Source organism: Corticium candelabrum, chromosome 1, assembly GCF_963422355.1.
Source record: "Corticium candelabrum chromosome 1, ooCorCand1.1, whole genome shotgun sequence".
Taxonomy (NCBI): domain Eukaryota; kingdom Metazoa; phylum Porifera; class Homoscleromorpha; order Homosclerophorida; family Plakinidae; genus Corticium; species Corticium candelabrum.
The window spans coordinates 3,297,398-3,369,486 of NC_085085.1; the positions used below are offsets into that span (position 1 = coordinate 3,297,398).

The 72,089-nt window shown below is 42.1% G+C and overlaps 6 protein-coding genes and 1 pseudogene across 6 annotated transcripts; 4 read left to right on the plus strand and 3 right to left on the minus strand.

The window, feature by feature from the left end:
• Window positions 1–2,180: 2,180 nt before the first annotated feature.
• LOC134189127 (uncharacterized) lies at window positions 2,181–5,808 on the minus strand. The gene is made up of 7 exons (XM_062657367.1): window positions 5,616–5,808; window positions 5,344–5,506; window positions 5,259–5,289; window positions 5,095–5,157; window positions 3,509–4,316; window positions 3,267–3,451; window positions 2,181–2,651 (listed from the first exon to the last, which is right to left on the minus strand). Coding segments are annotated over exons 1-5 (864 nt in total). The 5' UTR covers window positions 5,618–5,808; the 3' UTR covers window positions 2,181–2,651; window positions 3,267–3,451; window positions 3,509–3,711.
• Window positions 5,645–7,929, minus strand: LOC134176393 (serine/threonine-protein phosphatase 6 regulatory ankyrin repeat subunit B-like). The gene is made up of 4 exons (XM_062643096.1): window positions 7,884–7,929; window positions 7,558–7,825; window positions 5,693–6,775; window positions 5,645–5,651 (listed from the first exon to the last, which is right to left on the minus strand). The coding sequence occupies exons 2-4, from the start codon at window positions 7,791–7,793 to the stop codon at window positions 5,645–5,647; spliced, it is 1,326 nt and encodes a 441-aa protein (XP_062499080.1). The 5' UTR covers window positions 7,794–7,825; window positions 7,884–7,929.
• Window positions 7,930–14,869: 6,940 nt separating this feature from the next.
• On the plus strand, window positions 14,870–15,829 carry LOC134176498 (uncharacterized protein K02A2.6-like). Its single transcript, XM_062643199.1, has one exon. It carries the CDS (start codon window positions 14,870–14,872, stop codon window positions 15,827–15,829), a length of 960 nt encoding a protein of 319 aa, XP_062499183.1.
• Window positions 15,830–16,419: 590 nt separating this feature from the next.
• Window positions 16,420–18,206, plus strand: LOC134176603 (zinc finger MYM-type protein 1-like). Its single transcript, XM_062643299.1, has 2 exons — window positions 16,420–16,693; window positions 16,968–18,206. The coding sequence occupies exons 1-2, from the start codon at window positions 16,436–16,438 to the stop codon at window positions 18,204–18,206; spliced, it is 1,497 nt and encodes a 498-aa protein (XP_062499283.1). The 5' UTR covers window positions 16,420–16,435.
• Window positions 18,207–27,448: 9,242 nt separating this feature from the next.
• On the plus strand, window positions 27,449–31,887 carry LOC134176697 (zinc finger SWIM domain-containing protein 3-like; annotated as a pseudogene).
• A 706-nt stretch (window positions 31,888–32,593) lies between these two features.
• Window positions 32,594–33,718, minus strand: LOC134176795 (uncharacterized). Its single transcript, XM_062643488.1, has one exon. The coding sequence runs from the start codon at window positions 33,716–33,718 to the stop codon at window positions 32,594–32,596; it is 1,125 nt and encodes a 374-aa protein (XP_062499472.1).
• Window positions 33,719–64,431: 30,713 nt separating this feature from the next.
• Window positions 64,432–65,042, plus strand: LOC134176880 (uncharacterized). Its single transcript, XM_062643592.1, has one exon. It carries the CDS (start codon window positions 64,509–64,511, stop codon window positions 65,040–65,042), a length of 534 nt encoding a protein of 177 aa, XP_062499576.1. The 5' UTR covers window positions 64,432–64,508.
• The last annotated feature ends 7,047 nt before the right edge of the window (window positions 65,043–72,089 follow it).

Here is a 72,089-nt window from a genome sequence, read left to right on the forward strand (position 1 = left end):
CCCGTAATATTTCGCTGACAACTTTATTAAAAAGGCTCAGGTGTGCACGCATCGCAGCCAGAGCTTCACTCTAGACAGAGGCTTTGATCACAGCTAGTCATGAATCACGTGACATGAATCGACGTAATTGTTCAAGCAGCTGCAAGAATGGCCACATCACGAGACCACTGCAAACCGCACACCCCGCCTCAGACGTGGCAGCGCACGCAAAGGCACAGATGCCATGCAGCTAGTAGCAGATGGGCGAGAACATCCGTTTCCGGCAAGAAAAATAGTGAGCAAGATGAATCACTACCAGCAGGTCTGAAGAACCAACAGTATTTGTGTAGTTTACTACAACGACACAGCCAAAGCAGAACGTCAAGGTCCGTTCGTGGGTGTACTTATACTTCTGATATAGTTAAGCCCTGTCTGACGGAGCTAATTTTGGACGAAAACCTTATATCAACTTTAAATAAATGTACATGCCGAAGCAGATGTCACTGTTAGCCTATCCTACTGGCACAGCAGACGTACCATTTTGTCAATTTGAGACACTCCGCTCAAACGATTACTGAAATGTTTAAGGCAAACAGGCACTCAACCAAAGATTGTGGGAGACTCTCAGACTATGATCCGGACTGAGAACAAGAGTTGTGACGTGACAGTCAATGTAGTCAAGAAACTTAGATATCCTGTGCTTGGACGGTCCGGTATAACTGCCTTGAATGCTTTGATCCAGCTCGACTCAAGATGGAACAGTTTGAAGTTTTCGCACAGTATCTTACGGTGTTCTCTGCATGGTCTGGGCAAGTATGACACAGAGTACAAGACTAAGCTTGAGCTCAAGGCCTAACCTTGGGCTCTCAGCACCCACGAAGAGTGGCAGTGGCCTACCTAAAAGAAAGTCAAAGAGAACTTTGAGTTTACCATCAAGAATGAACTTACTTGGAGGCATAGAGGTGACAACAAACATGTGTTCTCCAAGTAGTTCCCGATGAGTCAAGTCCAACAAGACAGTCAGGCTCAATGTTGATGTAACAAAGCTGAGAGAGTCAGTAAAAGCGAACAACACATTCTTCCAGCAGTTGAAGAAACACTCGACTCGGAGGCGAACGACTCGAAAGTGTTCAGCAAATTTGACACAAACTCTGGATTTTGACAGATACCACTAGCACAAGAGTCCAGAAACTTAGAACATTTATAATACCATTTGCTATAAATATTTCTGTAATAGCCAACTGCTTTCGGAATCGCATCTGCCATAAAACATTTTCCAAAAAATGCAATGGAAACGAGTAGTTTATTTAATGAACGACATCTTTGTACATGCATAGCAAGACACACAGGAGCATCCAGACATTTGTTTCAACTGAATGGTCAAGTTTGTTGCAAAAAAATAGCTACTTTGGGCAACGCGCATGAATAGAGATCTGGCACAGGAGTAATTTCAGTTACACCAACTTTCGCTTTGTAAAGTCGGGAAACGTACGCTACCAACTGTCCTTAAGGTGTCTTGTAATGTTTTCTGTAGAACCGTTACCCAGCCATTCAGAGAAACAGAAAAACACTCGAAGGCTTCACTAGACTTACGAAACTTACCGTGCCTTGATTTCTGAATCAGTATAGACTTAGTGGAACTGCCCGTCACAAGCAGCTTCTATGCCAAAAAGTTACCTGATCTGAGACAATGACGTCAAAGACAACACAACAGGTACACTAGAGGATTGACAGTGGACAGCTCTAGCGTGAGCTAAAAACGTGGTTAAGTACCGTGCGCTAACGTTTAGTATTTAGGGAGTCTCTTAATTAATCAGCTTCTCCCGAAAAGTATGGCAAATGCGTTACATGCAAAATTTGCTGGGTGAAGTAAACGCGGAAGCCATGCTTAGCCCCATGCTCGGCCCCTAGCTGCTTCTCCAACTGCCCTACTATGGCGGGATATTGCTGTTTTTAGCCACTAGACTATGGAAAAACGGGTGAACACGGAAAAATTAGCGAATTGCCAAATCCGGCCCGTAGGAAAACAAGCAAAGACATTGCAACCTCGTAATAGATAGCAATGAGAGGCTGGGGCCCCTTGGGTCCCCGCCAAGATCTACCACTGCATGCTAACGTGTCTAAACGCTGGCAACGGAGAACAGCGGAGAAGCACTGCATCTCAAAATTTTTAAGCTGGAATGCGTATATACAATGCAAACGTTTTAATAGTGGATGCACATGTACATCGAAATTTACAAAATGTAATCATTTATTGTATTTCAATCGGTACTGTGTCATTGCTAAGTATTCTTCTTGGTGCCTGTTCAGTGCACAAAACACAATTATTGACGTCGGCAGACATGCTCTACCAAACTGTTATCAAATACAGTCTCAGCCTGGCGTCTAGCATCAATGCTGCACATTGCACTGATTATTGCCGTCCGACTTGCTTTGTCACCATATTCATCAATCCACATTTTCAATGCTGTTACAGTTTGCATAAAACAATCATTGTTTTCTCTTTCTATCACTCCTGTCTTGTCTATGAAAAAGTCAGCTGATGATTTCAACACAAGCCTTCTCCAACAATGTCACATTTTTTCAGCTACGTTCACAACATCATCGGCTGTACATTTGCCCTTTGCTCTAACTGTTAGTGGTTGTTGTGGTTCTATTGGTGCATCACGCTCCTAGTTATAAAACAAACTTTGTTAAGTGATAACTACATAACACACACACACACACACACACACACACACACACACACACACACACACACACACACACACACAACACACACACATCTTAGTTGTTAGCATGCATTGAACTAATAGGCAAGAATAGTTCTAAAATAGACTACTTATGCAGCAATCATCACATATGTCATTGTCAATTGATCAGTCCATCAGTCAACAAACCAAATAAATTCAGTACTCACTATCACAGGTTTAGACAATGCATGCCACTTCATTATGAATGTTTCACTTTCAGTGCAAACTCAGATCTTATTCTTATAGGATAATTGCCTGCATGGATAGCCATTTCACAGTTTGGCACAACTAGTGTGCATAACTAAGTTAGATAGATTTGACATAAGCCCAACCCAAAATACATGCAATTAGATTTAATATGGCCCCGACTCTCTTTCTCTTTTACACCAGAACTATCTACAGAACAAATTGCGAAATATGTGATCAAAGTCAGTGTTCCTGGAGATGCACTCTAGTATTACAAATAGTACATGAGGACGACAGCTTTATTATGTATAATACAAAACTAGTTGATCCAGATAAAGTCTCACTCACTCTGCCATCCTGAATGTCCTGAACAAGACGAGGAGTAACTTTTAGACGAAGTGTTTCATTGACCGGCTTAATATCTACCATGCATCTGTTTGAGGGATGGGCATCACCATGCTTGAACTCCACAGTACGTCATATTTCACGTCTAGACATTTCCAGTTGTCCCAGAATTTAGCAGCAGCTACAGTCTGAAAACCAAATGCATTAGAAACCACACTACTGTAACTGCAAGCATACAGTAATACCGGTGGCTGTGAAGTAGCTTCCCTATCACCATCTGTAATGCTAAATTCAATGTCGTCTCTAGAGTCTATTTTCATTTCTCGATTCAAACATAGGACATGACGCTCTGGTGACGCACTACTTTCATCACGTTTCATATCGTACCACCACAAGGAAATTTCACAATGTTATAATCAACTGGGATATCAACTCATAACATCATTTATCAACACACCTCAATAACTTCACGGCAACTGTCATGGCACTGAATAGTGAGATTCCAAATATTAAATAATGGTCTCTCTTGATAACCAAACACAGAAAAACGCATTGTTTTCGAAGCCATAAACATGTCAACAGGCTTTCCGAACCACCAATGCCAACACAAGTGATTTACATTCAATGTACCACTGGCAAGGTCATACTCACAGTCTACGCCATCAACATTCACTTCGTCCAAATCAGAATTGATTGTCACTATGGCTTTCGGCTGCCACGATTGAGACGACGTAGAAGTATTGCACATAGCTCTCATGAGTGACAAATGCCATCCTTTCGAATCAATCGGTGGGGCAAAGTATACTTGGACATGTTTGAGAAATGTTAATCCACGAGGTTCAAAGGCATAAAACGGACTCAAAATGTATCCATCATTGACTGAGGCAGAAGGTGGTATTAGTCTTTCGTCAACATACATATGCATGTTAAGGTTGACTGGTTCGCTCACAGCACCTTCGGGAATCAAAATGGACAAACTGCCTGAACTGTAGCGTCCAAACTCAGGACCAACCATTATCTCCAATGTAGCTATTGGCTTCACTTGTTTCATCTCTGTGAGGGAACAGTAAATCACCAATTTAAGACTTATGCCTAAGTTAAAAAGTTGTTTCAAGTAAACAGTAAACTACCACAACACAACAGAATCTCAAGAATAAAATCACTTACCCTAAAAACCACACTTCTAAAGCTGCGTAATCTGACTTTATCGACACTACGAACCAAGAAACACGTCCAAATCAATGCAGACAACTGCTGAAACGTCCTATTTGACAAACCCGATTTGTTATTGATCATTGATTAAATTTTGTCCAATGTCTAACTGTTATATTGCGTCATGACCTACACTAACACACTTTGCACTAAATGTCATGACTTAGCTATACTAGCACACTTTGCACTAGATGTAACGCCACCAGCCACATGCAGATAAACAAATTAGGAAAACATAACAACCAAACTGCAACATGATTATCCAAAAGTCTCGTAAAACAACAACCAGCTGTTGCTAGAACACAGTAACCAAACAAACAAAAGCATGATATTTAAATAGTTCAAGGAGATTCTGACAACCACATTTTTCTTAAAGATCATTCTAATTAACAACCACTTCGAAGTCTTTATGAGACAAAAAAGTCAGCTACCAAACATTTGCCAGACAAACCAAAGCTCAAATCTACAACATATAAAAGGAGACCAAACAGACAACGAACAAACAGAAAAATATGAAACAAATTAGCAAAAGAACAAGCAGATAGGTAAACTGATAGAAAGACACAAGGTGTTTGTCTATATATAGGTAGGTAATGTTCTAGCATTGTAAACCAGTCACCAGTTATATTTTCTTCTGTTGATTCTTCCGTCATAGTTGTTGTAGCCTTAACATTCCTGACACCTAAAATAATTCAAACACATTTAAGTAACAATTTTTAAGTGACAACACAAACTATCAAAGTCAATACGCCTACAAAACAAATAATTAACTAGAATACTCACCAGCAGAGACGTTGCTTTCGTCATCATCAGACTAAACACAACAGCAATCAGTCTACATGAAACATACAATCACTTTTGTTCTTACATTCAGTGCACTTCGATCAGCACCGTTTTTAACTAACACGTCAACTGTGTCAATATTTGCTTTCTGAAATGCAACCTGTAGACGTGTAGCTCCATTGCCGTCTGTAGCATTTACGCTAGCTCCCTTTGCTATGAGCATTGCAGAAACCTTGAGCCAATCATTCCTGCCACAAGCAGCTTTATGAAGAGCAGTTTAATGAAAATTATTGGTAGCAAACACATCAGCATTGCAATCCAACAGTTGTTTAACTGTTGATGGTAAACCAGACTCACATGACAAGTGTAGTGGTTCATTGCCATCTTCATCCACTGCATCAATCCTAGCTTTATGCTCTAGTAGAACAGAACACAATTCAGGACACTCTCTGTAACCACCAGCTGCTGTGTGCAGTGGTTTTTGTCTACTTTTAGTCAATGCATTTACATCTGCTCCACAATCCACTAATAGTTGAACAGTTTGAATGTCACCATCTTTAACTGCTATATGCAAAGCATGACTACCATCACGTACTTTAGCAGATTTCAATATGGAATCACTTGCCAAATGTAGAGGTTTTCTTTTTTGCTTGTTTAGAGAAGTCACATCAGCCCCATAAGATAGAAATAAATTTGCAGTTGCAAAATGCCTTTGCTTGCATGACAAGTGTAGTGGTTGGTTGCCATCTTTATCCACAGCATCAATCGTGGCTTTATGTTCTAGTAGAGAAGTACACATTTCAGGATAGTCTTTCTCTCCACCGGCTGCTGTATGTAGTGGTGTTTGTTCAGTTTTATTCACTGCATTTATATCTGCTCTATTAGAGACCAACAAACGACTTGTTCTTGTATGACCTCGTTTACAAGCCAAGTGCAGTGGATGGTTTCCATCTTTATCCACTACAGCAATCTTAGCTTTATGCTCTAGTAGAATAGAACACAATTCAGGGCACTCTCTGTAACCACCAGCTGCTTTATATAGTGGTGTTTGTCCAAGTTTATTTGATGCGTTTACATTTTCTCCACAATCCACTAATAGTTGAACAGTTTGAATGTCACCACCTTCAGCTGCTTTATGCACAGCATAACTCAAAGCACGACTACCATCATGATCATGATCTACTACTATAAGACCAAGATCATCCATATACAAGCTAGTTTTCAATATGGATTTACTTGCCAAATGTAAAGGTCTTCTTTTTTGCTTGTCTAGAGCAGTCACATCAGCCCCATAAGATAGTAATAAATTTACAGTTGCAAAATACATTCGCTGGCATGCCAAGTGTAATGGTTGGTTGCCATCTTCATCCACTGCATCAATCTTAGATTTATGCTCTAGTAGAATAGAACACAATTCAGGGCACTCTCTGTAACCACCAGCTGCTGTGTGTAGTGGTGTTTGTCTACTTTTAGTCAATGCATTTACATCTGCTCCACAATCCACTAATAGTTGAACAGTTCAAATGTCACCATCTTTAACTGCTATATGCAGAGAATAACTACCACCATCCACTTTAACAGATTTCAATATGGAATAGCTTGCCAAATGTGGAGGTCTTCTTTTGCTTGTTTAGGGCAGTCACACCAGCCCCATAAGATAGAAATAAATTTGCAGTTGCAAAATGCCTTTGCTTGCAGGCCAAGTGTAGTAGTTGGTTGCCATCTTTATCCACTGCATCAATCGTGGCTTTATGTTCTAGTAGAGAAGAACACAATTCAGGAGAGTCCTTGTCTCCACCGGCTGCTGTATGTAGTGGTGTTTGTCCAGTTACATTCACTGCATTTACATCTGCTCTATTAGAGACCAACAAATGACTTGTTCTTGTATGACCTCGTTTACATGGCAAGTGCAGTGGATGGTTTCCATCTTTATCCACTGCATCAATCTTAGCTTTATGTTTTAGTAGAAAAGAACACAATTCAGGATAGTCTTTCTCTCCACCACCTGCTGCATGTAATGGTGTTTGTCCATTGTCATTCTCTGAATTTGTATCAGCTCCCCAATCCAGTAACATCTTGACAACTTGACTGTAACCTCTTCTAACGGCTATGTAGAAAGCGCAGTTACCATGACGATGTACTAAATTTAGACTTTCCTTTGTTATCAATGGACAACACAAAGGGACAGAATCATCTGAACAACTAGCAGCTATAAGAAGTGACGTGTCACCGTCATTGTTGACAGAAGTAACATCGGCGTGGTGATCAACTAACAGTTGACAAATATCGGCGTTCTTACGACGAGCAGCGGCATGAAGAGGCTGATTTCCATCCTTGTCTGTCGGATTGACGTTCACACCTCGTGACAGTAACTAAGAACGAACAATTCTCGAGATTTTCCCAGATGACGCCATAATGTAGAGCAGTGCGTCTAACACCTCCATCCACAGTATTCACGTTCTCTCCTTGTTCAACCAGTCGTCGAACCTCCTCCCATTCTTTGTTCCGCGCAGCTTGAGCGACATTTCGTTTCATGCTTTTTGCGCTGAAGTTTCTCAGAACGTTCACTGGCACAAACGATCACACAATCACTTATCAGCTATTGTTGCAATCAATTTTTCTTACAGAATCTCTCAAAGACTTGACCAATGACCCGTAGTCACGAGGTTTTGCCACGTCAGGTTTTAGCTACAAGAATGCAAATTCCCGGATGCCAAAGCACATGTGGAAGCACGTGTGACAACACGCGGAATAATAATTTAGCGCGGCTATTGCGCTGTCTCGCGCAGACAGCCCCTCCCATTTCTGACTAATGTCTAAAGCTGTCCTTTCTAGCTAGACACAGTTTGGCGTCAATCATAGTTCATCCCACCAACCTATTTCTAGCGAGGTGTCGGCACATTTGCTGTAGCATTGAAGATTAACTAAGTTCTCTGCAGTTGTAAACGAGACCAACATGCTTACTATCAACAATGGGCTCGGTCCCGTCGCGAGAATGAGCCATCACGTGGTCGAGCACGTGAATTGAACGAGCGCGCGACAGAGGTCTGTTTCTGGGTATACGAGTCTACGGTTTTCCAAGTACGTGTACACTACAGAAGGGGACTGTCATTATGAAGTATATAGGGGGTTGGCAATATTTGCCCAAGACTACAAACTTAAGAATATGTAACCCCTACAAAATGTGTCTTAGACGACTTTCGACCCTCCAATGCCTGACTGTTAAAATTTATGTGACCCCACCAGTGTGTGTGTGTGTGTGTGTGTGTGTGTGTGTGTGTGTGTGTGTGTGTGTGTGTGTGTGTGTGTGTGTGTGTGTGTGTGTCTGTGTGTGTGTGTGTGTGTGTGTGTGTGCGTGTGTTTTTTTGTGTGTGTGTGCGTGCGTGCGCGCGCGTGTGTGTATGTGTGGATTGCCAAGAGCTGCGTAAGCGACGACACAAGTGAGTTAGAGTGGTGTTGCTAGAGATTGGGATGAACGAGTCTGGTTCATCTGAACTGTCGCAACCTTCACCTAGCATCGTCGTCTGTACGTACGTGTCTTGACCTTCGACTCCTACAATGTCCAAGATGTTTTCGTCTGACTCTAAAAATCCAGCTTAACTCTTCACACTCGCTGTCATTTATATGATCCATGCAGATACCAGCAGGCAACCCGCGGCGGCAAGAAGGGCAACGCCCTTGGATACTGCGTCCTGTGCTCGTGCTAACAGCGGCGTTTAGTTTAGTTTAGTTAGATCTTAAAAGTGGTACGGCGATCTCCGTACATGTCGCACTGTCTCGATCCGCCGCTCTTGATCCGATCGCTCTGTTCAGCTTCTCGGACAAAAACTTATAGTGCGTGTACAATATTGCCAGCTTCCTTTGCATTCTGCTATTGTGCTCAATGAATCAATATAATTATTGTGAGAGAGTGAGAACTCATAAAAATATTCAAAACAGAGTAGGATAAGTGCAGCACGTGTGATCCTTGTAGGTTGAATAAGACTCTCTCTTCTGGTGAAGAATATGGCTAATTATATAAGTGAGCTGAGAATTGCTACATCTCCAATTTGTGGCTATTAATCGTCTAAATAATTAATATGTCTTCTGTTGATTGCACATGATACTATGTGTTCTGTTCTCATTTTGTATTACTGCAATTGTCTGTTCGGTTGTTGCTGTTGTTGTTTGTAGCAGCTAGGCTAGCCTCGAAGTTCCAGACCGTCTCCCAAAAGAAATGGGAGACAGCCTGGATCAACTTTTGATCAAACCGACTTCGGAAGTAGGCGTAGTTACTTAAGAGAAATGGAAGGGTTTGTAACAGTCAAAAACAGCTCTTTAGATAACAGCGCTATGCCACCCGTTGTGACAGTAGGAGATCGATTACTACATTCTAGAAGTGTGCTCAAACAAGGTGGGTGGTAATGAACTGCGATGGCGGCAAAGCTGCAGTGGTCCGCTGTTCAGGATGCATTGAATCAATTTCTAGAGCCTTGGCGTTGTTTCAAAGGCACGGTCCAGTGCAGTTTTATATCATGAAAGACGCGCACGTTTATGCCATCAATTACGAGCTGTTGTTGTGGAACGCCTTTGCCAGAAGCCGTGCATGTTATTACAGAACTCTCAACGTTCATTGGCCGCCACTTTAGTGGCGGCAGCTTGCTGATTGGCTGACTCAGATAACTTCCGAACTCGGTTTGATCAGAAGTTGATCCAGACCGTCTCCCATTTCTTTTGGGAGACGGTCTGGAACTTCGAGGAGACAGCGAGGCTTGATGTCGTTTGCACCAGATTTTGTTGCTGTGACAGTGTCAACTCATCTCGTTTTAGCTAATCTCACTTTTGCTTCTCGTGATATCCAGAGTGAGCCGCTTATCAAGTGGTCGCGATCATGTCACATCGGCTGGGAATGGGCAACGCCACGTGCATTCTCGCGATCGTTGAAACTAAAACTAAAAGTTAGACTTGAAAAATGAGTTTGACTTTGCAATGAAAAGGTAAAAACGCCAAAATGATGCTGGCATATCGCCATGAGGCAGGCCAGTTCATTGTTTTCAAGTGAATCATCATTTCAACATTTTTTCAGGTAACATTGTGTCAAGTAACATTTTCTCAAGTAAATTATTATGTAATATTCTGATATCTGACACGTGTAAAATGTGGCCGTGCTATCTCACGCCGGTTCAACAGTGTTTGACCTAACTATATATGTTGCTTTTGACCACGGCTGCAAATCTTGAGAGCACAAGTCCTGATATTTGCAAATCTAATCTCTAGACAATTCTGAAGAATCCATTAAAATTGTTTAACGAAAAACTGCAAATTTCTAGAGACATAACATGTTGATCACACCATAGCATGGGCGTTTGTTTACGATGATTATGTTCAAATTCTTATAATTACCGTAATTTCCTCTCTCAAGAAAGGCTAAAAAGTAAACGAAAAGTTAACAAAGGCTGTAAAACAACAGCAACGATTATTCTAGAAAGGTCGAACGGTTAAGGTTTTGTACTGGCGCTAATTAAGCGTTGACACTCTACAATGTTTCCCAAGGATTAGACCAGCGGTGTTTAACTACTGCTACTCTAAGAAGCTCTAAAAGCCGTTAGTGCGACCATTGCAGGATCAGTATACATGCACGTACAATATGAGTGCTTGCTTAAGGCCAGGTCGTTCTCTAGCCTTGCCTTCTAAACAGACTCCCCTCAAACAGACTCTCCTCAAACAGACTCTCCTCAAACAGACTCGAAGACGACCTTTCGGACGTAATATTTAGCTTCACAAAGTGAGACCATTCTCTAAAATTTCAATTTTTTAAGCGATTGCATTTGCAGTACGCTTCAAACGCAGAAAATAGCAAAAGTTGCCGTGACACTCCCGTACGTGATAACCTAATTATTGTTACAAGTCAATGTAAACGTCATTGCTGCCTACAGCGCCGTTATAATGTTCAACGACTGTGAATTATGATCGCTGTCATTAACTCATGGTTGCCGTTTCCATGGTAATGTGCAAATTGTTGGAAAATGCACTGTATTACCTAGATAATTAAGATCTAAATTTTGAAGCATATTTGTAGTGTCACTACAAATAATTAAATCTATGACATAATACATGTAACATTTATCCGTGTCTATTAGATCATTTGGTAGTGCACTGTAGAGAAGGCAACGCTATCCTCTGATTTGAGGAGCGTGTCACAGAAAAGGAAGCTGCAGTGGCCATTATATAAACGATGATCGTTCCAATCCGTTGCCGTGTTGAACAATGCAATGTCGGAGCTAATTGCATGCGATGATATTTGCATGTTTTCTGGCAACGCAACTGTTCTACTACAATAAGTAGTAATACGTACGTATATATTCTTTATGCATGAATGTTCCGCTTTTGCTGTTGAGTAAAAGTTGGTATATCTAATAGTTAAGGTAGTTAAATGCAAAAACAAATTACACTTGATTCACGTCAGATGTAACTTGTTGCTATTTTGTATGGACGTCAACTGTGATCTGCATCTCCATCGTATGAGTTGCTTGCATGGGGTAGTAGAGTAAGGGACTATGGGACTACTCCTAGTCCTCATTAGCATACTTATAGAATATGACACTATATATTAGTGTGGCATGTGGTTAGCCAGTCTTGTGTAGTCTGGTGTAGTATTGCGTAGACACTGTAAGCGAGATGCAATAGAACCAATAAATAGACGGTAACGACACAACAGTGGCGACGAGGGATGGCGAGTGCAGCCACGAATTTGAAACACGGGTTATTGGGCGAATTCCGAGCAGGAGTAGAAAGCATCGACGAATACAAGAAAAGGTTCGAGCTTTACTGCCTGGCAAACGCAGTATCGATAGGAGACGAGCACGTAGCTCGTAGGAAGGCAATCTTTCTCACGGCTGTGGGTGCATCGACCTACAGTTTGTCTTGGTACGACCTCGCCAACCGCAAGATTTGGAGCTTGATGAGATCATTCAGCAACTGAGAAATCATTACGAGCCAAACAAGATTGTTATAGCCGAGCGATTCCGTTATTACAAGAGACAACAGAAAGGTGAGACTGTTACGGTGTTCTTGTCAGAATTGCGTCGTCTAGCTAGACACTGAGTTCGGAGACGAGTTGTCAGTTGCGTTGAGGGACCAATTCGTGTGTGTATTACGAGTGGAAGCCCTACAGCAGAAAGTTCTGGCGGAAACTGACTTAACCCTTGATGGAGCAGTAGGAATTGCGCAAGCTTTTGAGTCTGCAAGACAAGAAACGATAGCTTTGCGAGGAGACACGCGCAGACACGGATCAACAACAGACCACGAGACGGCGTTTAGCATGCAAAGTAGTAGCAGTGGGAGGTTAAAGGAAACACAGTCTGATATGAAAGTATGCTACAGATGCAATGGCAAGGGGCACGTTCCTAATAAGTGTTACATGAAATCAAGAGAGGGCTATTTATGTCACAAGAAGGGACATATCGCAAAAGCCTGCCGAAGTAAGAAGCAAGGCGATTTCAAGAACGGGAGCGGAGCAGCGGGTACCAAGAATACAAAGTACCAGAAGCAAGCCACGTTACAATCGGAAGAAGAGGAAGTATGTTCACTTTATGGTCTAGGAAGTCAGGATGCAATCAAAGTCAATATGACTGTAGCTGAGCAAGAATTAGAACTGATTGTTGACACGGGTGCAACTATTACCGCGATTACCAAGGAGACCTATGAGAAACAACTATCTCAGGTCAAACTCCAGAGCAGCAACATGAAATTACAGTCATATTGTGGACAGACATTGTCTGTACGCGGAGAAGCTGTAGTACCAGTACGCTATGGAGATCAACAAATACGAGGTAGAGTAGTTGTCGTCAATGCTGCAAATAAGCCAGCAGTAATTGGCAGGAATTGGTTGTCACGACTCAAGTTGGACTGGGCATCCTTATTTAGCTTGAATGTCCTGGATCCCGTACAGGAGTTTCCTGAGTTATTCAAGGAAGGAATGGGAAAGCTGCAAGGAGTGCAAGCGAAAATTACTTTCAGTGCCAATGCCAGGCCAGTCTTTCATAAGGCAAGAGCAGTACCATTTGCGTTACAAGCTAAAGTGGATATTGAAATCAATCGCTTAGTCAAAGAAGGAGTACTGACACCTGTAGAACAAAGCGAGTGGGTTTCACCTATAGTAGTGGTGAGGAAATCTGACGGCAATAGCAGATTGTGTGGTGACTACAAAGTAACCATAAAGCAACCATAGTAACCAAAGTAATCAAAGTAACCAAAGTAACCATAAAGTAACCATAAAGCAAGCTTACCAATAAATGGAAGTGGATACCGGAAGCCAACAGTATTTAACTATAAATACTAAAAAGGGTTTGTTTACTTATACCAAAGTGCCTTTTGGCATACGAACAGCACCGAGTATTTTTCAGAAAACGATGGATATAATATTGTCTGGAATACCAGGAGTTTGTTGTTCCTTTTCATGACATACTGATTGTCGGTTCAACTGATGCTGAGCACGATGCAAGAGTGAGGCAAGTATTACAACGCCTAAAGCAAAGAGGAGTCCGGCTAAAGAAGGACAAATGTGAATTCGGTCAGGCAGAGGTCACATACTTAGGTCACAGGGTAGATCACGAAGGTCTGAAACATACAGAAGACAAGGTCAAGGCTATCAGGGAAGCACCTGAGCCAAGAAATGTGACTGAGTTGAAGGCATTTCTGGGGCTGTTGAACTATTACAGCCATTTTTTTACCAAATCTGTCAAATACTCTACAAACATTGCATGAGTTACTTCAAAAAGGAAAACAGTGGAGATAGACAAGGAAACACAGGGCCGCATTCAATGCAGCAAAGAACAAGTTATTAAAGTCTGGTTTTCTTACGCATTATGATTTGTCTCGACCAGTCAAGCTCAAATGTGACGCATCGATCCCTATATGGAATAGGAGCCCTTTTGAGTCACGAGTTTGAGGATGGATCGGAGAGACCGGTAGCAGTTACTTCACGGGCACTGTCATCAGCAGAAAAGGGCTACGCCCAAATAGAGCGTGAAGCACTGGCAATAACTTTTGGCGTTCGTCATTTCCACAAGTTCCTCATTGGCCAAAGATTTACATTGGCGACAGATCACAAACAAGCCTTTGGTCAAAAATTTGGGACCTAAACAGGGTATCCCGGCGTTAGCAGTAGCAAGGCTGCAGAGGTGGGCACTAATTTTAAGTGCATATGAGTACAACCTGGCGTATATGGCTGGAGAGGAGAATAAGGAAGCAGATATGCTGTTTCGACTGCAATGGAAGTGAATGTCATAGACCCTAACCAGGAATTGTACTATGTGGATTGCTGTGAGAATATACCTGTAACAGCAGCAGAAGTAGCACAAGAGACTAAAGCGGATCCAATTTTGAGACGGGCATACCAGTATACATTGTCTGGATGAAACTGGAAATGTCACATGGATCCAAGGTTACAACTCTACTCACGACGGTCAGATGAACTTAGCGTTGAAGAGAACTGTTTACTTTGGGGAACACGTGTGATAATACCGCAATAACTACAGTCAAGAGTTCTAGCAGATCTTCATGAAAACAACTTAGGTTCAAATCGAATGAAAGCATTAGCTAGATCGTATATCTGGTGGCCGAGTTTGAACATGACGTTGAAAGAATTGTGTAAGAAATGTGAAATTTGCCAAAGTCCGAAAAATAAACCGCCTGCTGGTATTCCTCATACATGGATGTATCCCACAGCACCTTGGGAGAGAGTTCACGCAGATTTCGCGGAGTTTGAAGGTCAACATTATCTTATTATGATTGACGCTTATTCGAAATGGTTGGAAGTGCATGAAATGGGCACTAGTACAACCGATAGTAGGAAAATAGAGGTAATGAGGCGAGTTTTCAGTTTTCATGGCATTCCAGGACGATTGGTGACAGATAATGGTCCACAATTCAGTTCAGTAGAATTTCAGGAGTTCATGAAAGGAAATGGTGTCAAACATCAACTCACACTTCCATATCACCCATCAAGCAATGGACAAGCAGAACGAGCAGTTCAAATCTTCAAGAGATCTATGGAGGCACGACCTAAAGGACGTACTATTCGACATCAAATATCTATACTACTGCTGCAGCATAGGTCGACTCCTAATACCTCAACAGGAAAAATGCCATCCGAATTGCTAATGAAGAGACTCTTACGAACAAGGCTAAGCTTTGTTAAACCTACAGTTGGAGGAGAGATTCGAGACAGACAGGAGAGCCAAACAGAAGCTGCATACAGAAATCCTGAGATGTTAGCTGAAGAAGCAGTGGCAGTATGGAACCCAAGACAAGATAGTCGGGGACGGTGGCTCTCTGGAACAGTAGTTCAGAAACTGGAACTGAGCAACTATCTTGTAAACGTGAATGGTCAGGCTAGCTATGTTCATGTAGACCATATATTACATCGTGATATCAGAAGTTTTTCAAAGGATGTAGATCAGGAACAAGCATCTCCGTCTACATTTGTGCTTACCGAAAACATGCCAGTATCTGTTCATTGGGAATTCTTATTAAGACACACAGTTACCGTACATTTGTTTTCATTTGTGACTGTGCAGCTTATTTTATGACAACTGTTGTTGATTTAACTGCATTTTCACACTACCTTCTGTACTGTGTTTTCAAAATGTGCAAAAATATTAATAACTCTACTTAAATTAATTAGATAACAAACAGATGACATACCGGTAGTGCAATTCTGCTCAATTGTTAATGTAACAGGTATTGCATTGTTTGTTGAGAAACATTTGCTATAGTTGATCGCATCAATTTGTATTCCAATTTTTTGTTTCGAATCTTTAGCCTTCCAAAGGTTTACTTTTCGACAAGAACACACAGACGAATAGCACAGATTTGTACGATACCATGATGCAAAGTAAGGTAGTATGCATAGATTGTTTTTATGTTTACCACTAGATTACACAGGGGCGTAGGAACGGGTCGGGCCGGTCGGGCCATGGCCCGACAACTTTTGGAAATATGGACTTCAGCAAGCGAACGATTGCCGTAAACTTCCGGTTTAGGTATAGGCGATTAAATATATTATTTATTGATATATGTACTTCGAACAGGAGCTTCTATCTCCGTATATGCTCCTGACTCTATTGTATCCATGTTGCCTCGATGTCTAGAGTCGTCTGTCACGAGACATCTACTGAGCATGCCCAGGTAGCAAAATGGCAAGGCAGACGTCCGCGTCCGGCTTTGATAACGACGACATTGTCATTGCAACACATCCGCATCAGCCGTCTGCAGCAACGTTCAGGTTTCCAAAGCGATCGTACGGAACGAAACTGAGAAGCTTCCAACCTTCTTGGTTTGAGAAATGGCCATTTCTCCACTACGATGAAACGAATGACGCCGTCTATTGTCACACCTGCTTGTCAGCCCATTTCATGAAGAAGGTCAACATTCCAACGGCTGACGACTCATTTGTAAGTTGTGTACATGTACAAGTTGTTTTCCAGTAGTCTCATACCAGACTCCCTCGCGATCAGGTTTGCATGAAGTCATGCCTCGCTTAACCAGGTTGTTAGTGATAGGGTATGAGATTATATGCTACATTTCAGTTATTTTTGCAAATTTTTGTACCTTTTTTGGTGACGTAAACTCTGACAGTCTACACATCACGTACACACAATTATTGTTGCCACAAATCATGAGTTTACGCTTGGACATCCATTGTTTTCACTAGTTTTTCTACTGCAGATTAGGAGAGGATTTACAAATTGGAAAAATGCTACAGTATCTTTCAAGAATCATGAGAAATCAGCTTGTCATCGGGCTGCCACCGAAATTATAATTACCCTTCCTAGTACGACCAAGGATATTGGCAATCTGCTCTCTAAGGAGCATGCTACCTCTAAGAGGAGAAATAGAGCTGCCTTCTATCATATTTTGTCTTCAATACGATATTTGGCTAGACAAGGATTAGCAATACGAGGCCATGGAGACGACAGTGATGGAAACTTTATCCAGTTGCTTAGAATGAAAGCAAAAGACGATGACAATTTGTCTTCATGGATGACAAGGAAAGACAATTCTTATACGAGCCCTGACATTCAAAATGAAATAGTAGAGTTGATGTCGTCACATGTGTTGAGGGTTATTGCAAATGATCTTCGCAAATCTCCATTTCTCAGTATAATGATTGACGAAACAAGAGATTGTGCCAACACAGAACAAGTTACTGTAGTTGTGAGAATGGTTACCTATGAGTTTGATGTTGATGAGCAATTCCTGGGAATGTATGGTGTACCATCCGTAGATGCTCAGACTTTGACAACTGCGATAAAGGATGTTTTTGAGAGATTTAATTTCAGTTTTAATAAATTAGGCGGGCAATGCTACGATGGAGCCAGTGCGATGAGTGGAGCAAAAAGTGGGGTAGCCAGGAGAATACTTGAAATCGAGCCAAGGGCACTGTTTACACACTGCTATGGGCATTCATTGAACTTAGCTGCCTGCGATACAATGAAGCAGATTAAACTCCTGAAAGATGCATTAGGTGTATCTTTCGAAATAACAAAGTTGTTGAAGTATTCACCTCGTCGTGAGGGGATTTTTCTAAGATTGAAAGAAAACTTGCCAGGAAGTACAGCCACCGGAATTAGAGTCCTTTGTCCTACAAGATGGACAGTTAGAGCTGACTCAATTGCAAGCATTTTGGAGAACTTTCAAGCCTTGCAAGAAACCTGGCAGGAATCAATTGAAGTTGCACATGACACTGAAACCAAAGCAAGAATTGGTGGAGTGGAAGCGCAAATGAACACATTTGATTATCTATTTGGCACCATGCTAGGTCACATGGTTTTGAGACATACCGACAATCTCAGCAGAGCATTGCAGGATAAAGGTTTGTCTGCTGCAGAAGGACAGCAAGTTACTAGAATGAGTCTAGAGACATTGAAGTCTTTGCGTACAGATCAGTCGTATGAGTTGTTTTGACTGAATGTCAACAAGAAGGCGGAGGAATTGGAAATTGGAGAACCCATGTTGCCTCGTCGGAGAAAGAGGCCTAGAAGATTTGAGGAAGGCGAAGATGGGTACCATCATGAAACAGTCCGTTCTTACTACTTGCAATACTACAATGAGACTCTCGATGTCGTAATCAACTGCATCCAGGAACGATTCGATCAACCTGGCTATGGAATGCATAGCTCTTTAGAGTCGCTCTTAATCACTGCTGCATTGCAGTACAAACACGCAGATAATGATACTGAAGCACTTGCGAGGTACAAGTTTGAAATGGAGGAACAACTGGAGCGAGTATGTGCCTTCTACGGCGATGATTTTGACAAGGAAGAGTTGAGAGGGCAGCTGGTAACATTTAGTCTGCATTTCCAGAAGAACACAGAGAAACTTGAGAAGGTTACAATATTTGATTTAAGGCGCTACTTTTCCAGCTTGTCATCTGGTCAGAGGTCCTTATTGAGTCAAGTATGCCGCCTCATGCAGCTGATTTTGGTTATTCCAGCTACCAACGCCACCTCGGAGAGATCCTTCAGTGCACTGAGACGTGTTAAGAACTACCTAAGAACTACCATGTCTCAGAAAAGATTCAATAATCTAATGGTGCTTCATGTGCATAAAGACTATGTCGATAGTGATTTGGATCTGGATGTCATTCATGACCAGTTTGTAGCAAAGTCAGAAAATAGGCTTCGACTCTTTGGGAAGGCCAATGAGGTTCAGTAATCACAGTAGTAATAATAATAATTTGTGTGAACTCCATGCTGTTTTCAATTTAGCACACGCTAAATAGGATAAATCACGTGACTTTACCACACCTCTTAGCGCGCGTTAGGCCCGACCAGTCCTAGAATGCTTCCTACGCCCCTGTTACATCATATGCTTTTGTGTCTGGTGAGTCACAAAGTTGAGTCTATTTTGCTGGATGTACATTACAACAAATATTTTTACATTTAATAGATATTAAACATCACAGCTGTAAGAGTTAGCTTAGTTACTATGGGATATAGCTCTTTCAGTGGCAGATTTAGAAGGAGTTTGGGGTTCTACGGAACCAGGATTGGCAGACATTGTGTCAATAATTGCCATTCTGGAAAGCAGACAAGCAGAAAAGATCTCTAGCCAGAAACTGGGAAGAGTAGTGGCTCTAAAAGGAGCAAGTACGATAAGCATGATCTAAACAACAGTCTACCAGTCATCTGAAACATGGCCGTAGCATCACAGAGACTACCACACTTTTCAACTATATTCACCAAAACAGCAGTAACTCTTGGTGGAGGTCACTGAAGTGAACCAGGAAGACTCGCACCAGAAGCTGCAAGACCTATTTCAAAACTTGTTGGATCTATGATGCTTATGAAGTGTTCAGTCAGTTACACCCATCAACAGGAAAGCCTTTTGATGTCATAATGCACAATCATGCCAACAAGTATGGTGAATGGAGCTGGGACAGAGACTTCTAAAGCCGATTGTTAATTTATGCCTCTTTTGAGTTTTGGTCGTCCTTGTGTGTGCTTCAAAATTGAATGACTTGGCATCCATGCGTAAATCGCTGAATATTAAGGTGTACACCCAAGCAATGAAATCATGAAGGCGTGCGGCTTAGTAAGGTCCACCATTGATGATCTTGAAGAAATAAGTGACAGATTATTGGAGATCATGGATATCTGGTATCAACAAAGTGTAGGTCTTGCCGACACCGAGAGTACTGAGACCAAAGTTTCACAAACTGCTTTACGCAAGTAGCACCGTGATCATTCTCTGATTGATCACCAAAGGAGTATATTATCGCCATTCTGTAGTTGTTTCTTATTTTGATTCCCTTGTTAGTGAATTGAAGGTTCACATCAATGAGATGCAAAGAAAGGTATAAAACTGGCCGTGCTTTGGCACTTGAAATGGTGACTCACAGTGATCGAAACGATTGATGAGACTTACTCTGTAGATGTTCTAAGTCATAGCGCACTGGACAATGATTATCAGAATGGAAGAGGAAGTGGGCAATACACGAGGGTTAGCCTACTTCTCTCTTGAAGGTGTGCTTAAGGACTTGCAGGGAGGGTTTTTCTAACATCTAGACTTGCTTGAGAATTGCCTGCATTCTGTTCTGCTGAGAATGAAAGGAGCAACGGGTGCTGAAGCGACTCAAAAACTATCTGAGGTTTTCAATGGGTTCTGACCATCTATCTGTACTGCATGGCATCTATGGACATTCATATTTCAGCTTTTGTAGATTTTCACAAGATTGTCTCTTATATTTGTTGAGCTGCACTCTTGTCGCATGCTTGTCCATTGTTTAGGGATGACTGAGACAGACATGAGACATTGGAGAACACACTTGTGGTCACGATGTGAAATTGATAGGCTCACATGTGTTCAAATATAATATTAGTGTTTGTGGCATACTGATTTATAATAGTCAGTCTTTCACTTTTATTTCATAGACTGTTCATTACCTTCATCAACGGAACACCCTTTTGCAAACTCTAGATCTGCCTCTGTATTTATAATTGTTGGTGCTATTGCTATATTATTTAATAATGTTGTTGGTATCACTTTTTTGGCAACTTTTGAAGTTGACTAGGCCACTCAGTTGGCATTAGCTGACACGAAGCTTGCTTATTAACTTGTTGGAGAATCAGTCATTTAGAAGTGATGTTTTCGTTCATGGACTTACAAGATAACGGCCGGACATCGAACGATGTCCGGACAAGCTTGATGCCCATGTTTTTGCAATAGCATGTCCCATTACAGCAGTGCAGTTTTGTCTGCAATAATTGCTTCAATTAACAACTAAACTAAACAATTTAGCACGTCATTGTAAGTTTCTATGGTGTTTGTTACTTAATTGAGAGGGGTGCTTTCAGTTTCCCACAGCTGGACCTTTCCGGCTACTTTTTTGTATGACGTTGGGATGGAACTGTACCCTACCGATGTGCCTTGTGGTTTCGTTTCCTTGTCTGTTCATGGTGACGGCAACTGTTTCTATTGCTCTGCTAGGGTCATGGCCACAGACGACGAAGAAAACCATAGTCACATACGCACATTTGTCATGAAGGAGTTGCAAGACAATCCAGAGCATTAAGCCGACTTATTTATAGCACGAGCGAAGACGCAACTACTCACGAACAAGTCATTCTGTTTGAACTCTCTTCTCTCAGACACTTTGCAACGCTGCTTTCAGCACCTCTTCAGACGGCATAGCTGCCAACCTGCCAACGCATGACTCATACCTCAAAGCAATTCAGTGTGTGTCAAAAGTCGGTGAAATGGCATTTTTGGAATGTTAGAAATAGCAGCCCTGGCCAGTGTGCTAGGCAGAGATGTTTATTCAGTGAATCCGACACAGCTTAAACTAGCTCTCGAGAATACCTGCAACCACATAAGGAAAGGCCAAGTGAAGGAGGACCATGCAGTCCTATAATTCTTTGGTCTTGCACCAGACGTAGACTAGACTCGAATTTCATAGTCCAAACCATTTTGTCTCTTGTGTACCTAATTCAGCTACATATAGTGATGGATTAACGGCATCTGTTGCATGTGCCGCCACAAAAGGAAAAAGTGTGTAGAATTGTCTACTGCCACAATTCAGAGCTTTATAACAAAAGAAGAAGAGTGCTGTAGTTACCCATACCCATCCATCGAAACCGTCAAAGTTACAGACTCACATGTCAGCATTCTTGTCACCTCAGGGAAACAGCAGGTCATGTATTGGTACATGTAATATTGTTTCTAAATCTGATATTGTGGTATCTGACCTTGCAGTGGGTTTTATAAATATTCTACTTTATCAGATTCTGTGATCAATTCATCAATTTGCTCTAGAAATCAGCGTTCTGTTACTGTTAAGACAGCAGAAAAGTGGATTTTGGAAAATGACAGAAATCTAGCTACATGCATGTAGTTGAAGATGATAAGTCTGCAGATAACCCTCAGCTGGTCTGCATTAAAGGGTTCAATCTGTACGCAGTTTGAAGAAAGAGTTTGTGGATGCCGAAACTTTCATCCAGGCTTCAATGTTGGTTCTAAGAATCTGCGTGCGTGTTCATTTCGAGAACAAGCAGTTTCTGATATCCATACAAATGCTAAGTCATTGCTTCGACAGAGCGGAAGTAGCAATCCTCGTTACTTACTCAGCCATTGCAAAGGCAGTCACAACACTAGACAAAGGAACAGAAGGAAGAAGTGTAGCATGGGGTAGACTTAGGTACTGGATATAAGAACGAGTTTGCCTGTGCTGCTTTTGTCCATTATATTTAGCTATCATTGAGAGGACAGCTTACTGATGAATTACAGCAGGCTAAATTCTTTAGTGTCCAAACAGACGGCAGCAGTGATATAACTACTATTGAGCAAGAACAGTTTGTAGCTCTCTATTGTGATCCTCATAGTCTTGATAGCTAATTGCATATTTGATTGAAATTCATTGCTGTCCTACAACCCAAACCTATCGATGCCACTGGACTATTTGTCTGCTTGACTTGTGCAGTGGAGCATACTTGAGTGCAAGATTGATGGAGCTAATGTCAATATGGGTAAGAATGGATTGGAAGGGAAACAAAGGAGCATGTTCCTTGGATTTTTGCATTTTGGTGCATACCTCACCGAAACTAAAAGATGCTCTTAAAGGTACGTTTTTCTCTGAAGTTGATGAGATCCTTCTTCGAATATATTATTTATATGAAAAATCTGGTAAAAAGTGCAGAGAATTGGATCATGTTGTTCAAGCCCTGAAGCAGTACTTGCAACCTTTTGAAATGCCTTCCTCCAGAGGCAACAGACCACTATGTGCTAGCGGGACAAGGTTTATTACTCACAAGGTAGGTGCTTTGTCTTGTATCATAGACAGATTTGGGGCATATTTGTCACATCTGCAGACTCTGATTACTGATTCGGCAACAAAATGTGCAGATAAAGCAAAACTGACTGGCTACATTCGGAAGTGGAGAGAAGGCAAAATGATAGTGGCCTGTGCCCTAGCTCTTTCATGACGTTCTGAAGCTAGCTAGTACTCTCTGCAAGGTTCTGCAGAGTGATGAAGTCTGCATTATTAGTGCTTTCAAATCTGTTGTAAGGACAATAAGAGCAATTGAAACACTTGAGAGTATTCCACTTGAGGAACTTCCCACTGTCAAGGTCATTAGCAGGATTACCCACAGTGGACATGCGTCATCTTACAAGGCTGTTGAGCTGGTCAATTATGAAAATGGTTTGCAGTACCTTAGGAATAATCAGCAGGCTATAACCAAGAGTGTTGTGACTTGTCTGAAGAGTCGAATCAAATCACAGCATGCGAATTTGCTAAACAGCTGCATTACCATTTTGGTTACCCAAGGGTGGGAGAAGATTGATGCCACTGATTTTGCTGATGATCATATTGAATTTATTTTAGCCAGTTGATTCCAGGTACCCCTCCAACGTGCCAATGTCGACACCAACCAATTGCTGGAAGAGTGGCATGACATGCTGCAGTATGGAAAAGGGTATATCAATCTTTGCCTTGATTATGCCACTGTTTGGTTAAACTGTTCAATTCAGTGGACAGCAAACGGTGGAGTAGTATTCTGTTACTAGTTCAGCTACTGTTTTGCTTGCCCATTTAATGGGCGAGTTGAACGTATATTCTCTCAGCTGAAATTGATAAAGACTAACCGTAGATGCAACTTAAGTGAGCAAGGCCTTGATGACCTGATGAGAATAGAAAGGCACTTCTGTTTCAACATGGGACTGTACTCATGCAGTGCAACTGTGGTGGAAAGATGCTTGTCATCGGCAAGTGAACGGCAGAAGAGCAGAACCGAAGAGGAAGCCTAACGAAGAAGCACTAGACCCAGAAGAAACAGTTTTCAATCTTGTCGACTCACTGGGACTTGTTTACTGCCAGTGATACTAGTAACTCATATAATATCTAACTGATTGATATATGTTGAAAGATGTGTCACATCGTGACATGATTAATTATATTACATTTATAGGTAGGTTGTTGTTGTCATCGGCATGCATGACTATGCATGCAAACGTCAGGCCTAGTGATGTGAAATGAGTTGCACTTTGTGCTTGTACAGACCTCAGTTGATCAAATGCAGTTAGCATCTTAATGTGTTTGATTCCCCACCTTATACCATAGTTTTGGAACAAAGCTGACAATTTTAGCAGGGAAGTTATTTACTAGTTATAGACAGAATTATGTGATCTTGGAAAGACTAGTGTATGCAAAACAATATGTTTGATATGCATTGTCACGAGTAGATCTTTAATTAAGTACAAAATGAAATTGCTGTACCAACTGCTTGCATTCATATTGAGTTTTGCTACTATACACAATTTGCTTGAGACTTTTGGTTGTGGAAATACCATTTGCTATAGAATGCAAATACATTTTATTTACATAACGTTTTCTGTCAGGAAGCTGCCAAGTCCATATACAATTTGAATAGAACAGGTTTGCAGAGACTATGAAGTACATACAAAAAGACTGTTCACAAATTAAGTTTAGGACAGGTTTATCACTTTTAGTAATCAGAAACTAAATGAGGGTGTAAAATAGTAGGCTCATTATTAGATTTTGATATATTTTAGAAATATCAATTGACGAGAGTGCACTTGTAACACCAGAAAATGCCAAATTGTGTCAAATGCATTTGTGAAGCAACAGAAACCCAACATGGGTGACTACATCATTCGGACAGTAATAGATAGTGATTTTGGATGAGATTCGAAACATAACAATAACAGAATTGCAGATAGAATTGTTTTGTATATTCGAGATTGTTTGCTTGATATGCTTGTTTCCTCTTCCAAACTTTGAAATATAGGATATTTCCACACATCAGACACCTTAGGGAAGCATACAGCTTCCCCATAGGCGGAAATGTGCCTGTGCGCTGCTCAGGAACACGTTGGATTGCTCATAAGCGTAAAGCTCTGCAACGATTCGTTGACAGATATGGAGTGTATGTAAACCATTTGTCCACGTTAGCAAGTGACAGACAGACAAAGGCAGAGGATAAAGCACGCCTCAAGGGTTATGTTTTAAGATGAAGAACTACAAAATGCTAGTTGGCGCAGCTATGTATGTAGACTTGCTACAGCCCGTACATCTCTTGAGCCTCAGTCTCCAAGATGACAAAGTCAACATTGTACATGGTATACATAACCTGCTAAAAGCCAGAAAATCACTCAAAGGTCTTGCCAAGAAAGAGCCCGGGGAATGGCCGACAGCCAAACTCGTTTTGAGCCGTCTTCAGAGAGACAAAGAAGATACTTTGTATCAAGGAGCCCCATTGGCAAACTATTCTGTCAGCACACTAAGTAACTTTGCAGAAAAGGTGAAAACCGATTTAGTATGCCTTGATAACAAAATGAAGGAGCGACTAGGCTGGTGTGACACCAAACTTCTTCGTCATATAATTGCCTTTCTTGACACCCAAACATGGCAAAGAAAACCTATCGGTAAACCTCTGAGCAAGATAGTGAAGACGAGAATGTTGATGATACTGCAGAGGTTAAAGAAGCTGTAGAAGCTCTTGCTGTTTTGTTTTGCCAAACCACTAGAAAGCAAAGGCGTTAGTATTCTTGCTCTTCATGACGAGGTTGAGGAGGTAGTCCGTTATGCTAGAAAATATCTTAATGTCAACAAGGTGTGCTATGAGTCTGTGTGGTACACACTTTACACCTGTCCAGACCATTGTAAGTGGCCAAACGTTCTCCAATTGTGCCAGCTAGTATTTAGTCTCCCCTTTACTACCACACATGTTGAAAGGATGTTTTCGTCGCTGAAACTGATCAAGACAGACAGGCGCACCAGCATGGGCAACACCACCTTGTCTGACCTTATGGAAGTATACCATCAAGGACCATCACTTGAAGACTTTCACGCTGACGCCGCTATTCAGCTGTGGTGGGAAGGATGCAAGACCAACCGCCGTCCTAATCAAGGTTTCAGAAAGCAATACAGAGCAAGGGAAACTGAAGAGTTGGTCCAAGACGATAGCACTAGTAGCTTTAGTTTAGATGACTGGGACGTGTGGCATAATCCTCTAAGCCCGTCTACAGATAGTTTTCCAGAAGAGTCTGACTGACAATTTTGCACATCGTTGTGCTAGGTTTACCTGTTAATGTTCTGCTATTGTCTCACACAATTATAGTGCACTTTCAAGTTTGCCTTTTGAAGTTCCGTAAGTTTTCTAGACTTATTATAACGCAATAAATATGCTTGCCTTGCAGGTATGTTGTCTCAAAGTTGTTAATTAATATTGTCGTGCTTTGTACGTATGTCAAATAATAGCAAATAATAATAGCAATAGAGTGTTTGCGGGCTCTGAAATTGATAGCGTGGGCGTGGTCTAAAAATGGACGTGGCTTTGGCAAACCTGCTTATCCGGACAAAAAGAATTCTTTATATTCCGCTCTGCAATGTTGCGCAAATAACCATTAGTGATGCGCCCGGTAACACCGTGTGCCAAAGTGGAATTCAGTTATTTTGGTACCTAAGATGGCGGCGCACAGATCACGTGGAAACGAGAGCGCACTTCCGGTAACGATGAAATGGGTATCTAGCGATGCCATGTAGGCCTAGTACCTAAAGACATCAATAGAAAGTAAAGAGGCTGCTAATAATAAGCGACGAAAGCGCTGCCGAGGCCCGACTATCCCGTCCACTGACAGTAATTACGTAAACAGGATAGAAGACGACGCTACTGCCCCAACTCCTACAGCCATGGCCACTAGCCGCTTCCCCTTCATTGCACAACATAGAAGTTAGCACGTGAAACACCAGGTTGACCAACAGCGGCATCGCGCTCTGCCTAGTTCTACGCAATAACATAAACAGGGAGTCTAACAAGGCTACCAGCACTAGTCTGGAATACCCTAATACTATAACACACTCGCTCAACAGTAAAAAAAGTCTTTCCAAGACTTGGGCTTGGTTCAGACATCGTCCCATGGACGGCGACATGTTGTAACGAGGTCACCTGACAAGATAACGAGCTCACCTAACATTCCGACAAGTACACACCTGTACTAATGGGGTAGCGCGCGCACGTAGTCTACATTCCGCTGACACGATGTAGAAATTACAAGTTGAGCGATACCGATACGTTCCTGTTTACTTCAACGAAGTGGCTAGAGAGCCGGTAACGGTCCCGCAAGCGGAGGACTTGGAGTGCCGGTAATTTGCACGTGACCGAAGATGTCATGCTCACTAGTAGCGACGAATGGCGGGAAGTCCAACTGATTCCGCGTTTTCTGTTGGGAAAAGATTCAAGTCATTCGCCGACCTACAAGAGCGACTGTCGGCGTATGAGTCATCAACATACACAAAATTATGGCGAAGAGACTCGAGAAGTGTTGAGGCTGCCCGGAAGCGAATCAATCGTCCCCTTTCTGAAGCAATCACATACTACGAGGTGACGTATAGCTGCATTCACGGAGAGAAAAAATTCGCTACCCGTGGTGAAGGAAAGCGGTCTACATCGTAAGTGCAGCTTGTGTGTTAGCAATTGTTTAGGAATCCAAGGACCTACACTTTTCCATGGTGATGGCTCAAATTGTGGCCCCAGGCTAAATACTGTACATACAGTAGTCTCAGATAAAAAGAACAAATGTAAAAGAAACAGTAATTAACTACGCTTGGCAAATACTCTTATTATATATATAAATAGTTGATCAGTAAAACCTCTGATGTAGTGTTACATCTGCACAGTACTGTACTACACTATTGAAAATACATAAATATACACAGTATACATTATTGCTGCTTTACCGTCTTTTTTCTTTCTTCACACTTTCTAAAGACAAAAATGTCTTTCAATGAAGTATGTTCAAAAGACAGCAAGGCATGGGCTGGGTAAAAATGCTAAGATTCCCTCTCATCTATTAGTTTGTATCAGGGTGGCAGTGTAGATGCATTTGGATATTCTATATTCTATAATTCTTAAGCAAATTTGAAAATTATCACATTTAATATCAACTAGTCAACAGTAAAATTAATATCAACAATTGTTGGGGTACAATTTTAGACCTTTGGTTGATTTGTTTTGTAAAATTTAACCGGTAATCTGAAACATATTTCTATATCATATTACATATTATTTTTGTAATTTTATACAACCACAATTCCTACATTTAAAAACTCACCTAAAATTTTGTCATGCTTTTACCGAAGTGCAAAGAAACGTTACTTGTGAGTGTTGCCTGACTTGAGTGCAGTATGCAAGCCATAAAAGAGCAACAGGATCTCCCTAAGATGTAGGCTTTACGATCAATTCCATAACAAACCATAATTAAATATTCCTTGTATACATACAGTACTAAAAATAAACTTCAAAGGATAAGCAAACACACCAAACTGCACATAAGCTTAATTAATTGATACCAGAATTTTTGCTAATGCAAATTTCTCAAATTTTATAACTTTAGTATTTGCACTCAACACAGTTTTTCATTTAATTTTTCAATGACATTTTTATTGTGTTTTGTATTTTTTCTTTGTGCTTTCCATCAACAGGACTTTTAGGAAAGAATGCCCATTTGAATTGTCCCTAAGAGCTTCTGAAGATGGTCAATCACTAGTTGTGCGAAGATTTAAAGAGAGCCATAATCATGAAATATCAAGAGTAAGAATAATTAATTCATCTTGTACATGTACATGTACTGTACCAACACATACCGTATTATCTCTAACATAAACGTCCTTAATTTTTCAAAGGGCCTGATAGATGTGACTTTATTAGAGACCCGACTGTGCCTTATGTAATTTCAATGTTGTTTAACTCAACATGGTTACATTAGCAATACAATTTAGCTATCATTTATTACCGTCCAATACATTACGTTTGACTACTGGTAATAGGTACTTTGGAGACTGTGCGTTTCATTCTTTGTATGAGGTCCCGTAGCGTGCTTTTATTGGAGACGTAACTGTATTGGAGACCTGTGTTTATGTTAGAGACAATACGGTATTCACCAATATGGTAGCTGCATTAATACTAAAATAGTATTATTTGAATATTATAAACCTGTACAGGAACTATTCAAACAACTGCCTAGTCAGAGAAAGCTACCATTAGAAGCAAAGGAAGAAGCTGAAAAGCTAATAGAACTAAAAGCAAATAAAAAAATGATTCAGAACAAGCTGGCAGAAATGACTTTTAACGTAGTGCTGCTAAAAGACTTGAGCAATATCAGTACTGGTATGAGAGCAGGAAAGACAAGAAACGATTTAAATACAGCTGTAAAGCAACTGACAGACAAATACGATACATGGCTGTTATGAACAGCTCGCCTTGAAGTTGCATTTTTTTACGTTGTGGTGTTTTGCTTGTAGGAGCTAGTGTGAATGTTGTCGTCAGTGACAATAACGTGTTGCAAGGCATCTTCTTTCAGGATGAGAAGATGAAGCAGGCGTTTTCAGCATACCCGGAACTACTATGTATTGATGCGACTTACAAGCTGCTGGAATTGACATTTCCTCTCTATATCATGCTTATAGAAGATGGCAATGGCCATTCTGAAGTGGCTGCTGCATTCTTGTTATTAGAAGAATCCAAGGCATCAATTACATGTGTAGCAAATATTTTCAAAGAAAACAATCCTGAATGGTCGTCTGTAAGAGTGATAATGGCTGATAAAGACATGACAGAGAGAGATGTTCTTGCTGCCAGTTTCCCTTCTGCTGCTATTTTGATATGCTTATACCACACATTGCGATCGTTTCGAAGAGAGATAACGATGGAGAAGATGGGCATTACCTCTGGCCAGCGAAGCACATGCCTTGAAATGGTACAGCAAATGGCCTATGCTCCAAGTGAAAAAAAAGTACCTGGACCTGTATAGGCAGTTTCAAATTTGTGCTCCTCCGATTGTGTTGAAGTGTTTTGATAATCAGTGGCACCCTATTAGGAAGCAGTGGACGATGGAGATGAAGTATAGCACAGGGAATTTCCTCAACAACACCAACAATAGATTGGAGTCCCTGAATGCAAAGTTAAAATTAGTAATTTCCCGTACTCATCACTAGAAACATTTTTTGACAAGTTCTTTCTTATTTTACGAGTGCTTCGATCAGAACGAGACTATCAAGCAAGCCTGTCTACTCTCAAAGTCCCTGTAACATACCATTCTATCACTGATGCAGCATTGATTAACTCTATGAAGTATCTTACACCTTATACCTTCAGATTTGTTGCCAAACAGATGGATATGAAGACAAAGGTACAGCTCGCAAATGATGGCAACCAACATTACCATGTTGCATACAACGATAGTTCAATAGTAGTCACCCCCGCAACATGCCAGTGCATGACTTGGCAGTCAATGAGGTTGCCTTGTTGTCACATACTGGCAGCTCGATCTGATCTCGGATTGAACATGTTCACTGAAGAACTTTGTGACAGAAGATGGTCTTTAGATTACTACAAATCTAACCACAGAGCATTTTCACCTATTGCTCATCAAAGCCCGTCTACAGCAACCATCGTTAGCTTTGAAACACCATCAAGAAAAGTACACTCTCAGGTGCGTTGTCAAAGTGATTCTCAACTGTTACATAACTTAGCACGTGTCCGTGTTGGGGTTTGAAAAATTCCATCAGGCTTCAAAGATTGCTACCAAACTTGCTAGTTTAGCTTCAGAAGCATCAGGAGTCAATTTCACCACTGTATATAAATACTATACAGTGTTTTCTGCAGCAAGATACTGATTCTACATCTACTATATAGTAGCGATTCTCAGCATTTTATACTGATTATAAATACTATACAGTACTTTCATGTACCATTTATTCTGTTCTTTTTTTTGTCTGTTTTCGTGTCTTTGCCTGTCTGCTTTGATGTGGCTGCATGCCCGTCAGTGGATCTGTCTGTTGATCTGTTGGTCTGTCAGTCTGCTTGTCTGCTTTCATGATATCTGTGTCTGTTTCTTTACCTGCATGTCTAGCTATGGTTACCCTTTGTTTGTAGGCGCCGGTGTTTATACTGTTTCTGTGTCTTTTTACTGTACCTACTACTGTTTACGCTGCATTTGCTGTGGGTCTACGCATGCACTTCTTGCAAATCTCAGTATCTCTAGTAGTAACTCTATTGTATTGACAAACAGAACAGAAAGCAATTTTTCATTGCTCGAAAGTCAACAGGAGAGTCAACAACAGGAAAGTCAACAACAGGAGAGTCAACAACAGGAGAACCAGCCAGGAGAGAGCCAGCCAGCAGAGAGTGAACCCTATGACAGTGATGAGACAGTCGACAATCATGAAAGGTAAATGTGTGGACTTCAACTTGATATATTGCTTCCTTTCACAGGCTAATTTTCTTACTGCAGCAATGAAGCACACAACAGCTCAGTCATTTGTCAGGTAGAGACTGGACCGCGTCAACTAAGCATCACTCCTGCCACCAAAAGAAAGAGACGTCATAAGGAACCAGAAGACGAGCTAGAGACTTCAATTGTAGAAAGGCTAAACTCGTTGGACTCAAAGAGGGCTCATGTCGACTCCGATGAGGATAGTTTGTTCGGTAGGCAGATAGCTGCTACTCTACGGAGATTTCCCTATGAGAAGAAGGCGTTCGCAAAGCTCAGACTTCAACAAGTGATGTTAGAGGTAGAGCTTGGTGGGTCAGGAGATGGCTTTTCTCTGTTTAGAGAGAGCACCCCATAGGTCACCAACCATGCTTGTGTGCATCACTGTGTAGTATCCTGTGATACGTGGCCAGCGACGACACTATGTGTGGTCTATAAACCGGCTTTTCTAGAAGCCACCAACTACATCAGAGAGAGAGAGAAACTGCAGACTGCTAGCTACATGACTGATTGACAAACTCATTAATCGACAACTACAGGTCAATAACTTTCAATTGTCATGTTTAATTAACACATACGTACTTTGGCACTGCCTATGCCTACATACTCTTAATATGCTCATTATATTATCTTGGGAATTGCTATTCGTAGCTCACTTTCAGGTATGGTAAATATGGAGCATTAACTATTGTTGCCATATGGAGTCTGGAAAAATATACTATCAATCTAGAACAAATTGTTTAGATAGCTTACCAAAAAACAAGACTCAGTATAACTATATTAATTAAAGAATATTCTAGACTAAAATGTTAGTCACATGCTAGCTCCTACAGCTAGATAACCAGTGGATTATAACTAATTGTATGCAAGAAATTGATTGTTGTAACTAATAATTGTAACTAGCAAGAAATTGATTATTGTAACTAATTGGTCAAATCAAAATTCAGACTAGGTAATGATCTCTTTGATATTATTTTTGGCTTTTATAAAAGCCGGTGGTTACTCAATACAAGTCAAAAGACTGATTGAGTAGGTAAAGATAATGACCAAGACTAATTTATTAGTTAATAGTCTTTGCGGTTGACATGGTGGTACTGCCAGGTGACCTTTCCTTCTGGTGTCATAAAATAGTCTCGGTACATGTCTCTCACTTCAGCTGCAGATCGACTGCTCCGATTTCCTCCTATTTGTCCAATTCTGGACAACCCACCATCATCAACTTCATGCCTCCAAGTTCCTCTCAGTAAGTGACCAGCACCATCTTCAGCATCAGTAAAGCCTGGGGGACAATACACCGAAGACTCATTGGTTCGTAGGTAGTTGTGAAGGGCAATAGCTGCTTTTGTAAATATGACAGCATTTTCTGGTGCTGCAATGATGGGTCGCCTAAATATCCTCCAACGTGCATCCAAAATTCCAAAAGTGTTTTCAATCACACGCCTAGCTCTGCTTAACCTGTAATTAAACACAGCCGTTCGTTCATCTAGGCCCCTACCTGAATACGGTCTCAACATGTTGGTACGTAAAGGGAATGCCTCATCACCAACAAACACGAATGGAGCCTCTGTGCTGGTTCCAGGCAATGGCCTACTTACTGGTAATGACAAGCTACCTAATTCAATTGCTTGGCCAAATGCTGAATTTGAAAACACACCACCATCAGTATGGCGACCTGAATCTCCTACATCTACTAGAATAAATCTGTAGTGAGCATCACACACTGCCAATAGAACAATGGAATAAGTCCCCTTGTAGTTGTAGTATGTTGAACCTGATCTATCAGGAGCCTGAATTACCACATGTTTACCGTCTATTGCTCCAAGACAGTTTGGAAAATTCCAGAGTTGAGAAAATTGTGCACTGATACTCTTCCAGTCGTCTTCTGTAGCAGGGGCCATCACGTACTCTTCCATCAGAACGTTCCATATGGCAATGCAAGCCTCCCTAACAATTTGGCATACTGTTGCCGCCCCAACACGGAAACTGAAAGAAAGCGATATCTGCGAGTTTCCCATTGCCAAATAGCGAAGGGTCAACGCCAGTCTCTCGCCAGGGGATATTGATGGTCGGACGACACTGCTGTACCGACGGCGAACCAACAAAGGCCCCACTTTTGCCAAAAGTTGGTCAAATGTAGCCTTCGACATCCTCAGATATCTAAAGTGGCTGTCAGAGTCGTGCAACCGCATCTCTTGGAGAAGTTGATGGTATTCTCCCTGCTCAGTGCGTCGTTGATGTATCTCACGAACCCAAACTTGACGTGGTCTTCTTTTTGCTTTTCTGCAGCGGTGGTGATGCAACAAGAGACACAACAGTAGTGTTTCCTCCTCTTCGTCCGAATCCATTCTAGAACACGAGGTAAAATGGGCGTAGCCGTATTTTCGCGCGTGGTAATCTAGCGCGAGTGGTCATTCAGGAATACATGCACCGACGTCTGTGACGAGCTAAAATTTACATTGTGAATGGTCGACGCGTGTGACGCGACGCGACGCGACGCCTGCCACTTCCACGCGACGCGACGCTCAAGCGTTTGCATATTGTAAATCCAGCTTAAGTAAGTTGTAGGAAACCTTGCAAGATATGGCGAAGCCATGATGGTGTAAGAAGAGTATCTGGACAACATTGCGTGCCATTAACTATGTATACTTGTACCGGTGTACTGTATGCATGTTCTAGTACCCCATTCACACGAGCACAGTTCCAAACTGAGCCGATCTGAGCCGACCCAGCTTGGGCTGGTAAATCGAGCCAGCTCTTGTTCATACGACGTATACGTAGAGAAAAGCGAGCCAACCGAGATAGTAGGCGTGTTCCTTGGTGCGCACGCTAGCTATGTTGTTTGTAGAGACACTGCATGCCCATTCGTGAGTATCCCGCTTCCGTCATTTGTTCCGCTAATTTGACGTAAACTTTAACACAGCCTTCAATTTGAAACTGGATGCTGCCCTCACCCCACAATTCAATGAGGTACGTACAAGTATTCGTGCTCTGACCACGCCATTTTCGTATCTAGTGAGCATGCGTGGCCGTCAGCCGCATTCACACGACAATTTGACTCGGTCCAATCCATGCTGGCACGGCAAGTTGTGGTGGACCAGGCCAACATGGCTCGGCTCGGCTCGGCCCGCATTCACATGACGATTTCATTCAGTGCTGACCCGTGCGCTGGCCCAGTTAGGAGAGCTGGTGTGAATGGGGTCTAGGCTTATCGGTCTGTTTGAGTATCCGTACCTGTATTTGTACATGTAATGTCTGTCTGTTTGTTTTGTACTGTATGGCTGTGTGTGTGTGTGTGTGTGTGTGTGTGTGTGTGTGTGTGCGTGTGTGTGTTTGTGCGCGCGCGCGCTTGTTATTGGCAAGTAACGGTTGCGTATGTACGCACGTGTGTAGTGAATTGGACTCTCGATTTGCTCAACAAACGGCAACGGTTCCGGCTCTTCGGCGGAGTCGCTCTTCAGTCTCGTTCCATCGACTGCGGTGTAAGCAGCTCGTCGAGCGTTGAGGGCAAAGTCAAGCAACGCCTTTCGGACGTTACTTCTACGTTTGTCGTCTCTCGACCTGTTCGTGACGACAGCGGCGGTCGAAAGTTTTCAGATACAAGTCAGTCATCGCCCGACAACTCGATCACGTGTCAGGACTGTTCCGACGAGACGAGTGAAGCCGTTCTGCCCGCGTCGAATGTGAGGAGTTGCACGGCACCCGGTACGTTGCCGTTTCTTGCGTCGAACTATCCGTCTGTGGCTGTCGTGACGCCCGCAAGAAAGAGAGTCAAACCGTCGACTCCTCTGTCGAGCACACCCGACACGCCGAGCCGCTGCCGCAGTATCACAAAGTCTGGTTTGCGATGTCGTATGGCCAAGGTCGCCGGCAGCGAATTCTGCAAACGGCACAAGTCTGCTGTTGTAAAGAGACGGGACAAAGGCTAGTAACTTGTTTGTAGAGACTGTATACCAGGAAGGTTTGCAATAGAAATAGATGCGTGTAGTTGAGTGTGTAGGTAACACGTATCGATACGGTTTAGTAGAACCAATGCATGATTTCAAGCTACTTACCGCTTTTGTCACTGCATTTGTTATGTTGAGTAGCTTCCTAACGTACTACGGTTGCATAGAAATGTATCGGTATGCATTATACGGGAAAGAAACTACACTTAGTCCGATTCCTACTTGAGTCATTACGACAAGCAATGCATTGACATGTGCATATGGATGACGGCCTGTCACACAGCGAGCAGCCACAGCTAGAGCCTTTACTACTTCGATAATAGCAAACACAACGTGTACAAACATTAGGACTCACGCAAAGGAGCAGACGAAAAGACGACACATCTGTCATCTGACAGTCTAACCTACCACCTTCTCTTTGCAATGGCGATGGTGTCATGACTTTGTGCCACAAGCCAAGAACTGTTGATGTAGCAGAAGCCATAAACTGTTCTACTAAATTTAGCTTGCACGTGCACACTACAGATTGACAGTTTTGACAAGTACGCGTGATTTGCACGTGCACACCACGTATTTAATTAAAACGACTCGTGTTAGTAGTTAGCAGTTGAGTCATCAGATTCCGTTCAGACCTTACCTATCTGTATTTTCGAGACTATTAGACACTCAGCTGAGGTTAGATGTTAGGACCGCAACAGTTCCAGCACCCGAAACTTCATGGACGCCGACGCCGTCTTCCACTTGGTCTGCGTTTAGAACGGTAGCACCGAGCAACAAGAAAGCGCGATCGCAATCGGCGGTCACAGAAATCAAGAAGAGTGTTGACCTGTGGTCTATGGAAGTCGTTCGAAACAAGCTGCAGCTAGCCGAAGTACGTTCGCAGACGTACGTTCGCTTTGCCGAAAGTGACGTCAGCCTACTAAATATTACTGACTTAGTTCAGATTCACTTCGAAGCTCAAGGTGTTGTTTCGTGTGACGACCGAATTATCCTAGTGGACAACAGCGGCGTACCGTTCGCAGATGACGACGAAAGAAGAGGTAGGATATACGTTACATCTATGCATGCACAGTATGCATGACGAGGTGTTTATCTAGGAATCTCTGCAGCAAGCAGCGCGGTCTTCTTTAATTTGTCTGTGCTTGAACATGTCAAACACCCTAAAGCCTTGCATGCTCCAATGCACTAGCAAGCATGCTTGCACTCTAGCTGGTATGTATAATTACGTTTGCGCTTTAACTAATTAATCTAGTTGCATTGGATGCATGCAGACGTAGACTTTTGGAAGGCACCGTCTCGAAGAATCTGTGCGGTATTCCAGTCGTACTATGACACACTGAAGTGTTACCTCGATTCTATACGAGAGACGGCACCGATCAAAAGAAAACGAGTTTCATCGGCCACCGCCTCGTCAACAGTGAGCGGTTACGGCCAGCTGCAGTCGTTGAGCTCGAGCACTCGTGCCTGATCTCCGGATATGGATATCCGTTCAAGATCGACGGCGAAGTAGAAGACGCTCTAACTCATCTCGGCCGCCTGGAGTCCAGCTTCGAACGAGTACACGAGCGACTCGAGAACATCGAAGATAGGATGGAGCAAGTCACTCGCCATCGGTTGCCATCGAAACGACTCACTAAATCGAAACCAGCGACAATAGCAGCAAGAATGATGCGTTGCAAGATTTGCCACCTACTCAGCACAAGTCCGATAGCAGTGTCTATTTGCTGCCGACAATGGCTTGGCTGCAAACGTTGCACTTCTCAATGCGGGCGTTGCCCACCCTGCAATGCTACGAGGTCAGACGACAAACGTCCGCTCGCTGTCTCTTCGCGGTTTCGACGACATGAAAGAGCTCAAAAAAGAAATGTGAAATGAACTTGGGAGCGACGTAGCTCACAACGACAGCTCGTCGGACACGGAACTACCAATCGTGTTACCTTCTGCCACAACCCAAGATGCCGGTGCCTCCTCGTCACGCAGCTTGACTGCAGATGTACACGCCGACAATGAGAGCCCAGAGATCATTGAGCGACACATTGACATAGTCTACTTAATAACTAGCTCTAGCTGTAAGCCTCGCTGTTCTACGTTAGCTGGTTGACTTAATTAATTGAGTTGAGCAAATAGAGTTCAGTTGAGTTGACTTCAACTAGATTTCAGAAGGCGTTGACGATGGACGTGCATGTCTGTTTACTTGGTGATTTGTGCGACGTCATGCAAATGACAAATGTGACATGCTATAGAGTACCACTCCCACCCTTGTATACGGTACCGGTACCGTGAACTACATCTAGAGTGTGCCCGTGAAAGCGTGAAGTCTACTACTTAATTAATTGTAGTAGGTTGACGGTTTCGATGTTTTCATTTTGTCTCGATTTTTCCTAGCAAAAAACGTCGTTCCGAATACTTCGTCACCACAGTTGCCAACTCGGTGATCCGCTAGCTAGTGGGAGCCTATCTAGTTATAACAGCATTTTCCTCCAACCGGCTCATCTACAATAGAGGTAGCGTGTTGTGTACAATGCACGTACAGTACGTGTACCTACACAGCTAGGGACCGAGGTATTCGCTGGCACAACGTTGTGTGTCCGAGCAAAGTTTTCAAGAGTTGCCAACGTGGTTTGGCACGTGACGGAAAGCAAAGTAAAAACAAACACCTGCTTGAGTGTTGTAAACATGATCTCCTGAGACACGCGTACGAATGGAAGCCTAGCGCCCTGCTGAGACTCCCGCTGAGACCCCTGCTGTGTCTAGCGTCTGCGGTCATTTCAAATTTCTATATTCTATTTTCTATTCATGTTAGAAATAGAAAAGCGAACAGCGAGTTCAAGTTTCTAGTTTTGAGCACATAGGTGCCTAAAAATCAAACTTTAGAAAATAAATCTAAAGATCACAAGAATCAAACATCAAGAGATGAAAAACATTTTACAAAAAATATGGAAAATTAAAAATTATAATTTAAAATTTATTAAACACAAATTTTTTAAATAAGAATGCAAGTAAAAAATTAAAAAATTAACTAGGAATTGAAAATTGAAAACACGAAAATTGAAATCCAGAAAATTAAATGGCCGTACCATCCACTGACCTACGCCAGCGTTATAGTCCTACTGAATAGCAACTAGGTAGAGCGGGTCACGTCAGTATCCGTCGTAACGTTGCTGCAGTAGAACTTGAAAACTGATCGCACCTATTCTCGGTCACAGAGTATCCTAGCTCGGTCAGTGCTTGCCATCTCGTTTCTACAACTCCGTTTGAGGCGCAAGTCATTTCTGTCGATAGACTCCTTATATGACTTCCTCTCGCCAAATTGTCGGTTTTGTCTTGTCAACCTCTACTCTCGCAGACAACGAAGAAGACGGATGACTCACGGGACATAATCTCGGTCACCTGATCTCGAGTGATTTTCTCTCTTCAGACGCAGATCTGAGGCGTACTTTTGGCTAATGTTATAGTCATCATCGCTGGCTACTATACCTACGAGGTGATGTTAGTACTCATCGTACTGTTGTTACGGCAGAACGTGAAATGTGAGAGACAAATACTCGGACATCCGGGATCATATCTCGGTCAGTCGCTTTCATCGCGTTTCTACCAGACGAATTGAGACGTTAGTCATGTCTGTTGAAAGGTTCGCTTTGGATGTTTAAGCCACTGAATAGCCGGTTTTGTCTCTTCAGTTTTTCTGTTGCAGGACGGTGGGAAAAGTGATCGACCTACGGGACCTAGTCTCGGTCACAGTATGAGCGCACTTCTTGGGTTCTACAGCTTTCAGGTAAGTGGTCTTACCTTCATTGGGCATTGTACATACCGTCACAGTCGACTAAGGCTAATTGAAAGTGTTTAGTAGTGAATTTGTAGAACTATAGCAGATTCTAGTTACTAGACTGCTGTTAGTTGTCCTGTCTAAACTATGTTTTTGAATAATAATTAAGATAACCTTTATTTAGTACATGTGGTTTAGTGCTAATTAGCAAATTTCGTGAGTGATAGATTGATCATCATGGAGATAAACATTGAATCCATTCTGGCACAAGTTGAAAGTCACAAGAGTATGCCAGGACTCTGCATACTTGTACACTGTGTACGTACTACGATCTTGTTGATTGTAAGATTTTAGCTACATTAGTTACTAGCAACAACATGCACTGCTTAGCTAATTAGCTAATTCTATACACAGAAGGTTCGTTGGAAATCTTTACTGGACTAATCATCATAACTGTCTCAAACTCAGAACTGTGTCATTAGAATGATTGTTTTCTCTTTGGCAACATGTCACCAATTTCATAAGTTATCAGCATAACTCTCCTAGGGATAAAAGTAAAAAGCAGTTTGTGTGCAATTCTACTTGATAAAATCATCAATCATCCCATCCAAGATAAAGAATCATTATATCTGCCAGTCAAGAATGTAGAAACAGGTAGGAATACTCTCTGGTTAACTGCCAACAAAATGTGAAAATTCGGAGTCATCACGTTGCAAGTTTGAAGTGCTAAAAATAGTAAGTTAAACACACACATTCATGACAATATAGCTCTAGAACAACAGTAGACTAAAAATCACACAATACAACCTACTCAGGAACCCGTCTTTCTCAAAATCGCGTGACCGAGATTATGTCCCGTACGCCATCACCTTTCTCACCGCCCTGCAACAGTAAAAAATGAAGAGACAAAACCGGCTATTCAGTGGCTTAAACATCCAAAGCGAACCTTTCAACAGACGTGACTAACGTCTCAATAAGTCTTCTAGGAACGCGATGAAAGCGACTGACCGAGATATGATCCCGGATGTCCGAGTATTTGTCTCTCATATTTCACGTTCTGCCGTAACAACAGTACGATGAGCACTAACATCACCCCGTAGGTATAGTAGCCAGCGATGATGACTATAAATTTAGCCAAAAGAACGCCTCAGATCTGCGTCTGAAGAGAGAAAATCACTCGAGATCAGGTGACCGAGACTATGTCCCATGAGTCATCCGTCTTCTTCGTTGTCTGCGAGAGTAGAGGTTCATAAGACAAAACCAACAATTTGGCGAGAGGAAGTCATATAAGGAGCCTATTGACAGAGATGACTTGCGTCTCAAATGGAGTTGTAGAAACGAGATGGCAAGCACTGACCGAGATATGATACTGTGGGAGGGCCACATACATAAATTCCCTTGTTCAAGGAACTAACATACAATTGCCTCACTCTCCGGAGTGTCAGTTCTGTCCAAGGAGAAGAAGAAGTGACATATATACAGTGACTGCTGATAGCATTGTAACATCATAGCATTGTAGCATTGTAGCATTTTAGCATCGTAGCATAGCCATTGCAGTATCGAACCTAAGCCTTAGGGGCTCCTGTATGTACGTAGGTACAAAAAAATGTGTGTGGCTCAATTGGTTAGACCGCGTAGTTGGAGATTGGCAACATCCGGGACCTTCGGGTCAGAGTTTGAGTGCGGGAGGGCCACATACATAAATTCTCTTGGGCAAGGAACTAACATACAATTGCCTCTCTCTCTGGAGTGTCAGTTCTGTCCAGCAAGTATCTACAGCAAGTACAGCAAGTGTGAAGTACATCATAGTGACTTCTGATAGTGACTTCTGATACAGTAGTGTTAGATTGCAGAATAGTGATTGCAGTATCGAACCTGGGCCTTAGGGGCTCTCGTATGTACGTATGTACAAAGAAAATGTATGTGATGTACATGTACAGTGTATTTATCTAGCTGAGAAGCAGTTTGTCTACTATGTCTGCTGCCGAAGGTACAAACCGACTGTTAGGGACAGTACAACATCAGAACAAAGAAGACATATAAAAAGCAAGCGAATGGAACGTCCCTGTCTTGCAAGGATGAATGTAAGCATTGAAACTGAAGGGACTGTGGAGATGTGGTACGTTAGTGGCCATACTGGTCACAATCCAAGTCTAAAAGAGAGCCATTTTTCTCCCTCTCCCGGCGTCGTGTAAGGACAAAATGATTCAGAAATTGACAATGGGAGTGACAATTGAGTGAGTTCTTGAAGGTAAGACAAACAATGTGTTTGTTGCTCTCTTTGATGCATCCTTGAAATGAATGTGTCAATTGTGTTGGTCTATTTTTATCTTAAATGCAATTGTGTCCTTGATACTTCTCACTTCCTGTAATGGTTTCCTTGCTTTACAAACAATTTAAATTGGGAAGCAGGATTTTCAGTTCAAACTTACTGATTACAGGTAGGTAGTGTAGCTATTGTTGTTGACTGTGGTTGTTGGTATATAGACTTCTGGCAGAAGCTAACTAGCAGAGATGAATTTGACAATCTTGCTCGGCGAGATCACTTTGTTACAAGACAGGATTTACGAAACTGTCAGAGGAATTCAATCGACTTTGCCAAGTTTGGTCACACAAGTGATGCAGAGTCTGTCCAATCTTATGTGCAGAAATTACAGCAGGAGAAATACAATCCAGTTCTTCTGTACAAGGAATAGGGCATAAAAAATGACATTGTACCAGATCTCCCAGCAGAATCCTTCCTTTTGTGTATTCAAACCAAGCACCAGAAGGAATTGTTTCAGAAGTATACCGTGAACGTTCTGTGCATGGATTCAACACATGGCACAAACCATTATGACTTCAAGCTTATTACAGTGATGGTTGCTGATCAGTTTGAGCAAGGTGCTCATTGCCAGTGATGTGTGGCTTTTGCACGGGATTGACTTAACTTAAATAAACAACTAACATATTTTCCTATGCCATGTAGGAAGAACGGTTGGTTGGTGCATTTCTAGGAAAGAGGAAAAGCGATATGTGCAGCACATTTTACAAGCCATCAAGGATGCTGCCTCAACTACAACTGTCAAAACAGTCATGACTGACGATGATAAGAAAGGAGATAAAATTTACTGGCACCAATGCAAAATAAACATCTAGAAATCAAAGGTTTACTGAACAATCATTCACATTCTAAAGTGGTACCGTATCTTCTCACAAATGTGGATTGATTGATCAATTATCCACAGATAACACTGGATGGTTTGTTTGCAGCAAGATCTGTCTTTGGTGATATCATAGAGCACCTCCTCTGCCATTGGCACGTTGATAGGTATGAATGTAAAGCAGGATGACCAGGAAGGGCAGTTTATCACACCACATATTGTTTTCTCTCTTCAGATCACTTAAACGAAACATTTTCCAAAGTGAGAACCAAGTCAGATCAAGTCAGCATTTATCAGTCACTGTACTTGTTGATGCACCATACAGACAAAAATATGTTCCATCAATATCTGGAGTCATTTGTTGATGTATGGATACCCAAGGAACCATCATTCATCCAATATTTCAAAACTTTCTGTGCCAGTAAGACCAGGTAAATACATGTATTTAGTATAGCGCTGCTGTGAACCTAGTGCTCTGATATTTATATGGTTTCAGAGAAATGGGCCATGTCGTATTGAAATTTCATTCATGCTGATACTGATACCAACATGTTTGTTGAAAGGTGTCGTTAGTTTGGAATTTTAATGTATAACCTGTTATATGTCCAATCCTGGACCTGATAGCTACAAATATGATATAAATCTGTTGACAGCTTTCATAACAAGTTAAAACGAAATCCGTCCTACCTGAGAGGAATAGCAAATCGAAGAGTGGACCAATCAATTACCACACTGCTGAAGATGGACGCAGACCAGTTTATGGATGTCCAGAAAATGGGATTGTGGCCTACCAGAGGTGCCACTCAAAAGAAACAGACAACATCACATCAGAACGGACTACTAGTCCCTGATCATCACATTACAGAGGTTCAGTGTATATTAAACTACTAAGTTAAGGTAACACATATTAATTACCTATTGCATGAAAGAAATCCATTTGAGAGAAGTCTATGCATGCAATATTAAGAGCAGACAGGATGAGCTGTAGCAGCAATATTAATACCTATACAAAACTGGTTATTCCATGGTTATTCTATGTCCTCACTAGGTACCTGACAGTGCCAACACATGGCAAGTACAGTCTTAGACACAGACAGGGACTCTTTACACAGTGAAAGAAGTTATTTCCTTCTGTCCACATTCTACCTGTTCTGCTGTTTCCTGTGATGCACAAGAATGTCAACCACTTTGCCGCCACTGCTACTATTGCACCTGCTTTGGATTTCAGACTGGTAATCTGTGTAAGCACATACACAAGATACAATCACACTTGAAAGCAACTCACAACAGCAAAGAGACACAGCCAGTTGAGAGACACAGCCAGTTGTAGAACATAATTGAGCAAACTAAAACAAAGGCTGCAGTAAACATTCCAGCAAAAGCAATGGACACTCCAGGCAAGTCCAGTGGCATGTTCATTTCAAATCACACCTTATTTGTGTACATTCTATAATTCTCATGATGCTAAATTGTCTTAGATTGTGTGCACCTTGAAAGAATTGCATCCATTGCCAAGAGCATTGCCATCCAAGCAGAATGAAGAGCCATTGAAACACTGCATGTACCACAGATACTGGCCCTGGTCAAGGAAGCGGAATTACTATCGAGACTGCAGCAAAACGGTACTGATGCTGCTGAGCTGAAAACAACACATCGAATACCACCAGGAAACAAAGCCCAACAGCAGCAGCTCCACTTCAAGAGGCTAACCAGAAAAGACAAAAACAAAAGTCAAAACGCATTCTAAGGTAACGACAAGTCTCAAGTTAGTCCAAAGGAGTCGTGATGCATTCTGTTCTACATCAGAGCACAAGACAAGAATGAAGCAAAACGCGTCAAAGAAAGTCTGAAGAAACATAGTGATGAGGTACGATGCACTGTGGGTTTTTTCTGTGCTCTAGCAAAGTCCTATTACAACTTCTGACTAAGATTACACATAAGACATTCACATACTATATGACATTGAGCTAGTTAGCTGCATAGAAAAGCAGGCCAGTCTTCATTGTTAGGAGACGATACTCCACTGAATTACCTTAGATTATTAATAGCTGCATCTGACTGGGTACAGGCATACACGTTGGGACAGACTAGACAATGGATCCAGACATCACAATGGTGGGCCATGGAAGGCCGATGCATTCAAAGTTGCATTTCATGTAATTATTGGATTCGGCTCAAGGGGCATTGCTAATTACAGCCTGTTATCAATTAATGTACACAATGTGTTTATAAATAACTTACATAATTGCAGTTGTAATGCCATGTTTGGGGTACTTCATCTGTTTTAAATTGCAGAAGCACTGTTCATTGAAGCCAATTTTTATGGAGGCAGCTCATCACCACCGTTCAGCAGCTACACAAAGAGTTGATGGGGATCATGATCAGTCAAACAAAGAACTATCAAACAAACCAGAGCAGCCACTGCAGCTGAGACAAGGGCAGCATGTGGGAGAACAGCAACGCGTGCCCACACAGGACTGCCAATTGAAGCAGTACCATCAGCCACAGTGTGTCATGAAGTCACAAAGGTTGTCAGCAAAGTCCAATGGCAATCTAGGAATTTTGCAAAGCAATGTTGGCTGGATTGACGATGGAATTATCAACTCACCCCAACGGATGCTGAAGCAGAGGTTTCCGGAAAAAACGGTCTCCAGAACACCCTTTTGTCGCAGCAGCTGCAGTTTGTAGTGGCTAGGCAAAATTCAGTTCAAATTCATAACATTGGCAATCACTGGATAACGACGTCAAGCGATGAACAAGGGAGTAAACATTTGTATCACAGCTTGGTCAGATACAAGCTATCGAGTCACCTAGAACAGCAGATTGCATCAATCTACCAAAGCAATGAGAAGGAGATTACAGTTTAAATAAGAGCAGTTCAGCAACAGAGAGGTGGCAATGATTGTGGGCTATTTGCAATTGCTTTTGCCTACGACGTTGCTTCTGGCATTAATCCTGAGTATGTGACTTACATTCAATCTTACATGAGAAAACATCTGTTCTCATGCGTCAAGAAAGGCTATATAACACCATTACCACGTTATTTTCGAGGCCGCTGTGACATCACAAGGTGTAAGCGTTCTGTAGCCTCTTTCGCTATTTATTGTGTTTGCAGGCAGCCAGACAGTTTTGGAAGGCTGATGATCCATTGCAACCGTTGTGATGAGTGGTTCCATTGAAAGTGTGTTTATTTGAAACCACATAGCAGAACATTTTACTGTCCAACAAGCAGTACACAGTTGCTAGTAATACTGTGGCACTTCATGTAAGGATGTTTTCAACTTTTTCCTTTTACGAGACTTGACCAATTATATTACTTCGTAGCAAGCAAAACAGTAGATTTGTTTTTTCAGGCTATCGGTTTATGTGTACTTTCAGCGTCAAATTATGCAGATATACCTATACATGCATATAACAAATATTTATAAATAGCCACTTGCAACTTGCAACGCAACTAGACTCGAGCCAGTCTCTCCCCGCCCCTGTCGTTCCCCGGATGTCTCGTCGGAGCACGGACGAGACATCGAGGGGGAGGAACGGTAAGGGTGGGGAAGTAGGGGCGGGAAAAGGTAGGGGCGGCAAAAGATAGGGCAGGGAGAGGTAGGGACAGGGAACGGTAGAGGAAATATACACTCACCTTGTATTCAACCAAGAACACTCAAACAACCAAGAACACGTCATTCCAACGTAATTTAGCCATTCTAAATTATTGAAACTTACAAGTAGCTACGAGGACCACAGTTCTACGGCAAAAATTTTTCTTTAAGAATTGATGTCTTTCTGGCTGTTTTTGATGGTACTAATCTCATCTTTTCAGTTAGCCATTACAACAAATTACTCCCACGTCACGTGGGAGTGATTTGTTGTGATGGCTAACTGACGTGTGCGCTGCTGTCTGGAAATGTAACGTGCGTTGAAGTAATGCCCATGAAGCGCACGCTACAAGTCCACAGACCAAAAGTCCATGGCGACAGAGATCGACTCTGGCGCTATGGACTTCTAGAGCGCGCAACAAGTCCATAGCGCCATCTAACGCTATTCGAATAGAGCTAGTCTAGAACGCGGATGAGCACAGTTTTAACTCCGCGTCGACAGTGATAGTGACTTCTTCTTTCTACTTTCCGGTTCTCTTCTAATCGCATGATATTATGAAGCAAGTGTTGTGTCCAATTCTTCTTCTCGACCGTTCATTACGACGCGTCGGTGACGCGTGCATGTCGCTGTGAGCCTGTTATCAATCTCTTGAAGTAGGTTAAAGTCGCCAAACCGTGGACACCCTTCGAAGTAATTAGAATAGCTCCGATCAGAAATCTTACGACAACCTCATCTTAGAAACACAATTTACCCTTGGCCCTTAGTGATCACGCAGGCTCACTCTCTAGTCTCTAGCTATTCGTTGAGATTTTATTATTCAACTAGAATGTGACGTCCTAAAGTGGTTGATATTAACGCTACTATCGCTAATGGGGACAGCGACGTTTTCGCACTAAGCCAACGATCTATTACGGTAAACAGGACCGGAACTGGAAGCTACGCTTGCCACAAGCTGTTCGCGTCTCCTAGACGTCTATGCAGTCTGGACAGCTCCAGAATTTTCTAGGTTCTGGTATGTCATCGAGCATGGCGCACCCGAAGTGGAACCAATGGCTACAGTCGGGATTGCCACTGCCTATCCATCCTTTTTCATCTTTCTTTAAGTCTTGGTAGTACGATTGACCGTAACTGCTACAAAAGAAGTCATTCTCGTGGCTGCTTGAACCAGCCACTCCCATTGCAAACGTTGTCTTGGACTTTCCTGATAGGAGGCGAGTTTTTGACGTTGTAGCTTTCCTTTCTTGCTATTTCCTGTACGTTTTTAATCTTCGGTTTTTCTATAAATCAATCTGCAGTGAGAATTTTACCTGCATGAGATGGCAGCAGTCATCTGTCTCTTGTGTTCTGTCCTTGTGTTGGATCTGAGTCCTGTGCTGCAAAGAGATGTGCAAAAAGTGGCGTATCTTTCTCTGCATGAGTGTATGTTGAGGTTTAGAGTGCAACTTTCCAGACCCGCCCACTTTTGATTACAAGTTGCACGATTCTAGCCGTTGCACGTAGAGGTGAATAAAGAGATTTGCATGGTACAGTAGAGTAAGGCATGGGCTGTGCAACCAACGAACAACGGTGATTGCTTGCGTTGAATATGTAACGCTGCACGATTGTTATGATTTCGCATTGGCAGGATAGTCGAGGCTACTGTCTAAACATACGGGAAAAAGTGAGAAAACGCTACGTCAACTGGAAGAGCGTCCTGTCTCAAAAAGGTACGACGCAGTGCTTGCTACTACAACAAACCGCGTCGCGGTTGATGACCAATTCGTTCCGTGGTAAGAAGTGAAACTTCAGCTGTCCACCTTTAGGCGATGTCCACGGTTAGGCGACTTTACCCTACTTCCAATTTCTCACGCTTCTGGCCGTTGCTTCGTTATATTATGGAAGAACGTTGTTGAACCTGGATTCCTCGAATTTGGAAGTGTCAGTAGCAATCGACAAGACGGTACATCTCTGAATATCAGCTGTCTTGACAGGATCAGGCACGGCATGGCGCATGGAAGCAGACGGTGCGATTGCACGGGAGGTAGTAGTTGTGAATTGTGGACGTGGTATCGTTGTTAGTTGCTCTTTGTAGTAGTTGAGTCGTTGGTCATAGTTATGCTGAACAAAAGCAGCGGCGGTTTGCTTACATATATGGTGACAGGCATTAGGGCAGTTGTTGTCTGTAGCGAACGAAAAGGTTAGGTTTGCTTGCTTTTGGTTGTTGTGTTTTGGTTTCGTTGCTTTTTGGGTTCAACATTCTAGTTTACTACCAATGGAAGCCTGCATTACAAAGATGATCAGACTGAACACTCAGGAATTGCGAGGATATTCAGGTGATCTACTAATCTGACAGGATTGAGAATGAGTTCATCTCTGTAGGTGCTTGTGCTGACCTATTTTATTGCCTACATGGTAACACTTCCTGAGGATAACACTTCCTGAGTGTAGTGGCCCAGCCAGGGTGTTTGCAGCCATTGCCAGTACCCCTGACCTGGGGCACAAGGGTGACCCACTAGCGACAGGTAGCCGGTAAATTGGAGCTGGTTATGAGCGAAGCTTCAGCAGGCTCAAACTTTTGAAGACTTACTTTCGATCAACTGTGCATAGGAGACGACAGACTGACATCTCTCGCCCTGCTATACATCCATCCTAGTTTGATTGCCTCTCCGGAAATTGTTGAAGGTACACTCAATCCGTTCACAGCGCAGCACGGAAAGGATGACATTGAAATTTGAAAGTCTTGTTGCATAATATGATATGATTAGCATTCAATGTTGCGAACGGTTGTTCTGTATTAATCTTTGTCATTGTCCTCGAGGACTATGAATACACGTTTGCTTGATTTAATAAAACGCGATATTGAGATTCAGGAGTAGTTTTACCCCGGTTTGGTGTGCCACGTGGGACAAAGTCCCCTAGTAATACTCCTCCAGCGAATCCTGGCTACGCCACTGGAGTGCTACGCCACTGGAGTCTAACCCCCCTCCCCATTAAACAGGATTTACAAGTGTAACTGCTTGGCTATCAACTTTATGTTCTGCTGGAGCTGAAATGTGTACAGTTTGAGTTTAGATTACAATTATATCCGTTTACTAAGACTTGGATACTCTATACTAATTTTTTCATATTAAGACTTGGATGCTCTACACTGATATTTCATATTCTTGCTCTGTTGCTACACCTACCATTGCTGAACTGAAACTGCTAATTTATCTGATTGTATTGTCTGCAAAGTGTCAATTTATTGTGATCAGTAACCAGAAGAACTCAACAACTGTTTTATTAGAACTAGTGTTTAGGACAATGTAATGCTAAGTGCCAATTATGAGCACAAATTGCAGCAACTCAACTCTGAAAAGCATCTATACTTATTTGAACAGCAACTTGTAATGATATTAGCAATACTAACAAAACTTCATTCAACATGTGCTTACATATTTGCGTACAAGTATAGTCCAACATGCACTTTCAAATAGCGAACATGGATTGGTTGGAGCTTAGCGTTCACATCTTGTAGGACCTCTGTTTGGCTTGGTACAAACTGTTGGTTCTTCATCATAGTACAGCCAGGATTTGCATGATAGTGAGCATTGGTGGAGTTTGGAAAGGTTTTCTAGTTTTATGTAATCCAACACAATTTCCTGATAAACAATGCATATGTCATAAGGTGGGTCGGCAACTGTTTCATCGTTTTTTTTGTAATATCCCTGTCTGCATCCAGCAAAATCTTTTATTTGATTTGTCAAGAATTTGACTTTGTATAGTCTTTGAGCCATTGGCTGTATGGGTAGAACAGCTGGTCCAGAATGATACAGTAGTGGTGGTGGTCCTTGTAGTGCTGTTGCTCTTGGATGGAATTGTCCAGGAAGCTGTGTGGTGGGGAATGGATTGGGCTGTGTACTAGGTGTGTAGTATGCTGTTGGTGGGGGAGTGTAACGTTTTGCCATTACGGTTTCGTTTGGTATTCCCCTTGAAGTTGATGGATGAGAGAGTGCTGTGATGTATGTATATTGCTGTGGTGGGTTGGTTGGTGTTGTCAGCTGTGTGGGAGAGAGTAAGCTAGATTTTCTCTTTCTGTCTCTTTGCCTGTTGCTGTAGTAGTATAGCTGTTACTCTTTATGCGAGGTTCTGCTGTTCTAGGTGTGGCAGTTGATTTACTCTCTCTTGGTACAGGTGTGAGTGTGGATATTTCTGATGACTCATTGCTCTTGTGGTTTCGATGACCTAGTTTCTTCCCTGCGTTTCGTGACATGCCAGCCATGGCTAATGCGGTTAAGTTTGTTTCTGTTGTCTTCTTGCGCTTTCCTGATTGTATCATGTCTCCTAGTTCACCATTTCTCATACAACTGAAACTCTCCAACTGTTTGAATTGCCTTGTGAACCTAGTCATATTGCTGTTGAATCAAGTTCTTCATATGCTGACAGAAAGTGACCATGTCAGTCTCTTTGCAGTTTAAAGCTTTCTTTATCATATTGTTGATTGCTTCATTCCGGTTTGTAGTGAAACGAGCTGGTGGATGTCCTAGACCTGCCTGCGCGTGCAGTGGTGCTATCACTGTCGTTTTCATGATGTCTGCCTTGCAGTTTGTGAACCAATCATGAAATTTTGGTATCTGTTGGTTATCTTGTTCTAAGGTGTCCCATTTGTTTTTTAATGAATCCAGGTGAGTTTCAAACTCTGCCGTTGATTTTGCATCTATGAGGCCTTCTTCATGCAGCCCTAATTCAACGAGTTTCTTGCCAAATACATCTGACAGTATTTCATTTGTTGCAGAGACAGAAAGTCTGTGGTCATTCGTTTTCTTTTTGATATTTCTTTCAGCGCGAACGGAACACGAAGTTGAATTGCACTTTGAACATGTTGTTTCAGCCTTTTACTAAATTGTCTTCTCCATCTGCACCAAATGCTTGAATTCCGGATAGAGAGGGGCGACAATCTATGATTGTATTAGCCAGATAGCTGTAGGAGGTATCCAGTTTCTGTTGATGAATCAGGGTGGGACCAATGAATGTTGGGTGTTTACCATTGACATTTGTCAACATCAAGTGTTCATAGGTTGTCACTGTCACATAAAACTTTCCGCAGTTGAAGGTTGGATCAACTCCAAGTATGCTGCATTCAAACGAAGTGTCAGCACAGAAACGCTCGATGTCCAAAAGCTGTTAGTCTGTAGCAGGCCAATTCCATACTTTCTTGTGTCTTTTACCTGTTGTCTACATCGTATCATCTTACTTGTGGATGATGTGGTGATCCCTCCTCGTTCATGGTACGTACACTTTTGAACTTAGTTTCTTGGGTTAGGTGTTGCTTGTTGCTAACGGATGTCAGTCAGTGTGCTGGTTTTAGTACGGATGTAGGGTATGTTTCCTCGTTTTCTGTTTCCGTGTCTTCGAACGTGGATCTCATGCTCACCGTGTTGGAAGTAGTATGAGCAACACTTAGCTGATATTCATGGCAACGATCGTCTGCCAACAGACTTGGTTATTTGGTGTTGTCTTCTACGCCTCAAATCGGCACTCTCCAACTGTTATGGCTGTACGAGACATACGCCAACGACGTGACGATGGCCGTGATAAATTTCACACCTCTCTCAGACGTCACAATGAGCAGAAATCGAGTGTGATGCATAATTCTTTGTTTTGTATTGGCTTTCTAGCTTGGCATGCCGCAGTCATCATGACATCGTTTCACGAGCCTGACCTTACTTTTTGAGGCGATTAGAGGCTCGTATGGTAGCAGGTGTGCACTCTCTCGCCTCAAAACGAAAGTCCGACTTGTGAGATGCAATCAACAATGTCATAACGCCAGCATCCCTATAAAGCTAAATACAACGAAAAAGATGCAATTCGCAGTCGATTTTCGTTTACACACACACGCACGCACGCACACACACACACACACACACACACACACAAGTACACACAAGTACACACACGCACACACACACACCCTCGTAGTTTTGAATCGAGGAGAACACAGCGTCATATAATAAATTGGCATTACCATGGTATCATGCGCTCTTTTGTATTACCGTCATTTGAGTTCTCTAGACGCTCTATATCCACTTCTTAGAAATTGCCACCCAAACAACCAAAACAGCAAATCGACTCATATCTCTTCATGCCTGTTGCTTATTGTAATTAATCCTTTTCGTTTTCCTTCTATTTGCATGAGTGTCCTATAGGACTTTGGAGTATTACTAAAATCAAGAAATAGCAACTGTCACAAAGTACAATCTGTAGGTATAAGACACGTACTTGCATCACGAAATCTGTAGAGCGAGAGTGTTACAATATTTTTGATGAAATGAGAGTTGATCCAATGAAGATACTCACTTGCACGTATAAATATTTTCCTGCTTAGGGAGATCTATCAGGAGATGCCAACAAAAACAACAACACAGCTGAAGACTTTGCCTTCAGCAATGAACAAAAGTAACGTAAGACCACCAGATGTCTTAGCATTGCCCAATAGAACCTGCAGATGCTTATATCGCCACCCGGTGATATCCAATGAGGACTCTCGTTTTTTCCGCTCTCTCAACCACCCTTCCAGCTACCTCACGTGCAAAAAGCGGTCTGTCAACGAGACTATATTTGCTTAGAAATTGGAGAGAACATTAGATATTGTAGATGGAAAGACCTTCTTCCTCAATTCACATGGACGTGGCTATTCGTTTCCTTCTATGTCAGACTGCTTCAGTCCGGACATGCAGGACACATATAAGTTACGTATTTGTCTGAACTCTCGCTCAGTTCTGAGATCAAGTTGCCCGTATAGTACTACTGGTCGTGGAAGCGGTAGATGACGTTGCATGATAACTGGTCTGGCTATCAGCGTGATTCTATCTTCCTGCCATATATACTCCTGGCACCATGTATAGCAAACGACAATCGCTCAATATAAGAGCGGCGGTCCTCTTGGCGACCGGATCCACATACATTCCAACAACTTTTCTGTGTTTGCTGAGCCGCAACGCGTTTGACAGGCCTCTCAGATCGTACATAACGTCAACTCTCTTTATCCACGAGAGCGATGATGTTGACTGGTTTGCAGCCAGCATGTCCAGAATGATCTGATTGTTACCAAACCCAATACTTTCTCAGTTATTGTCCTCTTTGTTTAAATTTGTGTAAAACAAAGAAATTGTTGCAAGAATTCATTGGCATAGTTGATCGCGTGATCGTGTAGGAGTGCAGTTCATTAACTTCTAATTTGTCTGCATCATTCTTGCTGTTGTTCTTCAAATCCGAATGCGTCCATATTTCATGTTGCACGTTTCTACTAGAATTCAGAGTGAAAGTACAACAGAACAGAACAATACGGCATATTGATCGATGGCCACCTTAGGAGAGGTGTAAATAAGGTGCTGTATTATGATCCACGTGAGTGAAGTGTACCTTTAATTATATGTATACACGCCTACACCGGTACAGTGAGCACAGGCAAAGTCGTTCCTTTAGTATTCTACAAGTTCACTCCACGGCCATTGTTGTGCTACTGTACTGCGTTTGTAGTCAACGTTTCTCCTTTGTCATACTCTCTGGGAAAGGAATTTTAGGGAAAGCCAGCAGGCGAGATGCAGACAACATACGTAGCAGGAAAACACTTGCGACTTTGCTGTCATCAAGGTCAGAACAAACAACACAAAGGCTATCGTTAGTCTTGCCATAACCAGTCATTGGGCAATAGAAGTAAACCGCATGTAAATGCTCATATCGCCACCCAGAGACTGACACTTCACAAAAGACTGTACTGTCTGATGGGCAAAAATTAAGATGCAAAGCAGGTGCACCACAACTCCCACTTACCATTTAGAAACTCGAATCTCTTTCGTATAGTAACAGCATGTTGAATCCGTGGAGAGTGTTCAACAATTTCGAGACATTTTCTGCAGCCAATTAAATTCCGCGTCCAGTTACACGATAAAACACTTCTGTAATGGTTATTGGTCTGTAACTCTATTCGACAATCGTATTGTCTAGACAATGCCACTTCGATAACGGTTGATCTATCTAACGTTAAATACTTCGGACTAATCCATGCCTATGCAGAGAAGCAAATTAGCCTTTCCATAAATCTGGGCGTTCCGACATCGATAGGAAACCTTAATTCACGATATAAGCAGTACACGAATTACTTGGGCTAGGCAAGGACTCAATTATTCGAGCAGACTGTAGCAAATAACAGGACTCACCTCAATTATTTAGCCACGCATGGTGCTTAATCAGATATTGAATCGTAATGCCGCGTACTATCGACGATTTGAATCCTAGACAAATTTCTATCCCTAGGGACAGCCGCCCGAATGCTTAAGCAGTAACATACGGGCCTTTGACAGTAACGTCCAGCAACAGAAACGTCTCGCCACGAGGTTAGCGAAACTTCAACAATGTCGTCGGGAGCAAAATTAGCATGCTTGGTTTTCCTTATCCTGATCTGGCTGACTGGACTAGTGTGTGCATGGATATACAAGGCCAGGCTAGAGGAGAGTGATCCTGGAGACATTGCTTTGGCCGGAGCCATTCTTTACGTCTTCACTCTGACGAGTGCGTTAAAGTATGCTGTAAACAGTGGCATTAAGGACTGCGAGTGCTGCGGAAGTGTTGTGATTCTTCTCATTTTTGTATGTGGCTTCATACTTCCACTTGTCGGGTGCATACTTCTCATTGTCGGTGGGGTGAAGACAGCAGATCACGAATCAAAGGCTTTGGCCTTTACGGCTGCAGTTTGCGGAATCCTAAGTTTGCCTTTCAGCTGTTTGGTGTGGACATCGGTAATGTCGCAGGACTGAAAAAGTTTGATCGATTGGACATGCATGCATGGTTGCTGTTATCATGTTAGTCTTTTTTGTATCTTGGTAGTACAGGGACGTGTGCTGATGTAGTGTGCGAGTGCAAGAAGTCTAGTGCTTTTAGATGGGAAATGGCTTAATTGTTTACTTTGTGACTATTTTGTAGTCTTTCTACGTTTGCGTGTGTGTACAGAGCGTGCGCGCTAGCAGGAAATTAGGTTGACGGTAGGACATACAATACACATGTGCCCGAAAATCCGTCGTTTTATGTGGAAGTTATTCGTAGCACCACAACATTGAGTGAGACAAGCGTGCACGTGGGTCTACTCTAGTATATGCCCGATATTGACGTGCCCACTCACCAACGTCCCTAGGGGCGCATCACGTCCACTCTTGACGTAAATCCTATAATTTCTGCATTAATTAATTGATAATGTCTAAGTTATTGAGTAAAGAGGTAGTTTTCAACTTTACTCATAATAACTTGAAGTCTTCTAAGTAAATGTTATTGATAATTATATGTTAGTTTAGGAGGACTCACAAGATGCCGCAAACGACTGAAATTATTTGGGAGGGAGTCACGTGCCCCTCTGCAGCTGCACCAGATTGTGCAGATTGAGCCAAAATTAGTTACCCAACGCACGATGTTGATGAGATAAGACTCGTAATCACGGGACGTACATAACATGCGTGCTATGGGGCACCAAACTCGGAACACACTCAACTATGTACTCCGGTCTAGCAGAGCGGTGCATGGAGCGCCAGAAAGTGCTATGGCAAATATTTGGGCGAAAATTACTTGTATCTTGACAATTAATCACGTGATCAAATTTAATAAACAGGCGTAATCGTCCGTCGTTAATTAAAACCAATCCTCTCATTGCTGCAGTTACGTCTTTTTTTCTCTATGAATATGAAGTAAGAGGTGCATAGTTTTAGCCTTTCTTGATTGCTTTAGTTTTTGGCCGTTTGGGGAATGAAAACGACCCTTCTGCTGTCGCTGATGTATAGCATGCGCAAGCATTACCAGAAGCAACAGCTTGCAGACTCCTGGCAACAGCTCTTGGTCCCGTATAGATATGTAATGTCTTTCCTTTCGCATGCATTCTGAATACCTAATAAGTTTGAATACATAATAACTCTGAATACATAATAGCTCTAAATACATAATAACTCTGAATACATAATAACTCTGAATACATAATAACTCTGAATACATAATAACTCTAAATACATAATAACTCTGAATACATAATAACTCTAAATACATAATAACTCTGAATACATAATAACTCTGAATACATAATAACTCTGAATACATAATAACTCTGAATACATAATAACTCTGAATACATAATAACTCTGAATACATAATAACTCTGAATACATAATAACTCTGAATACATAATAACTCTGAATACATAACAACTCTGAATACATAATAACTCTGAATACATAATAACTCTGAATACATAATAACTCTGAATACATAATAACTCTGAGTGCGTGCAATTATTTTCTTAATTAATTAATATTTACCCTAAATGATTGTGAACAGTATGACTGTCAGGACGCGGGCCATCAGCAGCAGACACAATTGTTTTCTCAATTTTGGTATGCAGAACAACTCCTTCACACCTTCTCTCAACCTCGAATTCGTTAGTTATAGTTTACACAATATCGAAGTACACAGTATGTCTGCCAGAAAACTCAAGATTGAAACATTCGGTCGTAAAGTTGCTCATTTATGTCAACTTTGTAGCTAGCTTTTTTCTGAGTGGTAACTGCACTATAGTTCGCCTCCACCTCTGTACACTATAGCATTTGGCAGGACTTCATACCAAAATTTCAAACTTTGAATCACTCCTTTTCTCCCTTTGAAACGCAAATATTCTGGCTTCTATACTGCACTAATAGACGGTTTCTTCCTGCAAGGTCTTACTGAGAACACCAGTTATGTGAAACGTTTCTCCGCTAGCTGTCATTACGCAAAATAAAAATTTGCAAGTATTTATCAATGTTTATAGTTAGATACTGATCTGACTCGTAACTACAACCTGCTGGTTCAGAATCCAGACTCTGTACCCGACTGGTTGTCTCAAGGAATAACTACTCTGATTCCTAAGAATGACAAGACTGACCATGCCAAAAATTACCGGCCTATCACGTGTCTGTCTGTCTTCTATAAGACCCTAACCTCAGTCATCAGGCAGAGGATTGCAGGGCATTTGGATCAGAGAAACCTCATGGCTCCGGAGCAGAAGGGTTGTCGACAGGAATCTTTTGGTGCAAAGAATCAGCTGTTGATCAACAAGCTGCTTACCGAAGACTGTAGGACCAGGCACAAGAGCTTGAGCATGGCTTGGGTGGACTACCAGAAAGCCTATGACAGCGTGCCACACAGTTGATTGCTCCAATGCCTTCAGCTGCATAAGATCAGTCCAGTCTTGTGCGGGTTCCTGTCACGTGTGATGAAGAGTTGGAGGACATCTATGGTGCTTTCTTGCGGGAATAGTACTATCAAGACAAGGCTTATGCAGATCAGGAGGGGTATTTTCCAAGGTGACTCACTTTCTCCACTTCTCTTCTGTATGGCTCTCAATCCTCTGAGCAAGGAGCTGAACAGAACCGGTTACGGCTACCGGATGACCACTGGGCATGGTGAGACTGCCAAACGTCAGCTTATCAGTCATCTACTTTACATGGATGGTCTGAAGCTGTATGGCAAAAACTCTGATCAGTTGGATGGGTTGTTGCACACGGTTCGTACCTTCTCTGATGACATTCAGATGAAGTTTGGTCTGGACAAATGTGCTGTTGCACACTTTGTCAACGGCAGGCTATCTGGACACAACTCTGGAGTGACGGTAGGAAAAACGGACACTATCAAGTGTCTGGAACCGGGTCAAGTCTACAAGTACTTGGGTGTAGATGAGAGTAACGTTATTCAGCACAGCATGATGCGGAAGAGACTCCGTCGTGAGTACTTCCGCAGAGTGAAGGTGGTTCTCCGGACTGAGTTGTATGGTCGGAACAAGATTCTAGCCATCAATGGGTTTGCACTACCGGTTCTCACTTACGGTTTTGGCGTCATTCATTGGGGGTGCATGGACCTGCAGCAGCTCGATCGACGGACCAGAAAGCTCCTCTCTATGCACGGTGTCCACCATCCTGCTGCAGACGTTGACCGACTGTACGCTCCTTGCAGTGATGGGGGTAGGGGGTTACAACAGATTGAGTCGACATATCAATCTTGTATTGTGAGGCTGAGCTGTTACCTTACTGACAGTTGTGATCTTTTCATGCAAATGATACGGGAGTGTGACTCTGGAAAATCTTCACACTCGATCAAGCACATGGCTTGTCGGTTTACTGCACAGCTGCGAAGGAGTCTTGCTTCGGACGACAAGTCGCAGAGCTTACACAGGAATGCATCCATCTCGGTTGAAGGTGGCTTCGAGCAAGCACCTGAAACAGATGCGAGACATTACCGTACGTGTTGCAGTTCTCTTTGTGTGCGGTCCTGGAGCGTGAAGCCTATGCACGGGCAGTATCGTCGTCTCACTGAGCAACCGCCTGTGGACATGAAAGAGACCTACGGATGGCTAAAGGCAGCGAATCTTTCTGCTGCAACTGAGGGATTGGTTGTTGCTGCTCAAGACCAAGCTCTTCGGACTCGGTACTATGAGCGCAACATTCTACATCGTGATGTTAGTCCTACTTGCCGCATGTGCAGTGTAGGCCTGGAAACAGTCGACCAGATTGTGGCAGGCTGTAGTGCTTTGGCACCGACGGACTACACTGATCGACACAATCAGGTGGCATCCATCATTCAGTGGGACGTTTGTCGCCATTTTGGGGTTCCAGTGGAGAGTAGATGGTACCGGCATCATCCTGATAGGCTTGTGGAGACGGATGACATTACTATGATGTGGATACCACCATCCCCACTGCCAGGAGGATCAAAGCCAATCGTTCAGACATCTGTCTCAGAAATATGAAGACAAACACTTGTCTTCTTATTGATATCAGCTGTCCTGCTGATGGCAACATTGGCAAGAAACATGCTGAAAAGTTGGCGAAGTACAGCGACTTGAGAATGGAGATAAGCCGCATGTGGCATTGTCGAACACTGGTGGTTCCGGTGGTCTTGGGAGCTTTGGGCACAGTGCACGCAGGTATTGCACGGTGGCTGGACATTATTCCAGGTCATCACAACCTGCAGCACTTACAGAAAACAGTGCTTCTGGGATCTACTCGGATCCTTCGTAAAATCATGTCTTCTTTCTAGACAGCCGTGATGGTCTAAGTACTTCTGAAGAAGGGTTTGCTTCCGGTACTTGTAATAGACTTTACAAACCAGACTGATCTGGTTGAGCAGGACACACAGATACCTACTAATGACTGATGCAGTTACATCGGTCACATGATCTTGCTCTCAGTTAATCTGCATGCCCTATAGTACATATATACCATACCGCTTCAAAAAGTGGTATGGCGATCTCCGCACATGCCGTATCGTCTCCGCCGCTTTTGATCCGATCGCTCTGTTGTCGGACAAATCGCAACTAAAACTTAAGTTCAAGCGAGACTTTACTTAATTCTTTCACGGCTGAGTACATATTCGGCATTTTTTACTTTTTAGTTTGTAATGTAAAAATTATGAATATATATATATATATATATATATATATATATATATATATATATATATATATAACACAACACTTTATTATCACAGGGTACAGTAGTCCCTCTTCTCCACGGATATCTCTTTTTGTACGTTACGTTCAGGCTGTGAAATTTGAGAAACGCTTTAGAGTTACCCTGACTAGAGAAATCACGTCGATCTTAATTAATTAATTAATTAAAATTGTATTTATTTTAAGCACATTTGATCCAACAACCGTCATCAATGCTATTGCACAGTTCGAGTCAATCACGAAACAGTATTCGCGATTGCTTGTCCATGGCAACCAGAGACAATGGACGAAAAGCCAATCAGATAGATCATGAGCTATGTTGTGCTTTTGCTCTCCTAAAGTCTTATCAAACTACAATTTTAAAACTTTTTCTCTGAAAAAAGAAAGATGTAGTGCTTGTATAAATAGTAACAAAAACAAGATCTATAGATAATATGAAACAAAGCCAGACATCATTAGTGAATCCTTCCAATCCCCACATTCCCAACATTTTACATTTTGGGGGTTGGAAGGATTTACTAATGATGTCTGGCTTTGGTTCATATTATTTATAGATCTTACTTTTTACACAATTCCTACATCTATTCCTTTTTTTAGACAAATGGTTTTTAAATTCTAGTACTTACGTAACTAACTATACATCCCTACAAACAAGCACCATCCCCCAAAATACCAAACCCCAATTATTCTACATATGTAGTCGAACCCACATGTCAAACTCAGTTTCTGGCAAATATCTACGAATTATCATTCCAGCATTGTGTTGCCACAATCGAACAGAGAGCTGTTGCAAAAGGTTAGAGAACGTTTGCGGTAAATCGATGCCATTATAGGTCGTAGTTTTGGCTGCGGCAGTAGCTCTCAACGTCTGAAGACTTACTTGAGTCCAAAAGCCAGAACATTCTAGCACCAGAGGATAGTATATATATATATATATATATATATATATATATATATATATATATATATATATATAGACATGGTCATAATTATGGAGCCACCTCTCATATCAGCTGAGGCAGGGAAATCACCAGAACTTTACAGATTTATGAATATACCAGCTGACCCGCCTAATGCTGAATCTGATTCTACATGAAATCATGCTAATTGAGTATCTATATTGTCCTGATTGGACGCTTTGACAACCCGTAGCAACACAAAATTAAGGGAATGACCAGACTAATCACCGCTGCCATTCATTACCATGTCGGGATTTTGCTCTCTTTGAAGAACTTTGGGGCTTTAATTAAAAAAATCCGGTTTAGTTCAAGGGGTCACACACACACTAAATAACCCACACACACTCCGCTAGTTAAATTCTCAATACTTAGTTGCTCCTACTCTCGCTCGTTCTATAGCCTCAATTCGTCTTGGGACACTCTCTATCGAGTTGGTAATTAATCCCTGGGATAATTCGCGCCAAGCCGTCTGCACTGCTTTTCACAACTCTTGTTCCGTTTCAGCATGTTTTTCATTTGCCCAAACCTTCAGAACATACCATAGATTTTCAATGGGGTTTGCATCTGGTGACTTGTTAGTTAGTTAAAAGCCAGTCCAAGACAGTAACCTCGTTGTCCCGCAGCCATTGCCTGGTTGAGGGCGAGGTGTGAATTGTCGCGTCGTCTTGCTGCAAAATAAAATCTTCACCGACTAGAAGACGAGCATCTGGCAGCATGAAATCACCCAGGATCTGTTGGTAATCTTCTGAATTCAGACGGTCGCGAATGCGATGAAGAGAACCTACACCTTGGAAGCTGATGCAACCCCATAGCATAGCTCTAGTAATGCTTGTTGGATGCGATGCTGCAGCTGCACTACTGGCTGACAACATTCTGCAATAGATTCCTCTCCTTTTCTTCCCCACAGGTACAGACAGCCATCACTTCCGATGTTGATTTTCACCTAATCGGAAAAGACAAGACGTTTCCAGTACTGCAACGTCTACCCACGATGGGTGACCGCCCACGCACGTCGACATCGCTGTTGTTCACGAGTCAACTGCGGCTTCTTGCGTGGACGGCGAGCACAAATTCCTTTTTTCCTGAGACGGCGAGTGATGGTTCTTCGGGACAATGACTTCCCACATGCCGCTGAAAGTCTACCTTGCAACCGCCTTGTCGTCGCGTTTCTTTCAGTGCTTGTCTCGCGTAGCCAGACCCCTTGCCGTCGCGCGGAAAAATGACGTGAAAATTTTTTTGGGGGGCCACTTCACACACACATCCCGGATATGTAACCCGGATAAGTTTAACTTGCACGTGCACGGTAGACCATTCTCACGTGCACGCATGCTGGATTATGCATGATTTAGTAGTTCGAAATGTGTTGTTATGCTGACAGATCGTGGGAATTGCGCTTTCTCTGCGAGCAGTTACCACACTCAGTAAACAGCAGTGGCTAGTGAAAGGAAAGCCCCAATATGGGGAATGTTGGTTGCTACAAACCGCTTTCTTTGCAGAAATCGACTTTCTCGAGAAACAATTGACTCCAGAAAAGCCTTTGGTGATGCAACTATCATACAAGACGACAGAGGTTTGTACATTTTGCTAGTTAATTGATATTAGTTAATTAAGTAATTATTAATTTATTAGAATAAAGTATTTAGTAACATTAAAGCACAATTTATGTATTTATGGTAGTATTTTTTAACCTTAAATGTAATTTAATAAATAGTAATTTATAATTTATATGTGTGTATATACAGTAATGGACAAAGTATTTGCCAGGCAAGAAATTTTAAGGGTTTTCAGGATGTTTGTGTTTGGGTGGAAGCACAAAATATTAATAAATAAAGCGACTTCTTGGTCAATGTTTGTCATGCAGTGGGAAAATCAAGACTAATTGGTACAGACTTGAGTCTAAATCAGTTGGTTGTTGCAATTTAATTAAGATTATTGTTATAACCTAGATAAAACAGATTAATTAAGTTTACATTACAACTTATCAAAGCATATTCAATGCAAACAATATTACAACCATTTGAAAACAAACTAACTTATCAATTTATGCTTATATCAGCACTTATTTCCATTCTGTAGTCCAGAATATGATGAAAAATCAACAACAAAAACTACCCGGCAAATACTTTTGTCCGCTACTGTATATACTAGTAACTATTGCAGAAGAACCTGTTTTTTAATCATGTACTCTGCTGTTACTGCAATTAATTTGTTTGCATAAGAAATGTATGGCAAACAGGCAGGATTGCAGGAAGTTGTTGATCCGGACAGTCTGTTGCCACAGAACAGTTTTTCGTTAGCCTAAAATACATAGAATCAATCCATGATCCATTTTAACAATAAAATTAAAACACACGCAATGAAGATGCCTATTTCTCTAGTAGGTGCACAGTTTGCTGGACATAAAACTGGAATGACTTGTTCTGAACACTTATTCTGAACACTGTAATTACAATCTGTTTCTCTCTTTATATCAAGGGATATTAACATAAAGTTTTCTCAACTCAAAAAATCTTGTTTACTTGTACAGTTTAGATGGCATTAGGGGTATCTGTTTTCAAACTTATTGTCAGATTGTGGTTTCTCCTTGCTCTCTGGTGGATTCGTTTGGGGATAATGTTTCTGTTGAACGTGTTTGCTTGTAGTTTGGGCTTTCATGAACAAACTTGGACGTCCTGCTGATGCTGGACGGGTAGAAAAGGACTTGAAGTGTCGTCTAGCTACAGCAGTAGGTTGCACTCGAATCTTTTTCTTTTGTTTTCTGACTCCCATCTCTTTACCAAACATATGTAAAGCAGAAAGCAGTCGCTGCTGTGTACCAGGTGAGTGGATTCCTTTGCCTATTAGTTTTCAATAATTGGAACAAAACCTTTCTACTGCAGCTATGAAGCTGTCTGTGACATGACTTTCATGCAGTCCGTCCTTGATATCTTTAGTGACCTGTAGTACTCTTTCAATGATGTCCCTTGACTTTTCATAGCTTCCTCTGTTAATTGGTTGTGCTTGATCTCTTTGAAATGTATTGCTAAAATCAATGTTGTCGTCGGCTGCAGTTGCCACTTCAGTTGTTTCACGGGAACAAGGAGCAATGTTTTCAAAGGAACGTTTTATATCTTTGCCAGATCAATTCATACTGATGGAAAGAGACTTTAGATGTTCTTCTTCTGCTTTTTGGTGGACACTACTGTAAAAGGAAATGGGTTGGCAGTGCTAATGCCACTGCTGCAAAAAGCTAACGACCTTGAGGTGAATACGTTGGGATAGTATTGACACTGCTTTTGCGATACTTCATTGCTGCTGCAAATTGGTGTTTGCAAGATTGACTTTGCATTCCGATGGAACAGTTGCACTCACCCAGTCGTAAGTCTACTACCACATTGTATTCTTATCTGACTGACTCACAACAGTGTAAACGTCTGGGTCATCTGTTGCGACAATGTCGTCAAATGGAATGGTGTACGCCTTTACTCCTGTCACAGTAAATCTTGTAGAGACAAAATGATCTAATCTGTTTGTGGCAACAGATATTAAACTTTGCTGGTAATACAGTTCGCGAGTCTGTGTGAGAAGATTGAACATTTGTACCACATTCCAAGCTTTATTTCTATGGAAAAGGATGTCTTTATGATGCGTATGCTAGCCTCTGAATAATGGTTAGTATAGTTGCCTCGTGTGGGAAAGTTCTTTCGGAAACACACAGCCCACTCTTTCCTCGGTTGCCAGTAATCACCTAGTCTCTTTTTGAATGTCTGAAAAGGGCTTTTGTCTACTTCACGTTTAATTTTAGTCAATGCTTGCTCACTTGGGGCATAAACAAGTTGTTTTGTTAGTGCAATACAAGTAGTTCTGTCTGTACAACAGATACCAGAATTTGAGCTCCAAAGCCATCTTCATATAGTTTGTAATAATGAAAGACACATAGGTGTAATTCCGCTTGAGGCCATGTACTCTTTAGAGCAATCCGTTCGCTTGCACAGTCATCTGTCAATAATGCTAGTGGTCCAAGATTTAGGCAAAGGAAAAGTATTCAATTCTGTGGTTGTTTGACCAAAGCTCAAATCACACAACTAAATCTAGTGATGCTTTGGTCGCCAACAGAATGAATGTCAACCCAGGAGGTGGGCAACCTAAAATGCACGACACTGTATATGAAGATGACAACCGGTTCGTGGGTCAGAGGTTAGTAATAGATGATGGAACTCCTAAAGGGCTTAAGTTGGCATTAGAGGAAAGGGGATTTGATACTAGGGGAAAGACCAGAAAAGATTTGATAATGAAACTAGAAACATATTTAGATTTTTCTAATGAACTGTCTATTGTAGAACATTACATGAAAGAGCATGGCCACCACTGCATGTTTCTACCCAAATTCCATTGTGAATTGAATCCTATAGAACGAGTGTGGGGGCAGGCAAAGCGTTATACTAGAGCATACTGTAATTATTCAATAGTTGAGCTGAGAAAAACTCTGACACCAGCATTAGATTCTGTAAATGTTGACATGATTAGAAAGTATTTTAGAAAAGCAAGACATTACATTAGGGCATACAGAGATGGCAAAGTAGCAGGACATGAACTCGAGGAAGCCGTCAAGCAATACAGGTCTCACAGAGGAGTCAAGAGGAACAAGTAACCTTGACGTTATTTTATACATATGGTTGTTTTGTTTGGTTATATTCATAAAAAGTTGTAGATTTGTTGGACAGTTTATGTTTGTAGTACAACATATATCCATTGAGCTTTTGAAACATTATTATGTCTGCTTGTTTACGAAACTTTAGTGGTGTGGATTTCGAGTACAGAACGGTAATAGCCAAATTTTTCTTAACAGATTTGTAGCACAGTGTTCGGTGTACGTCTACAAGAAAGCTGGAGGCATGTGATCGTTGTCACGTGGAAGTATGGCGTTTCAAGCACAACCCCTTTTGGGACCCTTCTTCCAACATTCCACAGAAACAAAGTGAAATATACAGATTTTGTCTAACAGAAATCTTCACGTTGCCGTAATGTATCCTCAGAGGAGAAACCGAGGCTGTACGTACCAAACTCGTGACGGAATGGCGATAAACTCGCGTACAAGTTCGTTGAGTCAATCCGTTTGACGAACTAAAGGTAGTTTAACTAATCTCCGTGCGTGGCAGCTTCTCAACTATTAGTAAAGAATCATACATATTTTCAGCGTTATTCGACAGAGGACATTTGAATTTCGCGCGATAGCTGAGGCGGTGTCAGATTGGCCACGCATGCGTGGGTGCACTGTAGCACCTCTAGGGACTGGTACAACAGTTATAATTCAGCTAATACCAGGCCAGACTACCTGGAAGAAGGCAATAGTTTCGAGAGTGCTCCCAAACCGTTCCTATGAGGTGACAGCAGAGAATGGTTCAGTCTATCGTCGAAATCAACGTCATCTACGTGCTACAAAAGAACAACCACCTACAACAAGATTACGTGGAATCAAAGTATCAACTACCTTAACCATTACCAAAACCATGAGAAAACCACCAACAGAGCAAAGGTCAAATTCGTCAGGAAAATCACTACACCAATATGTGTTATCTGAACAAGACAATGAACCAACTACCATCCATTCAATAAAGCGTCAGACGAGGAAACCACAAAACCACGTTTCCCAGGCCAAGCCAACAACCAGTACCACTATCATTTCCAGACCTGAGAGACAGGTCAATCCAGCAACTTATTTGAAAAGCTATGTGACTTAGTGACGGTTGACATAAATGTTAGCTGTGTTTGTGAGTTATTTGTAGTTGTAGTCTGTTCTGTGTTAGACTAGCCACAAACATACTTGTTTATAGAAAAGGTGATGTGACGTTAGCCTCGCAAGCCAGGCTCTTCCGCGTAGTCGCTGAGCTAACCGCACGTGAATCACACGAGGAGGAGGAGCTTTTACCGGAATTGCTCCAGCGCGAGAAGAACCTGGTCACTTTCGAGAAAGTCATAGTGACGTGGGACCCCCGAGCCGGTTTCATAGCTCGAAAAAGCTAATTCTACTAGGTAAGCATGTAGTATGAAATTTGCGAACACGCGACATCGCTTCACGCACTTGCTTGTTTTGCACGAAGTACGTAGTTGACATCATCGTTCGCTTCTAGTACGTATGTAGACAGCTCAGCCATGTAATATTCTGCAGTGTCACGACTCCATTTCAGCATTCAGTTTCGCCAACAGCACACCGCCGAATCTAGATCTGCAGCGCGATAGTTTGAGAAATGAACTCATTGTACGCGGTTAGGGTATATATGTAACAGTCAGAGTCCGTGCATTGAAACAAGTCGTACGTAGTACACGTGCAACTACAAGTCAACTCTACACTTCCTGAACATGGTAGGTCCACTGCACTGCTGTTTTCCCATGCCTAGATGTTTCCAGTTCCACAGTGAGGAGAGCCAATATCGTACGAAAGTGCTGCTTGCTGAGTTGAAAGTACCGTCACATAGACTGCGTTAGCAATACACGTCAATCTGATCATGACGTGGAGAGGTCAACAAGCTCTAGGCCACTGTTTTCATGAACCATTGAGTGAAATTGGGCCGGTAGTTCTCACACCATTTCCCCCACAGACTATAGATGTCAGAGTAGATGCGCAAGAGTGGTGAACAGTTCTACGTCGGTTTCAATTCGCGCAAAACCTGCAGATGAGTTCAGTAGAAAGAAACGTTGCTGGAGAGTGTAGGTTCAGCGGACCAGTCCCATGTAGGCCATTCCTACGCTCATTATTCACCAGCACTTTCTCCATCAACAGCTTCACTGGATTTTGTGTTCACGCGCTCTCCGCGGAGGGCTACCTCTCTGCTTCATGCATTCAGCGCAATTACATTAACGAGCTCTTTAGGAAATCAAATTATCCTTATGCAAGCTATGAAACCATATCGGGGGTCCCACGTCACTATGACGTTCTCGAAAGCGACCAGGCTCTTCTCGCGCTGAAGCAATTCCGGTAAAAGCTCCTCCTCCTCGTGTGATTCACGTGCGGTTAGCTCAGCGATTGCGCGCAAGAGCCTGGCTTGCGAGGCTAATGTGACGTGTAGTTAGAGTACGTTCTTATGACGTAGTTGTTGATATCTATAATGCAGTTAGACTCTGAGAGCACACGGTACACACTACGTTACAGTGTAGACACTCTAGCGTTTCCCAATGCTAGGACTGTAGCGGCGTTCTAGCTACCGCTCACTAGAAGCAGCTATAAAACGTCGTTAGTGTAATCAGTGCACCTATAGTATACAACTAGATCCATACCCCGTCCTTCGTAGGAACAATATACGTACTGACGCAGTGTGGAAACGTCACGTGCAATCTTTGTTGCGAGGTCCCGGATGTGCTAAATAAATTCGAATCTTACTCTTCGCTCTTTTTTCGATAGAAATCGACACACTCTCCGTGTAGCGCTTGGTTCAGAAAACGTGTATGTCGAATTTGGAGAGATACGAAAGCGCTGGAAGAGTAAGTTCCGTCACATGACAGACAATTTGAGCTTTATATATACTAGATGTATGTTTTATAGTGTAGCTTTTAAGAACTTACTAGTGCAACCATCATCTGTACACCTAGCACAGCATAACTCTAGAATGATTTGACATTACTTAGAATGTGATGTTGACTTTCAAGGTTGAGATATCTCGGTATAGGGTGTCTAAAATTTAATATATACACTTTTTTATTTATTTATTATATATACAACGGTCTAAGATTTAAGCAAGTTTTTCAAAATATGATGGAACAGCTGTTTATTCAACTGTGGAAACGTAATGCAAGAATGATTCACAAGAGAATCCAACTTCAAGTATAGTATGTTTACAGTATGTCGATAGTTGGGATGTACACCTACTAGTAGTGTAGTGCAAGACGTTGTTGGTTTGGATATATATGTCTGACATATATATTTAATAATAAATCGATAAGTAATTTTAAAGTTGTCTTTATAATTGCTTAAAAAATTTGTTTAGTAAAAGAAACACAAACTATTTAATTGCATGCAAATTTCTTTCTTTTCTGTATGCCAAATAGTGTGTGTATTGCCGGCTTCCTTTGTATTTTGCTACTGTGCTTATCGTGAGACTGTATCTTTACATGTTAATTATAAATAGATGGACAACACATGGCCCACATGTGATCCTTGCAGGTTGTTAGCTATAGAGGTTGTCTCTGGTATACAAAAATTCTGTCACGTCTAGTTGTCATGGATAGGTGAACAGAAAGTTCCTGTAAAGCTAACTGCTTGCATGACTACAAGCTTAATACTTGCAACATCTCCAAATTGTGGCATTCAAACATTTTAATTCATGTGCTGTTTTTGGTTTATTGATGCTAAGTGTTCTGTTCTCATTTGTATTACTGCATGCAAATTGTCTCCTAGGTTGTTGCTATTGCTGTTTGTAGCAGGTAGACTGGATGTCGTTTGCACCAGATTTGATTGCATGTCAGCTCATCTCGTTTTAGCTAATCTCACTGTTGTTTCTCAGACGTCCAGAGTAGGCCACCTAGAGCGTGCTCGCGATCGTGTCACATCGACTGAGAATGAGCGACGCCACAACCAATTCTCGCGATCGTTAAAAATATAACTAAAGTTAGCATGTCCACACTTGCAACTGGATCGTGTTAGCATGTCCACACTTGCAACTCCGATCCACATCGCGAGGTGGTTTCGATTTAGCCTCGAATTTCCAGACCAGAGAGCGCGCGAAGTGCGCGAACTCTAGTCTGGACCAAGTCGATACTAAAATGATTTCGAAAGTATTTATCAAAAGCGATGCTAAATGGTGTTTACCAGCGTAGGATCGCTTTACATAGATCAACATATTATTTGTAAATGCCATGAGTTCTCACGAACAAAGAAGAGACGTCAGCCGTGTTTGCGGCGATATTTTGGTGGACGGCATGAAACGACGAATCTTTGATTCTTCGGCAGACCGCTAGCTGGTCTAAACGTTCGACTAGCGAGACTACCGCTCGACCAGTTGTCAAAGGTGATGGTCTTAGACTCTAGCGACGCTGCTGTGCATGTCCTGTCACCGCAAGCTTGAAAAGATCGAAGAACTGAAGCTGAAACTAAAACTAAGATGTGTGTGTGTGCAGAGTCTGATCATTGTTTTGGCATGCAGAGTTTACTGTAGTAATTGTTCTGGCGTGCACTTAGCCGCCCACGAGGATTTCACACGCGCGCAATCAGTGCTAGTGCACTTAGCATAACCAATTATTGCTAAGCCAATCAGAATTTAAAACCGAGATTCGGGTTGTAGAAGCTGATTGACTAAGAAGGGCTATTTCTGAAATCATTTTAGTATCGACTTGGCCCAGACTAGAGTTCGCGCGCTCTCTGGTCTGGAAGTTGAAGGCTAAAAAGTTTCGATCGCGATCGGTTGAATCCAATTAGAAATAGTGGGCGTTACCTTCACGTGTAGTCGGAACATCTAACACTCCTCACTCGTCTTTGTTCTCGCTCTCCTTACGTCGCTGTATCAACGCTTTTCACAAGCATAGGAGCCACACGTACACATCGGTCATCAGTCACGTGATATCGAAAATGAGATGGAGGTATTGTTTTCAAAGTTCAGTGTGGACGCTCGCTATCCCGATCTAGTGTGAACAGGCATTTAGACTTGAAAAATTGCGCGACTGATCATCATTTCAACCTCCTGTACCATCCATCCACTATTATCGCACGCCGATTCAGTAATGTAGCAACTTACTATATATGTTAGTTTTGAAAATGGCTGCAAAACTTGAGGGCACAAATTTTGATATATGTATTTTATTAATATTTACACAATTCTGTGGAATCCATAAAGTTGTCTACCGAAAAATTGTAAATTTCTAGAGACATCAAAGATGTTGAAACACTATCGATCGCTTGTGCGTTTGTTTACGATGATTATGTTCAAATTCTTATAACTACCGCAATTTCCTCTTTTAAAAATCGCTAAAAGGTAAACGAAAAGTTAGCAATGTCTGTAAAACAACAGCAACGATGGCTATCTAGGAGAAACGCTAGTAGGTTTTTTACTGGCGTTAGCGTCGACAGTCTAGCGTTTCCCAAGGCTAGGACTGCAATGGCGTTCTTATACCCGACGAAAGCATCTTGAAAGTGGAGCGGCCTGCACGCGTTAGCGGGTGTGGTTTAGCGCACGCTAGGGGTGGGTTAACTGAGCGTGTGCAGGTGCAACCACGAGTACAGCTTGAGCCACGATGGCTGGAAAGTTCGATTGGAGACTTGCTTCTATCCAAACTCACGTTTGGATAATTGAAAGTTGGAAGGCTGGTGGGTCCTTCACTAATAGGAGGAAGCTCGCATTCGACGCTCGATCGCAACAAAGTAGACAACGCCATGACACATCCGTGAGTAGTTGGCATGCGCACAGCGTGCTGTTACAGACGTTGGGGAATATAGTCCAGGTAACGAAAGAGAAGTCGTAGAAGACTTCAAAACAGTCAACAAATTAGTAGAGCCGCAATCTTGTAGATAACCAAATATATTATTTAATCAGGTCTACCTTTAGACCGGAAATTACTGACATACCATTTGAATCTTATACATATTGCGAGTATACATGGTCCGTCCTTCGTACGGGCAAGATACTGTAGTGTAATGATAGGTCTGTAGACACGTCACGTGAAATTGTTGTTGCGAGGTCCCGGATGTGATGAATAAATTCAAATGTTGCTCTTCGCGCTAGTTTCGACAGAAATCGACACACTGCCGTGTATCGCTTGCTGCAGAAAACGTCTAGATTGGATTCAGTGCAAATGCAATCAGAATTTGGAGAGAAACGAAACCGCTAGAAGAGTGAGTTACGTCGGCAAGAGATGTTCGATTGCTCGAAGGTATTTGATTGATCGAAGGACGACGATGCATACAGTCTACACAAGACTAGTGCGGGCGTGTGCTCTAATGAACTGTGTGTGTAGCGTTTGCGTCATCGAAAAATTTAGGCGGGGATCGACCCCTCGAGAGGGGACCCGGTGCATAATTATTTTAATTTTTTTAAATTTTTATGCAAGCCTTCGCCTGAGTGTGCCGAGTGCGTGCCGATTTCGGTTGCAAACGGACAAAGGACGTGGCCGCCAAACAGCGCGCGCGCGCACACACACGCACACACACACACACACACACACACACACACACACTCACACACAGTTTGAGCTTTATATATTAGACTGTCGTCAGTTAGCTAAATAATTATCTTTATTAATAAGAAGTAAGTGAAAGATACTTCTCTTTCTGTGTCTGCACATACTGTCTTCAATAGATTGTAGCGATCTTCTCTTTTCACGTGACATCACGTTACGTAACGTGATGTTGAGAGAATTTTAGTACAATCAATTTGCGTAGATGCTATTTCGAATGTGTTCATATCACATGTAACTGTTTGAATTATAATTCTACAGTGTATGTGAACAATGAATTCACTTTAGACCATGCTGCGAAAGTTGAGCCTGCTATGCCCTCAAGTTTAGGGAGGGTCACAAGAAAGTAATACAAATAGTTTTTCTTGTAAGAAGTTGACAGTCAAATTGACGAATTGGCGTAACCTGCCTAATGGTTACTCGGCCTGCCACATGGCGATTCGCCGAGGTTAACACATGGCGATTCGCCGAACTCAACCTTTTGTCGGTAGCTCACTGGATCTTTATAACTTTTTAGTAAACTTTTCCACGTTGTTAT

What these genes read in the sequence shown, in the direction of transcription:
- LOC134189127 (XM_062657367.1), bottom strand. An exon ending in CGAAAGCAACGTCTCTGCTG is followed by an intron (nt 5,158 to 5,258) that starts GTGAGTATTCTA and finishes GAATTATTTTAG; the next exon opens with GTGTCAGGAATGTTAAGGCT. An exon ending in AACAGAAGAAAATATAACTG is followed by an intron (nt 4,317 to 5,094) that starts GTGACTGGTTTA and finishes GTTCCCTCACAG; the next exon opens with AGATGAAACAAGTGAAGCCA.
- LOC134176393 (XM_062643096.1), bottom strand. Translation starts at nt 7,793, where the DNA reads ATGAAACGAAATGTCGCTCAAGCTGCGCGGAACAAAGAATGGGAGGAG. An exon ending in TCTTCATGCCGCTGCTCGTC is followed by an intron (nt 6,776 to 7,557) that starts GTAAGAACGCCG and finishes TGACATTTGAAC; the next exon opens with TGTTCAACTATTAGTGGATT.
- LOC134176498 (XM_062643199.1), top strand. Translation starts at nt 14,870, where the DNA reads ATGACGTTGAAAGAATTGTGTAAGAAATGTGAAATTTGCCAAAGTCCG.
- LOC134176603 (XM_062643299.1), top strand. Translation starts at nt 16,436, where the DNA reads ATGGCAAGGCAGACGTCCGCGTCCGGCTTTGATAACGACGACATTGTC. An exon ending in CAACGGCTGACGACTCATTT is followed by an intron (nt 16,694 to 16,967) that starts GTAAGTTGTGTA and finishes TTTCTACTGCAG; the next exon opens with ATTAGGAGAGGATTTACAAA.
- LOC134176795 (XM_062643488.1), bottom strand. Translation starts at nt 33,718, where the DNA reads ATGCGGTTGCACGACTCTGACAGCCACTTTAGATATCTGAGGATGTCG.
- LOC134176880 (XM_062643592.1), top strand. Translation starts at nt 64,509, where the DNA reads ATGAATGTCAACCCAGGAGGTGGGCAACCTAAAATGCACGACACTGTA.